Source organism: Mercurialis annua, linkage group LG3 (genome assembly GCF_937616625.2).
Source record: "Mercurialis annua linkage group LG3, ddMerAnnu1.2, whole genome shotgun sequence".
Taxonomy (NCBI): domain Eukaryota; kingdom Viridiplantae; phylum Streptophyta; class Magnoliopsida; order Malpighiales; family Euphorbiaceae; genus Mercurialis; species Mercurialis annua.
In genome coordinates this window covers 8263817-8335588 of record NC_065572.1, presented here as the reverse complement: position 1 = coordinate 8335588, position 71772 = coordinate 8263817, and the positions used below count along the sequence as shown (strand labels likewise).

Here is a 71772-nt window from a genome sequence, read left to right as displayed (position 1 = left end):
TTAAGCCTTTTTTCTTTTTTTTGAACCTATCTTATTTATTTTAAAGTGGGACCTTAATCTATCAATCATTATTTTCCTTCTTTTCTCTTTGTATTTTTTTCAAACCTCCGATCACTATTTAAATTAATTTCTTCATCCAAATTTTAATTTACACCAAAATTTGGTACTTTACCTCCACAATAATGGAGGGCAACTCTCAGAATTCTAATTCTCCCGTTAAGCTTAATAAATTAGAGAATTCAAAGGCTAGGGTTTCTGATTCTCCCCAGGTAATTTTTTTTTTCAAGTCCTTATTGGTTTAATTGAATTCAATTGAATTGAATTATTATATCCCTTGTTTAGCTTTATAAACTGGGTTTTATTTAGATGCTCGTCAAATTAAATACCAGTTTAATTATATAGTTTTAAGCCGATTATATCATATGCAACTCAATTTTAGTTGGAACTAATAGAAAATCAAATTTTGTTATCGAGTCACCTCAGAATTTTGATTTAGTATGTACTAGAATGTAAATGTTTAAATGTTTAGAAAATTGAATTAAGAAAAAGAGTTGATGGATTTTGATGATAGTTGCTTTATTTTGATGATAACAGAATGATGCAGGACTAGATAGTTCTAAAGAGTACTTCAATTCGGCCGGCGCTGTTGGACTTGGGATGCAAAAGATGACTATTTCTGGAGAGGATGTTCCTGGGAGTGATGAGGAGACGAAGGAAGTAGTACAATCTAGCGAGAAAATTACGGGAAAATACTTTTTTTATGACTCGCCGCATTATGAGGAAACTGGGGTGTGGATACCTGTCTCTGTTCCTCCCTTGTCGGGAAGTGATCATGAAGAGTGGAGTCGAGGATTTCACTTAAATGGTGATTATTTTCCGGAGGATGACATGGGTTGGAATCAGTACTTTGAAGGAGAAAAGGAGTTGACCATGTGGGATGTGATAGCGGAAATGCTACTTGTGGCTCGTGGAAAAGTTGGTTCTATTGCTTCAGGCGATATTTATAAGGGTAGTTTATCGTGGGTTTCAAGCAATTTACTTGAGAAAGCTTGGGAAGAGATGGCTCAAACTCTCACGGAAGCTAATTTTGGTAAAGTGGCGGAGATTCTTGAAGCAGACCCGCCAAAATGGTTGGCTGATAGTGCTGCCTCTTGTTGCATGCTGTGTGGTGTTCGCTTTCATCCGATTATGTGCTCCAGGCATCACTGCAGATATTGTGGAGGAGTGTATTGTGGTGAGTGCACTAAAGGAAGGAGCTTGTTGCCAGTAAAATTCCGTAAAGCAGATCCCCAACGAGTCTGTGATGTTTGCTGTGTGAGGCTTGAGTCTGTTCAGCCATACCTGATGGACCAAGTAAGCAATGCTGCCCAGTTGCCAACCCATGACTTGACAGACCTTAGTACTTTGAGATCCTGGGTTAATTTTCCATGGGGACAGTCCATGGAGTATGAAATTTACAAAGCAACAAACACAATTCAGGGTTATTATAAGGTAAGCTTCAGGAATTCTGATTTAATCAAGAAAGCGTTGGAACTTCTTGTGGTTACTTAAAACAGCAAATTAATAATGTTACTTTTGTTTTATGATTTAAAAAATAAAAGCTACCAGTAAGTGATAATAAAGAAAGGCGCAGAAGAGATAAAACCGTTTTTTCATGACTTATTCTTGAATTTTGACTTGATCCATTTTTCCTTCAGGCAGTTTGTTTAAAACCTGAAAAATCAATTCCAGATTTCATTCTCCGACAAGCAAAAGGGCTAGCAATCATCACAATCGCAAAAGTTGGCATGATGGTAACTTACAATATCGGTACTGGGCTTGTAATTGCTCGCAGAGAAGATGGTTCATGGTCTCCTCCCTCCGCCGTATCATCATTTGGCATGGGATGGGGAGCTCAGGTATGAGTTTGACTTATAATAACTTCGAATGTTGTATCCTACCTATAGGTGCTTAAATTGAATGGAAAACGTGTTAATCTAAGTTGCTTTAGCTGATCATTCAGTTTTTACTATTTCCAAATACCTACCGAAACATGAAATAGTTTTGACTATTTCCATGATTCCATCCAGTTTTATTTATTGTGACTGATCACATTACTCGTATGCAACTATTGGGTTCAAGTATTCCTAGTTTTTTTTTTGAACCGAGTATTCCTGGCTAACGATCTACCCAAGTGTTTTGAATTATTTTGAGAACCTTAATATGAGCAATCATATCATATCAATTGCTCAACCGTACTTTGGCTATCTTATGTAGAGCTGAATTGCATTTATTCTGCTTCATTTGTACATCTTAGTGGTTGAATTATATAGTTAACCTTGGTACTGACGGTTTTCCTCATTTTTAAACTTTTTTTATGTTTCAATTATTAATTGCTTTACATGAAAGTTTGGTTTTCTCTTCTAGTATGTATTTTTTAATTACTCTTCATTTATATACATACATATATGTTATATTCATTCTGGGATGTGTGTAACACTATAGAAATAAGTGGTTGATTTGCGTTTAGGCTGGAGGTGAATTGACAGATTTTATCATTGTGCTGAGAACAAATGATGCTGTGAAGACATTTTGTGGTAATGCACATCTTTCAGTTGGAGCTGGTTTGAGCGCTGCAGTCGGTGTTGTTGGACGGGCTCTTGAAGCCGATCTGAGAGCTGGTGATGGTGGTTATGCTGCTTGTTATACTTACAGCTGCAGTAAAGGTACTCATTACGACCCGGCTATTAATTAATTGATTCAAAACTTGTCATATATTTTTGATTTTTTTTGTCAACGTTATTTCGAGTTCTCCGAAATTTCTGTGTTTGATTGGACTCTTTGTTTTCTTATGACACCTTTGTAATACGTAGGAGCTTTTGTTGGATGTTCACTTGAAGGGAGTATAGTCACCACACGCTGGAGGGAGAACTCCAGATTTTACGGAAGCCAATCAATAACTGCATCGGATATACTTCTCGGCTCATTACCAAAGCCACCTGCTGCTGCCACGCTCTATCGTGCGCTTGCAGACCTATCTCAAAAATTTGAGAGGTGATTGTTAATCGGTGATGAGTACCGATGAATCGATATTGGGAGAAGTTTGTTAATTACCATTCTTTATTAATGTGAAAGGGGTGATTGTGTACAGATTCTTCGCTTGGTCTTCTCCTGATGGAAGAAAAGGGGTTTATACATGAAGTAGATGTAATGACACTGTATATAATGATAATACAATGTGTTAATAACCTAAACCTGGGAATACCTAAATGTGAATATAATAGTCGCATACTTTTTCTTTTTCTTTTGTAAATTTGGATTTATTTGAAGACAGAAAATAAAAAGGAAGTGGATATAGAAATGATTCTCTATGAATGCTTGTCCTCTTTTCACCTTTTGCTCTAACTATAGAGTTAAAAGTGTCAATGGTATGCAATCTTTATAATTAACTTAAAAATATTTAACTTTTTTGATTTTTTTTTTATTTATGATTCAATTTAAAAAGAATCTATAAATTTAGTCTAATTTTGATAAATATATTTAAATTATAGCTTTATTTGTTTATTAAGGAAAAAGATGAATTTTTTGTTATATTTTTTTTATTTGTGATCGAACCTTTTACATTCATTCTCTATTAAATTTTACAATCTCGATCGATTAATCTTTTTAATAGTAATTAAACAACACTCTAATATAATATAGAAAAATATAAATAATTTATTTTTATAATAATCTGTCAATTTTTTTAATAAGGTGTCCCTGCAAATATAGTGCATTGTGTAAATTTGATGTTGGTTTAACATCATTGTGGATTAGTATTCACTTAATCCAACAAGATAAGATCTTGTGTGTGTCTTGAGTAGATGATAGTTTGTATGGTTTTATGATTGAAAAGATTGCAAAATCAAAGTCAAAGAAGACAGGTGATTAGATTAATTGCCCAAGCATAACCAAATGTGTTAGTAGGCGACACCTCATTTGCTTGTATTGTAGGAATGGGTTGGTAGTAGTGTGTGCATTCTAATCGAACCGAACCGAATTTTTATTTTAAAAAATAATCAAACGAAAACTAAAATTATAAAAAAATAAAATAATGCAAACTAAAGTAAACTAATTAATTTGGTTGATTTTACCGATTCGATTTGCACTAAAACTCAATTGAAATTGTTAAATTCAAAATTGAATCGAACGAACTGAAAAGAGAGATTTTTTCCATAATGCGAAATCAAACTGAACCAAATTTATAGATTCTGATCAGCCTTGATTTAGTTCAATGTTTGCATATAACAATGTGGCAATCATTTTCCAGCACCATGATGAGTCAAAGCTACTTTACCCCAAGAATCAAGGGGATCAAGAAAACAAAAAAACAAAGGATCATAAAGAAGAAAGAAAAATACAAATTCCTTTCTGTTCAAATTCAGAACTCCAATAATGTCAATAGTACCCATTATCACTACTGTATCTTATGATTAGTTTATGTGTAGTTTGGTAGTTTAGGATTCAATCTGTCATTATATTTTGTGATTCGAGCTGCAATCACCAGAAAGCTTTTTAATTTTTTTTATCATCGAGCGAAAGGAATAGAATCCACGAGATTAGCAGAATGCTGCCCAACGTTTAATGATAGCGTCGAATTTCAAAAATCAACAAATAAGTTTGGTGATTTGTTCAAAAATGAAAAATATAGCTATGAATCAAGCAATACCTTAAAACATGCAACACTAGTAAAAGAATGATTAGACATCTTCAATCCCATTTCCCTTTCAACTATTTATAATTTAATTTTCGGTTCTCTCTTCTGTAGAAAAAAATACAAATAAATAAGATTAAAGAAAAAAAAAGAACAGGACTTCCTACTCACTGTACTTCTAGCTCAACTCCTTGCCAAATGCCAACTCAAAGCATGCACATTACAAAGCCATTGACATTAGGAAAGGAAGATGGCATATCGAGAGATCCCGGAATAGTATTGATTCTCCTTGGTCCCTATCTGCAACAATGGAACGCAATCGTTACAAAACAGCGGGAATATAAGAGATTATAGAATAGGTTACGTGCTCCGTAGCATCAAAGTAGTTGATTTTACCTCGTGCTCGAGTTTCCGAGTGTAAGTTCAAGATCATCGGATACACATTCTTCGTGAATCCTCTCTCCTTCCCAAGGTTTCACTAACCCTGAGGTGTTACTGCCAAATGCAAACTCAGCTGCAAAACTGTCTGCCATTGGAACATCTGCCGTCTGATCAACACCTGCAGGAATTGCAGGCGAGCATGTCCCGCTTTGCCCAGGAGTCCACATTCGTGAACCAGCACCTGATAAAGGCTCCTCTCGAAACACAAACGGGTTCCCTGAGACGAGGCTAAATGTGGGCGACGATGGTCCACTTAGAGGAATTTGAATACCAGCTAGCCATCCAGAATCAGGCAGGACTTGACGGCCTGGACTTGGTGGGGTAGAAGACGGCATTGACGAAGGAAGGAATGGATAGTTCTGGCCTGCCCATGACGGGCCTGCAGCTGGGTCGTCCCAGTCATTTTTGGTGCGTGGAGTTCGGCAAGTAGGGGAGCTCAATGGAGGGGTGACAGGCGCACTTATTGAACCAGTGTGGATATAATGATGATGAGGGTGCTTGGATGAAGCTGACGACGAGCCGGATGAGAGATTTTTAAGCCATGGGATGAGGGAATTGGCGTCAGTATTTCCATTAATATTGGCAGTGTAACGAGATGAAACAGGGCTCGGGAAAGAAGATGAGCCAGGACTTGGATTGTAAGAAGCACATGGACTTTGGTGGTAGGACGAGCAGGGACTGGCTGATGCAGATCCTCCTATAATGTCCATCCTTTCGACAGGTCTACAACCCTATACAAGTGAAAAAACAGTAAATAAACATTTAAAAAAAACACTATGCAACATCTACCATTTATGGTTTTCAGTGTGGGGTACTCTACAAGCCATACCACTAATAAGATATACTTAATGGATTCTTTCATATATGTTTGACTACAAATGCAGTTATATTTGCTATTCCTACAGATCATAGACCATGAAATCTTGCCTAGATAAACCGTTAATAGAGGAACTAAAATTATCGAAGTATATATCTATTAAAACTTGGAAGTTTGAGTACTAGAAAACAGGAAATTACGGATGGTATTCCGGCAACCACTAAATAACAAAATGATAGTTACTTCAATTGCATATTATTTCAGTCTTCAATTATTAACTAGCTAAACAAGATGATAGAATTGGCATCAAAGAGTCACATACTAAGCTGAGATTGAATATAGACCAACACTGACCACACTTCCAAACTACTGTAAGCCTCATGGAAGAGTCAGCTCAGAGCAGAAATGACAGAGGTAAAAAATTTCTACCTCATATGACAAACTTCAGCCAAAACCACAATTGGACACTAAATTAGCTTGTCCTGAATTATCTCATACAAGCTCAAATCAGCTCTAACAATTAACCTTTGACCAACTTTAACCCCAATCTCAATTATTACCGCCGTAACTAAATCAATCTGAGTAAAAAGCCTTCTAAACTCACTAATATGTATAACAGAATCAGCTAAAGTACAAATCATAAGAAATTATGCTTTAAGTGGGCCACCATCAATGTGAACTGATCTAAATTTTTCTGTTCTATGCCATGCAAATCCGAATAAAAGAAAAAAAACAGTTATAACAATATGAACTGATCTCACATCACAAAGCATCCCATGTGACACATTGAGCCACCCTCACGCATCATCATCAACCACATTATATAAATTACTCTTTATTATTTTCAAAAGCAATAACCAAAGGACCAAGGGGCAACATGGTAATTGATACCCGACCAAAAATAAAAACTTTGTTAAAGCAAAGAATTAATGTCAAACAATACCATTATTATCATAATTTATCAAACCACTTTTCACAATTTTATTCACAAAGGGAATCCAAAGATTTAATCTTTAAAACACTTTCTATGTAATTTACTCAATTTGGACATAAAACACCCGAGAATTTCGCTGTTGGTAAATTAGACTGAATTTTCTCTGAAATTACTAAAGTGACATTCAAATTTGCTTAAAGTAATTAAATTTTATATTAAAAAAATCCCTTTTCACGAGAAAATGCAAAAAGAAGTAAAAAAAAGTGAAAAAATTGTGCAGAGTAAAAGAAAAAGAAACATCAGACTTGCATTAAAGCAAAAGTTCAATCTAGTAGACAATTTAATGACGAATTCACCCCTCTAGATTCTACTAAACTGTGAAACTAAAGCCATGGGCATTTTCGTCAACAAAAAAGTGAGTCTGCCATTTCTGAGTTACTGTTCAGCGATCGAAGCCGGCAAAAATCCAGTACTCCCACTGCTACACACCGAATCTTAAGATCATTGTGTTTCGTGCGGTGAAAACGATAAATAATGCGAAATTCAAAAAAGTTTAATACACGTCACTAAAGAAACTAACCAAAATTAATCTCAACCGTTCATCAGTATGCAATCACTACTTTTCAATATTTCCTCACGTAATAAATTATTCTCTCTCAGTAGCTAAAATACGCCGGAATCTCCCCGGCGCATCTTAGAAATTCGCGATCATTTCTGATTTCACAGCTCAATTAGCCGGGAAACTCTAGTTTCTAGATCCACCGCCGCCGGAAAACTAACTTCCGGCGGATAACTTCAACTATTAAATCAAAATTAATTAATTCATTTTTTTACCTTCCGATAAGTCGTACCGTCTTCTTCGACAATCCAACCAGCTTCATTGCAAAGAGCTTTAAGAACTTCATTGTTATCACAGTGCTTCGGCAGCTTATAATTCCCGTACATTCTCAGACCGGAGTAGATCTTCGCCGCTATAGCTCTCCGTCTCCGTTCTCTTCTCTTGTTATTCTCCCTTTCTTTCCACGTCGGCATTCTATTCCCCGAGGTCATCTTCAAATCCCTCAATTTTCAAGTTCACTTTCCCGAGAAACAGACAGCCAGTACCGGAAATAAACCGGAAATCAATTTTGGCGGTCTTTTTTTTATTTTGTTCGGTCAAGATGTTTGTTAAATGAGGGGAGGTGGGAGAGGGTGAACTAAATATAAAGGGTAAAACTGAATTTAGCCTTGAAAAGTAATAAATATTACGAGATTGCCATTATGTGAGGGCCCCAGTTGTGGTTCCGGGATCACGGTGTTAAGCACGTGTTTAGGCTTTTTATAAAGGGGGGAGAGTGGTGTGGTGAGGTGTTGTGGTGGGGCTGGGGAGAACGTCAGTGTAACAGATGGGGTGAGTGAAGATACGGTGTCGTTTGGTGATGTAAGGGTATCATTGGAATCGGATCAATAATTGTGTTGGTCAGAGATTATTGTTATGTTTTGGAGAAGGTTAGAGTTGGAATTAAGTGTTTGACTTGATGTTTGACCATGACCAATGCCTGCCTGTATGAGCTTCTGTACTGTACATTCATTGCATAAGGCTATGGTTTGTTTTGTACTAAAAGAAATCAAGTTAAAATATTAGAATTTGGATCTTAGACTTTGAATCTTAGATATTTCTTTTCCGTTATAATTTATTAAAACTAAGTACTTTGATTTGAGTTTGTGAGTTTTGAAAAGTTTTTTTGGGTTGTATTGGACTTATGTATAGTCGAGCTGAAATGAGTCGAGTATGAACTTAAATTCCAGTTTAATTAATTGAGTTTGAATTCGAATTGAATTTTAAACAGTTCAAGCTCAAGCTCGAGCTTAGTAAATTTATAGAATTTTTAATGAATCTGAGTCGAGCTTCAAACAACAGAAACTCGATGTCAAACTTGGTGAATTGGACAAACATACAACAAATTTCAGTCGAGTTTGATCAAAATAAGTATTAAAATTAATTTTCAATAATTTAATAGAAAAAAAATTAGGATAGGACGAGGTGGGAAATTCCACTCCTCTTTGGTTTTGAGATGTTTGAAACCGTTGAATAGGAATAATTATTTTTAATATGATTAGATAATTTAAAAAAAATTGCGCTAGACGATATATGTTGTTTGGCCAAATATTTTTAAGAATCAAACAATATGTTGTTCGGTCTAAAAAGAATAACTCAACGTCATATAATTCAATTAAAATAATCAAATTAAATAAATTTTGTTGGCTTCGTCATTACTTTAACCTGAATTTGATCACAATTCGTTTAACATCGAATTGGTTTTGAATGTTCTCCGAGTCAATTTGGAATAATTTATAAATTAACAACCTTCTGATTTACACCTTTTATTGGACTTAAACAAACAGATAGATAATAAATTTTGTGAGTTTGAGATTGAATATGACATGATCAAGCTTAAACTAAGCTAGAAACACTTTATATGAACAACTAAAAATTAAGGTTATGACCGAGTCAATATCAAACACTCATTGATTTGACTCACTCACACGTTAAAAGTACAAATTGAGATTACTACAATAGAAGAAACTAACAGTAAAATACAAGAGCTAAAATTTAAAGCTGGCAGTGGCCAAGATCCAATAAGAAGACGGAGTTGAGGAGTAATGATAGTAGAGGACGGTGGTGGGGGCGGGCGTGAGGGATGTTTGGGGGCGGGGCCCCAATACGAACGAACCGAACGGTGGTGGGTTTTGTTGTCTAAAACCGATTGGGGAGGGCCCGTTAAGTGATTGCTGTGTCACTTTTGTCAGTGAGTGAGTGTATATGATTCGTATATATATTTGGTTCACAATTATTGAGCATGTTTTTGTTTCAAATGGTGACTGGTTTATACGATTAGACAGCCCAGCTGGGTCTGGCTCGATCGGATAATTAACCGATTTTTTCTTTTGGGTTGGTGGTGGTGGTGGTGGTAAGAGGGCCCACGGCGGCGTTTGTGCTGCCACCGTCTAAAATTGGTGATTGATGATTGGTCAGCTTTGCTTTCTGCAGTGAAAACTCTCTGTAAAAGGTGGCGCCACTCTTCTATAGCACTTACAGACTTAAGTAGTAGTACTATTATTGATATATTATGCTCTTATATATCATCAACGATTTGTTTCTATTTATGTTAATTATATATGAAATAGAGGAACGAATAATACTCTAGTCTTATTTGCTAATTATGATTTTATTTTCAAAATTTATTTTATTAGGAAAAATAGCAAACGTGGTGTCCGAATTCTTATAAATCAAGTTTTCATGTTTAATTTTAAAAATGTATATCGTAAAATGTTTTTTATCACTTTTTGGTTGTCGATGTGCTCAAAATATTATTTTTTTTATTTTATTGTCATATTTGAAAAAAAAATCAGTTATAATGTGTTAATTGTATTTTTTTTGTACTTGACGTTAAAATAGCAAATAACTTTTGATTGTTTTTTAGGCTGTCTATGTGTTGAAAAAAAACTTTCTTTAATTTTATTATCATATTTAAAAGAAATAAATGAACTATATTATGGGTAAATCAAATATATTTATGTGAAATATAAAATTTATATCAAAACTGATTTTTTTTATAATTATATCAAAACTGATTGAAATGCTCGTTTAAAGTATTAATTTTTAAATTATTATAGAGTTCTTTTCCAAATGCGTAAATAACTCTTGAAACGTTCAATTCATGTTTTTTTTTTTTTTTTTTGAGGAATTCAATTCATTTGTATTTGATATAATGTTTTTTTAGTCAATTCTGAATAGTTTATAAGATAAGGGGGGGTGTTGCGTGGGGTCTCCATGCTACTTCACAGCAACAGTCATTATCACGAAATTTCAACCATTCCACACGTGCGCCGCGGATTCCAACCGATCATCAATAAACACCATTTAAATCCTCCCGTTGGGTCCGCTACGCTACACCTATTTTAGAACAAAGGATCACTTTACCCCCTGAAATTGATTTTTTTTTTATTCCGAAGGGTCGATTTTAATTTTTAGTATATAAATATTTTTTACGATTTTTGATTTTATGAAATTATTGATATCTATATAAATTAAAAAAAATTGTAAAAAAACTAAAATTGAAGGGTTAATTTGTCATTTTAAACTTATTATTAAAGGGGTGAAATTGTTTTTTTTTATATATTATTAGGTATTAATTTAAAATGTTTAAAAAAAATTAGGACCATTTTAAACCTTTTTTTATTTAAAACCACCTTAAAGAAAAAACCATCTTTGAAAACCGGAGAGTGTATCTCACTCTCTTAAGTGAGAGTGGGGGGGGGGGGGGTTGTACCAAATTTGACAAGTTCAGGGTAAAAGTGATCTCATTTTACTAATTTGGACGTTTTTGATACTTTGCGCCAAGTTCAGGGGGTAAAGTGATCCTTTGTTCACCTATTTTATGTTGTTTGAGGGAATTTTATTTGGAATTGGGGATGTGAAATCGTTCTGTTTGATCGGTTTTAATGACCGAACCAACAAATTAAAAACCAAAGTAAAAAATTAAGAGCAAATTATTTAAAGGCCTCTGAAATATACCATAATTAACAGTTTTATACTCCTTGTTTCAAAAGTCTACTTAATGGTCCCTCAGTTTTAATTCTGTTAACTGAGAGATCCTTCTGTTAATTTGAGGGACTAAATCGTTTAATGGATTGAAACTCGGGTACTAAATTGTTTAAAAATGAGGGACTAAATCATTTAATAAAATTAAAAATGAGGGATCAAATCGTTCACAAAACTAAAGGTGTGGTACCAAATCGTTTGAAAATAAATGTCGAACTTAATGGAGAGATCTAATAGTTAACATAATTAAAACTGATGGAGTATTAAGTAGACTTTTAAAATAAAGGGTACCAAACTGTTAGTTATGATATACCTTAAAAGTGTAATTTTTTCAAAATTTAAACTGAACTGAAATCGAAGATAGTTCAAGCAAACAACATCTGTATTTGGTTCGGTTCGGTTAAAAATTGAAACTTCTTAATTAAAATTTTGAGAAGGATCAGTATTTGGTTCGGTTCAGTTAAAAATTGAACCAATCAAATTTAACTAAAAAACCAAACCATTATTAAAATTTTAGTTTGGTTCGGTCTTTTAGTTCCATTCAATTTTTACACACCCCTAAATAATAATAAAAAGTCATAGTACAATATAATATATATAAAAATTGACAATTTTGTATCAATTTCATCATCCTAATTAAGAAAATAGTGCATTTTTTTAATTTCACTTAAATAATCCTAATTAATTTTAATCAATTAAAATTTAATTAAATTTAATTACACATAATCTAAATTTAATATAAGAAGCAAATTAACCCTAACTAATGAGTTATAGCTTAAATGTTATAAGCGTTAAGCAGCAAATTGTTAGGTCGTGGGGTCAATTCATCCCATAAACGCTCTCCCCTTACCAATTATAAAAAAACAACAACAAATTATCCTAATTTGAACCTAGCTGTCGTTGTTCAACCCGACGTTGTCGTCCCCGCTACTCCACAACAACCATCGGCCTCGTCACTTCTTCAAACGACCCACATGTTCATCTAAATCTTTTTGTTTAATAAAACAAAATATAAAAAGGTTCTTTTATTTTTATTTTGAAAATAATAAAAATTTTAAACTTTTAAAATTATAGAGCTGTAATTGAAATTTAAAAATAATGAAATATCAATTTCAAAAATGAATCAAATACCACGAATATTTTAAAAAAAAATTCCATTTCGTAATGAAAAGGTATAACACAGGGAAGTACGATTATGAAAATATCAATTTCCGAGTTAAAATTATCAATTTTACTCAAAAATGACCTTTTTAGTTATTTGTATCAGGATAAAGGGGTGAAGTAATCCTTTATCATTTTATTTGTTTTTTATGAATCCTTTGCTAACCTTTCAATGTCCTCTTTTCTAAACAAAAGTTAATTTTATAAATAAAAAATGAAGTATTTAGATACATGGTAAACGTCTTATTAATTTGTTTAACAAATGACATGTCATAATTTTTATGTTGTATAATTATTGTAGTATTCTGGTGCACCAAAAACTTTCATATAGTGCGTAGAATGATATATGAGTTAATTATCCACTTTAACGCGCAGTGACGAAGCCAGACCCTAATTTGAAGCTGGGCACAATATAACTAAATAAAATAAAATTTTATACTATAAATAAAAGACATAATCAACAAAAAATATCAAGTTTTTACGAGTTTTGTCAGTTATATCCGAACTTTTAAAATCGGCACATTTAACCCGTTCTAACATATTTGGTATCTTTCATAACCATTTTTTGAATCAAACCAATTTTTTGCCAAAATATTTAATTTTTATGTGATTTAGTTGGATGAGTAATGTTGCCATGTCACCATTCGTTGAATTGGCAGTGACGTGGCCGACATATCGTCTAAAAAATCGGTTCGATTTAAAAAAAATAGCTATAAAAAGTATCAAATATGCTAAAACATGCTAATGGGCCAATTTTTAAATATTTGAATATAACTAACAAAACTCGCACACAATTGGTATTTTTTTGTGATTAAGTCTAAATAATATACAAAGAAATTTAAGTTTTAAATTATAAAATAGGACATTTATATAAAGAACAAATGTTTTAATTTTTTTTCAAAAGATAAGTATATTGATAGAAGAAAATATTATATGCATGGTTGTAGGACAACTAAAAAATCTGTACAAATATAACTTATAAATAATGCCTAAGGTAATATTATTGAAAAAGGATTTGAGGTAGGGCCCAGGCACTGCCTGGCCCTACCCTAGATCCGTCTCTGTTAACGCGTGCGTAGACACACACATATATAAATTTTAAAATTAAAATTGGCAAAAGATATTAAAAATCTTTAAAGTTTTTGTAAAAGAGCACTTAAATTCTTTTATTTTATTTGTTTATAATAAAAGCCCTATAATATCGTTAAGAATTAGTCGATAACTTGACTATTTCATGATTTAGAGAAGAAAAACAAAGATTGTCGTTGCAAAGGAGAAAAAATAACCTTGGCCAGTACATTACTATATACAAAGATCAATGGATGTGAAGCAGTTGTTAGGGAACACAACGATCGTAAAATTGATGTGATGTAACATCCTACTTTGAAAATATAAAAAGGCCGAATTACTTGAAAACCACTCACCGTGCAATTTTTATTTATTTATATGATTTAGAAAAAATTTCAATTGTATCTTATTTTCAATTTTTATCTTTCATCTATACCTAATTAATTGAATTAACATGTTTTTCTTTAAAAAAGAGTTTAAATTAGTCATTCATTTATATTTTTCCAAATGGCCTAATGTTTTAAAAAAAAAATCCGACCTTTTATCCCCTTTTCAATCATACCCTGACGTTAAAAATTTGTCAATTTTATCCTATTTTCCATTTTATTTATTTCAATTGTACCCTGAAAAAGTAAATTAACGTCTTTTGCGTTTGGAAATTTGTTTAAAACATTCTTCATGTCTCGCATATATTAATGGTATATTTTTAAAATTTATTTAAATTTAGTTAAATTAGTTAAGAATTTAAATTAGTGTTAATTTAATTATGATTTTTAGTTAGTTTTTAAAAATAAAGGACTTATTTGTACTTTTTTGAATAAAAAGGAATTTATTTTCATATTTATACTTAATTAATTGAATGATTTCATCAATTAAGTAAAAAAATTAATAAAAATTAAAATATTGGGGTACAATTGAAAACGGAAAATTCAAAAGTGGGTAAAATTGACAAATTTTCAACGTCGGGGTGGAATTGAAAAAAAGTTTAAAGGTGAGGGGTTTTTGAGTGATTAGGCATTTCCAAATTGAAATAAATATGATATAATCATTTTATTGTTAATGTCAAAAAAAATCACGAACTTTACACGTTTTTTCATTTTAATCACGCAGTTTAAATTTTCTCATTTTCATACACGAACTACCACTTTTTCTCAAATTCATGCACGGTGCTGAGGTGACACTCATTCATTGGTGTAAAATGATATCCACCTCAGCAAATTACACCAATGGAGCCATGACACCTCAGCACCGTGTATGAATTTGAGAAGAAGTGGTAGTTCGTGCATGAAAATGAGAAAATTTAAACTGCGTGATTAAAATGAGAAAACGTGTAAAGTTGGTGAATTCTTATGACATTAACCCTTATTTAATTATTTTTAATATTTTTAATTCTGGGGTACAGATGAAACATAAAAATAAAATAGGATATAATTAAAAAATTTGCTAGATTATGACATAAATAAAAAAAATTAGAAGATGGGTGGTTTTTTAAGTAATTAGACCATGTAAGAATGGTTTAAGCGGTTTATAATCTTTAAATTTCAGCTATTATATTAACTTGAGATACTCATTTGGGCTAGTAGATTAGGCCTAATAATTAATTTGAATGACTTGAAGTAGATATTAGAGCCAACTTAAGTTCTTTTTGTAATATCATGTAGTCACCCAACGTAAAAATTGGAAGTGTGACGTCAGAATTCAGTTTAGAATCGATGTGCAGCAGTACGTTCTTAAATAGATTGAAGCGTAGAAGCTTATTTGATCGTATGGTGTTTGTTTAATGTATAGGGGGTTCGGCCAGAATATGAAGTCTTAGGGTTAGTATGTGATTTTCTATGTGTATTCATTCCTCTATTTCGACCCTTAGATAGGTTGTGTCGGTGCTCTATTTATAGAGATTAGAGGTAACTTAGGATTAGTTAGAGTCTAAATTAAATTAGAAGTGTGCTACTTAGATGTTAGAGGTGAGTTATAAATGTGAAAGCATGTGAAACGAATAGTTTAGAAATCTAATTTAGATAATTGCAATATTTAATTAATACTATTAAGCTATGTCATGCGAAAGGCGTCTAAAGCGTTATTTTGGTATTTAGAAGTGTCAATAAAGGCTTTTAGGACCTTAAAGGTTTAAGTATGGTAAGTTTAATTACTCAAACATGCAAATTGACAATAAAATTTTAAGATATTTTTTTCTTAGACTTAAATCACAATCTCTTTGAATTTTAATAATAGGCTATTCGTGGCTAATTATATTTCAACCATTTAATTTTGCAACTGCGCATTTATCTGAGCACCTTGAATCCAAACAAGCCGACCACAATCTCCTCATCCAGAAAAATTTCTCTGGAAATCATCATTGAACGCTTCAGTCCGATATCACTTTTAAGTAGTCTAAAAAATAGGTTTCTACACTTTTCCATCATCAGCGAACTGATTTCTAAAATCAAAAACTACAATCATGATATTGAATACATCCATCACCTTAAAAAATCATTTATAAAAAAAGAAAAATAAACTTTTCATAAAAAATGATAATAAACTTTTTACAGAAAAGACAAAATAAAATTATAAGAGAAAACAAATAATGAAATATATAAAAAAACAAAAAAAAAATATTATAGCCCATAAATTTGTTATTGAAAAATCTTCAATCTATCTTCGGTTCTTGATTCAAGAAAATTGAATTATATTTGCACTCTGCCGATAGATGTCAATCCATCAAGAAAAAAGTGAAAAACAATTGACTTTATATTATATTTAATGAAATTAAAAAAAATGGCTACACATTAACAGTAAAACTAAACCATTGACGGCAACTGAAGAAGAATTAAAAAAAATATGCGGCTAAAGTTTTTTTAGAAAAAAAAAAGAGAAGAGGTGGTTAGATTTTTTTTTCTCCGTTATATAATGTTTATTTGTTTATATCATCAGTTTACACTTAATTAAAGTAGAAGATTCTTTAAAAAAAAAATCAACTCGAATATATTAATTCAAATCCGAAGCAGTTACAAGCGTAATGAACTCAGAAAAGATCGAGAACCACTCCCGATTGTCAAATTTGTGGATCGGCGGCCGAGAATCCTATTCATCTCGTTCGTGACTGTAGATTTGCAATTGAAGTATGGGACGCATAAGTTAAAGAAGCGGCTCCGTTGGTAGGTGATTCGTTTGTAGATTAGGTTGTGTCATGGCTTCACCTCTTAACTGATGAAGCTTCTTACTTGGTTACGTTGTTATGCTGGAATCTATGGTTAAATAAGAATGCTAGTCCAAAAGTAAAGGGACAGTTTCTTCAGTTGTTAATAACGCATGAAATCAACTTGCTGCATGGAGGGTTGCGAATTTTGGAATAGCAGATTTACGTGGTGAGCTAACCGAGAAGGAAGATGGTAAGGTCAAGTAGAGAAAACCACCTTCTAATTGGTTGAAACTTAATGATGACGCTTCTTGTTTTAGGAGTAGTAATTGTTGGTGTTAAACTGCAAGTGACGGTATCGCGCAAGTAATATAATCCGAAAGTACGGATATCGATCCCACAGAGACAATAGATTTAATGATTAATTTTGAGAATTCTTTTGACCGGTTAGCTACGAAAATGGTTTGAGAATTTGTGACCAAAATAATTAAAAGTAACCAATTAATAAATAAATTAAGTAATTAAAATCAATATAGTTAAATTGATTTAAAAGATAATTTAAGAGTAAAGGGTTCAAGGGTTGATAATTTCGAATAAAAATATGAAATCATGAACAATGAATATCTTGGTGATTATCTAGAATCGAGCAATTTTAAAACATCGAATCCCGCTCTCTCGAGTCTCAAAGACAGAAATGATTAGAACTCAGTTGTATTGCCAAAATTATAGTTCAAGATAGTCTAAAGCACCTATAGCTCTCTCCAGTTACTATAGATAAAAATAAACAAAGAACCAACTTATAGGCAAAGTACTCACTCTCGTGTTATAATGAATCTAGTCAAATGATTAAATGTTAAGAAAATCCTTAAGAACACGTATTTATTAACTCACTCTCGTGTTATTAATTCATATGTTATTGATTAACTGATCTATTTTAACTAAGCTCTCTCGAGTCAATAATTAAAACATAGGGCAACAAATGAATTGATAAAAAACATTCAAGCATGAAGAATATTAATCAACATCAAATTTTAACACCTATTAATAATCGATAACTAACTCACTCTCATGTTATTAAAAACCAATTAACCAACTAAATTTTGATTATGAAGCAAATTCAAGATTACTTAAATTCCAACCTACTCTCGTGGCGTTGTCCTTTAAATTTTTTATTATTTAGGTCTATTTATTTAACAATTTCTCAATTAGTTAACTAAACATGCATCATGATTCAATTTCTCAATTTAATCCAAGCATTAAGTTCAATAACCGAAACACGATAAATCATCAAAATATACAAAGTCAATCAATTACACCTTGAGTACATGAGAAATAAAAGATAGAAATAATCTATATTAAAGAGTATTTTTGGTGTTTAAGCCTAAGTCTACAATAAGTGGTATTTGTTTTCTCTACACAAATGGGGTCTATTTATAGAGTCACCTGCAGTGGAGTTCAAGCCAAAGATGTCATCCTTCCATGTAAAACTTGAGTGCAGATCAAGTTGAGAATATCTTCTTTTTTTTGAAAGTGGAGTAATGATCAAGTCCTTTCATAATCATCTTGAGTGGACCAATCTTTAACTTGTCTTGTTTCTAAAAGAGCATAGCTTCTTCCCTTAATGAGCTTAAAACTTATTGTCAAAGCTAATTTCTTTGTGTGCAAGTCAAGAAGGATCACTTCTCTTGAGTGTGAATGCAATTTTCGTTTAGTATGGAAAGTCTGATGTGATAACTTCAGAATTTCGTTGTCTTTTTCCAATGCGAACACAATTTCACCCAAATCCAGGTCTCAGCCGACCTGAAGTCGTGGGCCGGCCAGAGGTCGGTTGACCTTCCGTCTTTTGATTCTTGATCGGTTTGATTCAACTCGAACTGGTTGGGCTTGGGTTTGGCTTTGGTTTTCCGAATTCTTCTGGCTTTGACCATTTGACCCTGTTTCAATCATAAATACTTCAAATATGATGAGATTTAATATTTATTCATAAAAACTACAAAACACGAAAACCTAACTATATAAACTCTTATTTTATGCACAAGTGCTAAAAACTAACGAATAAATGCTATAAAAACTACGTAAAATAATAGCTTATCAGTAATTCGACCAGAGTTGGTATGATGGTCAGAGATAGTTTGGCTAGAGTTATGCAGGTGTGACCGGAGCGGGGTATGGGTCCGCTCGCCCAGCCTTATGGCCGACTTCTTGATCTAGAAATGGTTTGAAAAATGGAGTCTTCACATAGTTCAACTAGGAAATCCCTTTTCTACCAACTGGATAGCCCTATTCGCCTCTGGTAAGGTTATTGTGCATCAAATTAAAAAGTCGGGTTTGTGAACCTACCCGAGACTCATGTGCTTGACTTATCAGTTACCGACTTTATTTACAAGGCATATTTATTTTTTTATTCTCATCTCAACATTAGATAGCAGTCCATATAATATAATGCTGGAAATAAACAAGTCTAAAAGCGTGAAACAGATATACTAGCATATGACTCGATCGGAACTAGTCATGCAAAGCAAGTAGCAGGTACTTCTAAGCATGCATATAAAACTGGTGGTTTCTAGCAAATAGAATAAGTCTGTCTGGTCTAGATTGAATACATGCACAAAACTTAAAAACCGGATGTCTAAATTTGATTGATTTTATTAAGCCATCATGAATGCCCTATACAACCATTATTATTTTTTCGTGGTAATCCTAAGATGTCTAAATGACTGGCTGGGATTGATTCGATTTAGCTAATTTAACGTGGTTAGTCCTTTAGCCTGTTAATACTGGATTTCGATCATGCTTTTGGAAAAGCCGTAAACAATGTCAACATGCTCATAGGTAGACAACATGCATATAAGGTTAGAAATACTTTTAAACCTCATTGACTTTTGAGTGTATTGCGCTCGCGCGGGTTTGAGTGTCGATGTGGTCAGAATTGGTTCTCTGTCAGAACACAGAAGTTGTCCGTCTCGTCGATACAGTTTTATCGGTTCAAATTACGGTTGATTCCCAGCTATGTTGAACCAAAAATATGCTCTGGAAGTTGTTTGGTTTGCAGGTCCCGAGCTCATGGGCCCGGTTTATACTTTATATTACATATCTGGGCCCATAGGCCCAATTTACGGTGGTTTTGCCCATTACTGTGCATAAAATTAAACTACATTAAATTCTCTATGTCTGGGTCCAAACCGGGTCTGATTCTGAGCCCGAACGAGCCGGATAACGCGTTTGGAAGTATGGATCGAGTTTGGAAAGACTGGGAGTCCGGTTTTGGGGATCTGAGTGCGACAAACACGACGCATGTGTGACTTTCAGCGCCAGCAGAATGGGGTGGCGCCGCCGCCATTTTATTCTGCCTGCGCCGCCACTTTATTTTTGCGGCAGTGACGTTGGGGACAATAGGTACACCATGTTTTTTTTTCAGCTCGTTTCAGCTCCATTTTTCGTGCAAAAATAGGCAAAAACGCATAAAAACAAACAAGGAAAACGAATATAATGGTCTGAAAGTGTTTAAAAGCGAATGAAATACGAAAATCATTAATTCACAGCAGCCTTGAAGGTTTCTTTTTCATGGCAAAAAAACTTAAAAACAACCTAAACATGCATTCTAGGTGCTCTAAACTATTGGGTTTCTAGATTTAAGCATATAAAACATCTTAATTCGGGATTAACAAGCTTATTCATCAAATTCATGGCAATTTTGATAAAACATTGAATTTAGCTCAATATGATAATTTCATGGCAAAATAGCAAAATAAACTAAGCATACAACCAAAGCATTCAAATTCAACTGGCATGAATATGATATTAAAGCGATAAAAGAGGGTCCTCGGAAGTACCATTTTTAGTCCTTGACTCGTTTTCTAGTGAAGTGGATGCGGAATACAGCTTCGAGTCTGTGCATGATTGTGTTCTTGGAGATTTAACCCGTATTTAATGTTTTGAAACTGAGATTTGAACAAAAAAGTTGTGTGCATGGGTGTGAATTTCGGCCAAACCTAGGGTTTTTTAGGGGAATTCGATTTCTATCTCTAGGATTTATGTGTTTCTTGTCCGACCTCTGACTAAACTGTCTTAAGATTGTATATATAGAGATGAATTAGGTTTAGGATTTAGGTTAAGTCTATTTACAATTTTGCTTATTTAGAGTTTAGGTTGAGTTTAAAGAAGCGTTAAGTGATAAGCTTTTAGGATTATGATTAGCTTTTAATTATTTACCTTAGAATTTAACCTTTAATTTTTGAATTTTGATTTGCTAGTTAGTTAAAAAGATGCTAAAAATCAATTAGGCGCATAAAAGTGTCAAAAGGCTACTAAGGCCCTATGGGTTTGGGTATGATCATTTGTAGTCCGTAAAATTTGTAATAAACATTTTAAAAATATTGCAATTACCCCAATTTCTAGGCTTACACTACGATCTATTTGGATTTTTATAGGCTATTTGCGGCTAATTTTATTCCAATCTTCCAAGTTTACAGCTATGCATAAAATTTTCCTGCTTGGATTCCAGCAAGCAAATTGATAGCTCGTCACCTGTACAAATTTCTCTGGAAATCATCATTGGACGCTTCAGTCTGTTATTACTTTTTACCTGTTCGGAAAATAAGTCTCTACAGCAGGCGAGAAGTCTTCCTCTTCTTGTGTTGCTGAAATTATGGACATTACAGAAGCGTTGAGCTGGATCAAAAGATAGCATAATGTTGTGTTAGAATCGGATGCCCATTAGGTGGTTTTAGATTTGAGGAATCCAACTCGTAACAATACAGATTTATTGATTGGTGACTGTATTAATTTAGTGAAACAATTTAGTAATTTATCCATTTTATTTATAAGATAAATTGTGAATCAGGCGGTGTACGTGTTAGCGCAAAAAATTAGTTTTTTTGTTGACTTTTTAATATACTTGTAATTTAGTTAGTTAATTACTATAAATAGTATTAAGTATATATTTAATAACACTAAAGTTTTTTGGGAATAAAAATAAATTTAAAAAATTCAATTATTATTAATTTTTATACTGGGTAAAGTGATAGTTAATAATATTACAAAAATCTGTAAAAATAATTAATATATACATACAAATTAATCATTCAAATTAAAATATCAATTTAATTTATAGTTGGAGACATTCAAAATAATTTTATTTTATTTTATTTTATTTTTATAGGACAATGAAATGGAGGTTATTTGACATTATTTTTCTTAACAATTATAATTTTTTTTTCCCTATTTTTAGAAGAACAAAAAAAGATATGAAATAAAACTAAAAGAACAAATGGGAATTGTTGGGAAAGTATTAGGACCCGTAATTATGGAAGAGAGGGACAGTCTAAAATCTAATCATATCCGTTAAACTGGTGGGGTCACGTGATGCCCGATATGCCCGCCACCCACTTGGCACTGCACCTTTGCGTGCTTTCTTTTTCGTAACGGTGCTTTTAAAATAATTTCCTTTTGCTTGAGTATATATGGTTTAACCAATGGGAGTTGGTGCAAGTGGTAAGCGGATTGCTATCGCTTAAGTAAGGTATCGGGTTCGAGTCCTTGTGAATGCAGAAAATTCCCACTGGAAGACTCACCCACCATACCAGGTGCGCGACACGGGTCGGATCCGAATTAGTCAGGGCGAAGTTTTGGAAACCGGATGGGCTTACCAAAAAAGAAGTATATATGGTTTTTGGGCTTTTTATATAAAATACAGGATTTGGGCTAAACTTTACTTTTATACAGCCCAATGCATATCTTTACTTTTCACACCATCAATTTTATGAAACCTAACTTTTTTTTTTGAATTTCTTTCTTTTTTACCGTTTTCTTATTTTCCTTCTCAATTGACGGTTTCTTCATTTTTCTCCGCCATTTTCGCTTCTCTTCTCCACGATTTTGTTGTGCGTTATCTCCATTACTGCACGACTCCTCTTGTTTCTCTCATTTTTATTTCTATTTCATCATTATCTCAATCGTTCTTGCTTATATAACAGTAAATTCTTTTGAGTTGTGAAAAAAAATTCACGATTTCTACTCCTTCACTTCCGCCGTTTCGCCTCCGCTGTTGCGCCTCCGCCGTTTCGCCTCCATCGTTCCGCCTTTGTCTCGCCGCGCCATCTTTCTTTTATCTTTTTAATTTTAGATCTGAAATTTTTTGTTCTTTTTTTTATTTTCAGATCTGTAATTTGTTTATCTTTTACTGTTGATTCACCATTAAACATGTATAAAGAGTATTTTTAAAGAATCTAATACTTATTTCATGTTATATATAATAATTTTGTGATTTTATATAATAAAATTCTGTTATTTCTGCATTTATTTGTATTTTGTTGTATTTCTGCGTTTTTTTTATTCTGCAGAACGATTTATTATTGATGATTGATTGCTGAATTATTGTAATGTTACAGTGTTATTGATTTTATGTTGACTTTATGTTGATATTATGTTGATATCTACTGATTCTTTTTATTTTAACATTGACAAATAAGATAATATTGTCTGTGAAATAAACTTTAGTTGGATGAAATGAAACTGTATCATAGCTGTCTTTGTTGAAATTTAGTTAGGTATGAGAGGTGGAACACAAAACAATTATACAAGTGATTTTGAAGAAACTGTGCAACTGCAAAGAGAATTGAGGAAAAAAATATATTTTGAAATAGATTTCTTTAATTTGTGAACTGTTGTGTTGGTGTATATTTAATATATTTTTATTTTTATATGTAAGAATAATTTTATTTTTTCATTTGAATTATTGTTTTTGTTTTTTCATATTGTTTTGATTACTTACTCTGCTAACATCTTTATCTGATTCATTTATTTTAAACATTTTGTACCTTTATTGTTCTTTAGTAGAATTACTACTATCATATTAACAAGTTATCAACATAATGTCAACATGATATCAACAATTAATGCTAATTTAGTCAAGATGTTTGTAAAATGAGAGCATCGATTGATTTAAGTCAAAAACAATCACCATATTATCAAAAACATGTCAACAGCTCATCAATACAGCAATTTAAGACTAATTTTACTTTTCTTTTAATGATTGAAAAATCAACATGTTATCAACAGTATATCAACAGCATGTCAACATAAAATTGAAAATCAAAAAAAGTTAAAATACTTATCAACATAATGTCAACAATAAATCAACAACGAATCAACAATTAATGTTAATTTAGTCAAGATGTTTGTAAAATGAGAACATTGATTGATTTAAGTCAAAAACAATCAACATATTATCAAAAACATATCAATAGTTCATTAATACATCAATTTAAGACTAACTTTATTTTTCTTTCAATGATTGAAAAATCAACATGTTATCAACAGTATATCAACAACATGTCAACATAAAATTGAAAATCAAAAAAAGTTGAAATACATATCAACATAATTTCAACAATAAATCAACAACGAATCAACATAAGTAATAAAATAAAACATATTTTTTTGAAAAATTGTGACAATCGATAAAATATCAACAAGAAATCAACAACTTGTCAACATGATAATGCTACCATATTCTTATCTAATCTCATTTAAATTTTGTTTTTTTTTCAGTTTATTTCACGCACAAAATTATCTAATTTGCTAATGTATTTTTTAGAATAAATTTTTTCAATGTTAAAATTAAGGAAATACCAACTGATTATCAACACAAAATCAACATAAAATCAACATAACTGTAATATTATAATATTTCATCAATCAATCATCATCAACAAATCGAGCTGCAGAATAAAAAAACACAGAAATACAACCAAACACAAAAAAATGCAGAAATAACAAAAAATTATTCCATATAACCATTAATTGATATTACATAACATGAAATTAGCATTATATTCTTGAAATATAATCTCTATACATGTTTAATGGTGAGAAACAGTAAAAAAAGTATAGATCTGAAAATAAAAAAGAAGAAGAATGAATAAATTGTAGATCTGAAATCAAATAAATGACGGCGACGAGTAGAGGAGATGATGGCGTTGGCGAAGATGACAACAAAGATGATGATGAGAACGATGACGGAGGAGCGAAGGACGGCGAAGCGGAAGACGACAGAACAGAAAAATAAAGAACGGTAGAGAAAAGAGAGGAAAATGAGGTGAGAGGAAGAGAGAGAAATATGAGCTGAGAAGAAGAGAGAATGAATGATGAGGAGAGAGAAAATAAATGAAATTGTGATATTAGGGCTGAATATATAAGATCCGTATAAAAGTTATAATTAGCTCCGTGTGTGGTAGTTTAGTAAGTGGAAAGTATATCATGTATAAAAGTAAATAATTAGCAAATATAGGTTGTTTGTGTAAAAAGCCCATGGTTTTTTATTGTCAAGAACAAAGTATATAATTTCTTATTATGTATTTATACCTAATAATTTTAAACACGATAAAGAATTATATACTTATATTTCAGGCTTGCATTTATTTTTAATTTAGCATAAAAAATGATTTATAAGTTTAAATTCTATTAATAGTTAGAGTGAGTTTCAAATAAAAAGATATTAATATTCACAATCAAAAATAATGAGGGACTAAATTATATATTAAATTTCTTCATCTTTTACGATAAATTTGTAAGATACTTTAATTTTTTATATTATTAAAATTAGAAAATCACATTATGTGATATCAAAAATAGAAAAATGCAGGTTTAAGTTTTTTTTAAAACATATTATAATTTTGATTTGATGGTTATTATATGAGAAATTTTATCGATTATGTTCACTCTTTTTTAAATGAATTGGAAAATAAGCGACATAGCGTAGGAGCATGGCCGTGGATGTGCAGGCGTGAGCTCAAGATCTTCATCCCATGAAATGAGCTTCACTGCTAGGTCACACTATCTATTTTTCTTTTTAAAAAATAATAGCTATCCCAACAATTAATTAATAATACTCTATCTTCGGAAAAATATGTTCATTTATAAGAGTTAATTGCAAAATATATTATAAATTTTTTGCTTATTTTACAATCTAATATAAATTTTTAATTTAAACAATTTAAAATATAAATTTTTAATTTTAATAATTCGGAACACCACTTAATTTTTATAATACAAAATGATAAATAATTTTTAATAAAAATATTAATTTAAATATTAGAATATATATTGTTATGATATTTATTTTAACATGTTTATCATAAAAAAGTATTTGATATTATAAATTAAATATATTATTTTATATTATCAAAATTAAGATTTTATGTCAAACACTACAAATCAAGATAATTTTTTTAGTTTGTTTTGCAATTAGCCTTTTATTTAGAGAAATTTACACAAAATATTTTTCTTTTAAATTTATTTGCATTCAATACCTAACTTTTAAAATTAAATTTATTTTTCAATCTATTGTACTCTCAACTAAATTTAACTTATTAAAATTTTTATTCCCTTCATATAAAACACATATACTCCCTTATTTTTCTCTTTCTACCTTTTCTCTTTCTTTTCTTTTTTTCTTTTTCGTTTTCTTCTCTCTTTTTTTTATGTTTTTTTCATTCCAATAGAATTTCTTAATAAATTCTATCTAAATCTTCTATTATTTATATAATATATACGATATATAACACAAACAATTAAAGATCTGAAACAAATAAGAAATTAACGATGAAAAAATCAATTCATCTCAAAAAATTTGAAGCAACAAAATATAGCATCGCCACCATCATATCCTCTTATTCTGGATCTTCTTCTTTTTTCTATTTCTATTTTTATATATATTAATTGTCAATTTTTATTGATGATTTTGTTCATACGTTTGAAACTATTGTAAACCGTTTGAAACTGTTCTTTAAAACTGTTTGAAACCATTTTTTGAAACCGTTTGAAACTGTTTTAAAATAAATGTTATAAATTTTGTTTGAAATATATTTAAAACTATTTTTGAAATTGTTTAAAACTTTTATAAGCTAATTGAAAAATTGTTTAAAACTTTTATAATTTTTTTTAAATCATTATATAAACTTAACTGAAAAAAACGTTACAAAATTGTGTTTCAATTTTTGTTTGAATATGTCTGGAACCGTTTAAAACTGTTTCTTAAAATTATTGGAAATCTTTGTAAACTAACAAAATCTTTATAAACTTTTTGAAATATTTTCTTAAAACTGTTGGGAACTTTTGTAAACTGTTTGAAATCATTATATAAACTTAAAAAAATGGTTGTAAAAACTATATTTTATATAAAAAATTAAAATTGTTTGAGACCATTTGAAATTTTTTTATAAACTATTTTTGAAAAACAGTTGTCAAAGTATGTTTTATAAATCGTTTAAAATTTTATGGAGTAAAAATACAAAGCACATAGTAAAAATATAAACTCTTGACACGCTGAAGTATAATTTTTAAATTTTGATTTTGGAGTTAATTTTTGTAATTTTTTTTTGAAACTTCAAATATTTTATCTATTTAGATATTTTTCTAATTTTTCCTTTTATTTAGTGAATGACAAAACATGAGACTGTGGTTACACATATACTGGGCTAATATTTCCTCAAAGAAAGCGAGCCAATCGAAATCTAAGGAGCATCAACTGCATTTTGCAAGGCCCAGTTTTCTAGTTAACACCAACTGACTTATACGTTGAGTCAAATTGAATATTAAAAACGAATTTTATTCGTCTATTTTTGAATTGAGTTTTAAATTTATATAGTATTAAGTATTTTTGAACTTATTAAAAGCTCCCAAGTTTAATTGAGTTTCATTTCTATTAAATAACTTTAAATCAATATTTATAATAACTTAATAAAAATTTAGATACTTATTTTTTTATACAAAGATTTGATTATTCATAATATATTACTTCTAGCAAAATGTATAAATTAAATATTTAGAAATTAAATATAAATAATAATATATCAAATTAGCAAATATATGAACGAGATTGACTTAGATTGAGACTGAATCTGACTCGTTTCGTAAACAAAACAAGCCTTTAAAATTTAAGTTCGAGTTGGTTTTATCGAGTCGAATTTTGAATACCTCATAAACGAGATTGATTCGATTGCACCCTTAATTTAAAAAGAAAGTAACACAAGTATATTAATAGTGAATATTATATCTTTTATCAATTGTGACCAAAGTTTTTAATCTTATAATTATGTCTGTCTCAAAAGTTTTATTAAAATTGTGTCCAAAAATTTAGATCGCATCTTAAAAATTTAAATTTTTCCATTCTTTTTAGATTGCAACCATATTCTGAAAATACAACTTATAAAGAAAGTAATAATGAAAATTTAACCAAAATTGATAAATGTTTGAGTTCTAAAATAAATTTAAAGACTTAGACATATTTGTAAGAATATCTTTTAAATTTGAATATATTTATAAAATTAAAAAAATTAACCAAGACTAATAAAAAATATAAAAAATTGGAAAACCTAATTGGACAATTTTATTATTAAATTATTCATGGCAATTCTCTATTTGCATGGATATTAAAGAATTAATTAATTAGATTCTGAAAAATAAGTCTTATTGTTTCAAAAGGTAAGACCACGTGTACGGCAAGAGATAAGCAATATAATTATGCCTTGAAAACATCTCCATCCATTTCACAATTAATTAGTCTTTAAACATCCGCATAAGCTCTGACGCATACATCTCTCCCTCGCTAAGAAACAACGATTAGCTGATTAATTCAACTATTTTCAGGTTATTGTGACTAATTTTTTCTTTTATTCATTTCTAAAATTCACATCTCAATCATTTGCCAACGGTTTTACTAACTAAGTAAGATCCAATAAATTATTACCATTTCATTTTCATTACAGTTAATATTTCATTAAATTATTTTTTTCAATTTATTTTTAATAAAAGTTGATTATATTAAGATAAAACTAAAATACATTAGAGTAAATCCCATGTCACAAAATTAACAAGAAAAAATTTCCAACATGCCATCTATATAAATAAAACAAAAAGTAAGAAAATTATTCGATAAAATTTTGACGGTATCAAATAAACCGAAAAAATTTCGTGCATCATTTACACTTATAATTTTTTTTTTATTTTTTTATACCTCAATTAAATTTCAATTTCTTTTATCTTTTTTAAGAAACTGTAATATAGCTAAAGAATTTAAGGATCTATATAGACATATTCAAAATTATTCTATAAAACTTCAGGTTCAAAATAACTTTATCCAAAAAAATATATAGAACATAAAAACTATACAAATATATCAATGAAGAAATTGTGACGTGGTTTAAAATTAAAAATTATAGTTTTTTTCTGCTAAAATTAAAAATTAAGTTAGAATTTTAGAAAAAGAAAATTTATGAAGAAAAAAATTTAAAGCGATAGAACTCTATGAATCACTATAAATAAAATTTTATTAGTTTAGTTCAATTCTTGATATTATTAGAATGAAGAGAGGAGCGGAATAAGCGGCCGCTTTTCCGCCACATGAGAGACTTTTTGGGAGACTCTAGACAATCACGCACCTTCATCGTAAGAAGGTTGTCATCATTTACGTATGGCATATCTTATTATTTTTATATATATTACTATATTATGCGTTTTTTCAATTTTTTTAAATTAAACGATATATTATTTGATCTATTTTTTATTAATTCAATGCATTTGAATACAAATTTAATAGCTAATAACAACTCTTCAATAAATTAATTTTGATATTTTATTCGACTCCTATCTTTCTCGATTTCCAAACCAAATTGTACAGTATAACGATTTTTTTATATTTTTAAACTATTTACTATTTCATCATGAGAGATCATATATTTTCTTGTTTTTCACCAAATTATTTTCAACGAGAAAATACATTTTCTTATATCTAAATCATATCACTTGAAGATTTAATTTGTAATAATAATTTGTTTTGAACATGGCTCATTAATCACGCCTCTAGCCACCTAAGCGCACACGTCACATTCGTAGACAACAACATGCTACTGCACAGTAATACACAGTAACTAAACCAAATACACGACAAGAACAAGATACTCCTTATCAGAATATAAAAATTGTCGTTATTATTATCAAATCGTTAATCACACACTTAATTTCTTATTTTATAGTAATTAATTAACCTATTAGTATATTCAAAAAAGATTAAACACTGAACAAAAATTTAACCTGACTTTCGAATTTGTCTCTCAAAATTAACTTTTTTATTTAATTAAATTTTCTAATTTATATTTTTAAAATCAAATAAGTCATGTTTAGCTTTTTTTAATTATTTAAATCCGAAACTCTTTTAATTAAGGTCACTTAACCCTTAATCTGTATATCTCAAATTCGTGATTTACTTGATCAGAGATAAAAGTTTGAAGATCTAATTAATAATTTTTTTAAAAAATCTAATTAACTAAAAAAGTTAAAAGCGACTTATTTGACTTCGAGATACAAACTAAAGGCTTAATTACTTTTTTCTATAAAAAACTAACCTTTTTATTTTTATTAGGCTTAATGGCGTTAAAAATCATAAAATTTAGCGTGTTTTGCAAATTTAACATAAACTTTCAATTTTGGCAAATTAATACATAAACTTTTGATTTTTTGCAATTTTAGCACCGATCAATTTTCCTTCAAAAACATAGAGAAAGTTGCTGATGTGGACGCCGGAATAGTGGTTATTCCGGTGTACACATCAGCATTTTTTTCAACAAAAATTGATCGGTGTTAAAATTGCCAAAAATTAAAAGTTTGTAAATTAATTTGCCAAAATTGAAAATTTATGTGAAATTTGCAAAACACACTAAAATTTGTGATTTTTTACGCAATTAAGTCTTTTTATTATTATATCATTTTTTTTATCTTTAGGGATGAAAAGCGCTTATAAAAAAAATTCACCTTTAGCAAAATGCTACTTACCGCTTATACCATTTAAGTTATAGCTCGTTGGTTATTAAATCGTTATTCATACAATTAATTGCTTATTTCATAACTAATTAACCTCTATTACTTAAATTCGAATTTTATCCAAAAAGGTTAAATATTTCCTTTTTCATCAGCACGCAAACAAAAAAATCTACGAATTCAAAATCGATAATATCCAAATCGTTAAAACGACAAAGAAAATAGGTCGTTTTCCGTCCTCAAAATCAACCCTGCTTTCTCTGCAACTTCTCTATTCAAGGTAAAAAACCCTCTTGATTTTTTTTTTTTTGGGTTTTTACTTATAGTGTTAAGGGTTTAGTTTCTGATTAAAAAGTTTTAATCTTTTATTTCTTCATCTCCAAGTTTTGTAAAATTTCTTTAATTGGGTCATCAATTATTTTAAAATATAATTAAGAGCTGTTTAACGACTTGTCAAATGAAGGGTTCATGTTATTACATCCAACTAATAACAGAACTCACAACTGTTTATATTTGTTGTTTTTTCTATAAATACAATCACCTAACTGTTTAGCTTCAATTTATAAATTCTATTTTTTAGTTTCCTTTTTTTCTTCAATTATTTCACTTGGGTGTTTGTTGATTGGATTTTTATGTATAATTCAGCTGAAAAGATTCAAACTTTGTTCAAATTTGAATTTAGGTTTTTTGAGTTTTTTAGGGTTTCAGTTTGATTGAACTGTGTAATGATCAGAGGGTTTTTATTGGGTTTTTGATTTTGAGAATTTTAGCCAAATTGCGATTAGTTGTATAGGGTGGAGTTGAGAATTTTCATTTGGTGAGTGTTTTTTGGGGTTTTGAGAGAGTTTGAATTGATGTTGTTGGGGTGTTGATTAGAGATTGGAGTTTAGTATGGATGAATCTCAGGGGAGTTCGAATTCGTTGCCGCCGTTCCTTTCGAAGACTTATGAGATGGTGGATGATCCTTCTACAGATCCAGTTGTTTCATGGAGTCCTAGTAATAAAAGCTTTATTGTGTGGAATCCGCCGGAGTTTTCGAGGGATATGCTCCCGAGATTCTTTAAACATAATAACTTTTCAAGCTTCATCAGACAGCTCAATACTTATGTAAGCTAGTTCTTTCTTTATTGTGTTTCTTTAGTTGCTTTAAATGCTTTATGTGTAGTGTAAATAAGTAGATATATAGCACGGAGGATATGAAAAAACAGGACACTTGAACACGGACATGGCGTAAAAATAATATTCTTTTATGGTTTTCTATGTTAAAAAATGAAGTTTTGCGTGTGAAACACTAAGTTTTCGGCATGTTTCTGAAACGGAAAATGTTGATAACATGAAGTGTCTGTGCAAGTTAGATAAGTATCTATGATTCATTGTTTTTGGTTTAGTTAGGCTGAATTGGAAAATTTTGAACTTGATAGGGTTTTAGAAAGGTCGATCCAGAACAATGGGAATTTGCAAATGAAGAGTTTATAAGAGGTCAACCCCATCTCATGAAGAACATTCATAGACGTAAGCCTGTTCATAGCCATTCTCTGCAAAATTTGCAAGGACAAGGGTCGAGTCCTTTGACCGAATCGGAAAGACAGAATTTGAAGGATGATATAGAGAGGCTTAAACATGAGAAAGAATCACTTGTTGTGGAGTTAAGGAGGCATGAACAGGAGCGGCAAGGGTTCGAGATGCAAATGCAGGTTCTGAAAGAGAAATTGCAACAAATGGAGCGGCGACAACAAACTATGGTATCTTTTGTGGCTCGAGTCTTGCAGAAACCGGGACTTGCTTTAAATCTCACGTCACAATTAGAACCCGGACATGATAGAAAGAGAAGGCTCTCGAGAAGTGGTTATTTTTACGATGAGGCCAGCATTGAGGATAGTCAGGCTTTGACTTGCCAAAACATTACTCGAGAAAATGCAGATAGTAATTCTGCTGCAATGTCGAATATAGAACAGTTCGAGCAGTTGGAGTCATCTTTAACCTTATGGGAAAGCATTACGAATGATGTTCAAACTAACATCCAACGGAGTTCGAGTATGGAGTTGGATGAATCTACCAGCTGTGCAGATAGCCCAGCCATTTCATGTGTACAACTTAATATTGATATTCGGCCTAAATCACCTACAATTGACATGAATTCCGAGCCTGTTGCTGCTTCAGCTCCCGAGAATGATCCTCCGGCGGAACAAGCAACCGCGACTGCTCCTACAGTGGCAACTGGAGTCAACGATGTATTCTGGGAACAATTTTTGACAGAGAATCCTGGGTCAGCTGAAACGCAGGAAGTTCAATCAGAAAGAAAGGATACCAGTGACAAAAAAAACGAGATCAAACCGAGTGATCAAGGAAAGTTTTGGTGGAATATGAGAAATGTAAATAATCTTGCTGAGCAAATGGGGCATCTTACTTCTGCAGAGAGAACATGAAATTGCTTGTATTTTCCAGATTCAGAGGCTTCAGAGTCTCTCATGTAATAAATTTAGGTACGATTTACTCGATACGATACCAATAGATTCATGCTTTAATTTGTCTCAAACTTATGTTGCATTTGGTATATTAGGTGCTGCTATACTTAAACTGTGCTTTGCATGTTTTCTCTAGCTAGGACGCTTTTTGACGTGTATCGATCTCAAGATTACCGATTAGCTTTAAGCATGAAAATGATTTTGATACTTAATTGTAGAGTTCTGAGTAATTATTTTTCAAGATTATGTATTTTGCATCTAGTTTCAAAAATTGTGCTAAGTTTCATATATTGTGAGCTTGATGGTTGGCATAACTTTTTCTTCAAATGTGGCGGGATAAAGCTTGAGAAGTTGAGTACATGTGGCATATCATCATTTTCAATATTGTAGTATAGCAGAATAATGTAACTTTATGTTTGAAACATTTTCTGCATAAGTCAATTTGAATCTAGAATCACGACATTTATTTTAAATAATTGTTAAGAGTGATGAGTCTTGAATTTGGTCCAAATTTCTGGAAGGCATAATAGTCTAATTATTGATTGAAATTCTGGCCATCTATGCCGTAAGGATACAATCATACAAATATGGACAAATTAGACTCTTGAATATGGACACGGAAGAGTGATATTTTAAGGTTTTTATATATCATTCTTCGATTAATGAAGTTTAATCTTTGACAAAAAAAAAGCGAAGTTTCATAAACGTCAAATTTCCGACACATTTTCAAAATGGGAAACGTTAGATTGCATAAAATGACCGTGCTACTTAGCTGACCATTATTAACTAGAAGCAATTGACATTAAAATTTGCAGAAGAATTAACAAGTAAAATTTGCAAAAGCAATTTGTATACTACATACTTACTATATCACTTGATCTATTGAAATTACATGTACAAATTTCCCTACCATTTATAAATAAGGTTAATTAGACCTACTTAAAAATTAAAACTGTAAATTATGTAACTCTGTATCAAAACATGCTTGATTCAGATCAAACCAAACTTGACGAAAAACCCTGATAATAAGGTCATGATACTCATCAGAATTCAAAGTCAAGTAACATGCCAATAGTTCTTCAAGCTCTTCCGGCCGGATAATCTTCTGCTCCTCGATCATTTCGATCATCGAATCTCTGAAGTCCTTTTCAGGATCATACGAACATTTCACCACCGCGAAGCTCTCTAAACCCTGAAAATCCTCAATCGTTTTCTCTTTCGCCTTCTTTTTCATTTTCAGTTTGGATTTTTTCATATCTTCAATAGCTTTTACTTTGCAAATTTCAGCTGTTCTTGGAGAATTTGCTCTTACTTTGCTAGTTTTCTTCACTCTTTTCTTCTCCATATCTCTGCTTATATACACAGATTTTCTCTGCTCTTCATTTCTTGACTTCACCTCCTCAATCTTCTTTTCTTTCAATTTTCGCCACTCGTACGTCAAATTCTCTTCAAATTCTTCGATTTCTCTTCGTTCCGCCAACTCGAAATCCGCCCTTTCTACGACTCTAGCCATGCTTCGAGGTTTTCTTCGAATCTTTTTTTCTTTCTCTTCTTGATCTTCTTTTCTCAATTTCTTCTCTCTTTCAACTTTAACCCTCGGAGTTTTAATTTCATGCAATTCAGGCAAACTCTCAAATTCTTCGGACAACCCTCGAATTTTCCTTACATGAGAAATCATATCACTAAACTTCTGAACATCTTCTTTTCCGTTAACTCCACCACCTTTTGATCTACACCTTTGACAGCTCGAATCCGGATACTCACAACCATCATCTCCAAAAGATAACCTCCAAAAACCACCACCACCACCACCACCATCATCTCCGCCGTAGAATTCACCCCCACCGCCGCCATGACTAGCGTAGCAAGAAGGATTTGTACTCACAGAATTCCACTTCCCAGCATTTTTCTCAACTTTTGCATTACTATTTACGCTCATTTGCTTGAACTTTGTGAGCCAAGAAACGGGCAGAACTTGAGAAATCAAGAAGGGTCGAGAAGTAACGGAAGAAGATTGTTTTTTCTTGCCCCATTTCATATTTTCTGATGAAATTTGAATGGAAATGAGAATTTTTGTTGAATTTGGAGAGTGATCATGAAGAAGATAATGGAGGGTTTTTTAGCAGTTAGGGGACAGTTAGGGTGATAAATAGGAACGTGGGTTTCTTACGTGTTTAACTGTTGGAATTTTGTTTCAAAAGAAACACCCGCTCTAATTCTTGTGACCACTTTTTCTAACTTTAACCATCTTTTCCTTTTGGAAAAGTTACCTCATTGGTGCCTAAACTTTTTGAATTCTACAGTTTAAGTGTATGAGCATTTGCTAAAATAATGAAATGAACTCCACATTTACTTAAATTGCATCGTCATAGTATCAAAAAATATGATAGTGTGTGTAAATGATACACTTGCCTATATTGAATTAAAATGAAAATTTTCACTAGTTAATTTAAAATGTGTTTTTATTATTTTACAGAGAGAAATTTTGGCGCTTGTGAGAAAATTTAATCTATAACCTTAACAAAATACTATCCAGCGTAAATACTATTTGAGCTATAACTCATTGATTTGAGATGTGTTTTTATTATTGTTAGTAGTGTGTGGTTTGAAAATAGTTAAAAACACTAATCTTATATATTTTTGAAAAGCTAAAATACTTAAATGTTTTTAAAAATAAAAACTCGTGTACTAAACCGGCATGTTTATAAAAGTTTTGATACTACTACTATAATTTTTTTTCTTTTTTACTACTTTAAGAGTATGTACTAGAAATATAATTTATGGCTACAAGGGGACCTCTTTTAATATCTTAAAATCCTAGGTAACATTAGTAGAAAAAATGGAAGTAAGTTCGATTTGATAGAAACTCCTAAAAAATCACTAATTTCTTATCTTTATCTACTGCACAACTTGCATCAGTAGCCAACCCTTTTGGTCATGCCATCAAACAGCTACTTGCCTTTGCAATAGAGACACATTTTTGGACAATTAACTACAGACTAGAATCGTCCCGATCCTTGAAGTTATGAACCGGACTCATATAATATAAATTTAGTTTCTTTTAATAATGAGATAATATCATAAAAATTCAACAACTTTACATGTTTTTTCATTTTAATTTTCGCCGTTTAAAAATCGTCATTTTTTCATACACCAACTATTAATTTTTTCAAATTCATACACCGATCAAATATCTGGCGAAAGTTGCTGACGTGTCACTATTCGATTCGTTATGACATGTCATTATCCGGTTGCCAACTCGGCAATTTTTACCGAATTTTTGAAAGGTGTATGGATTTGAGAACAATTGTTAGTTCGTGTATAAAAATGACAATTTTAAACGGCGTGATTAAAATAAAAAAACGTAGGTGAATTTTATAACATTGACCATTTAATTCTTCTTTTGAGCGATTAAATAATGTCGCTACTCTCTTTTTGTTTTCTGCGAAGGCGTTGGTTTCTTTTGTTTGTTAAAATTAAATTGCTTCCTTTTTTCTTTTTTGGCTTTTACTTTATTCTTTATTCTTTTTGGTTTCTAGATTTTACGACTTCCATTTTTTCTTCTTTACTTAAAGTCAAAAATTATTACAGGACAGTAGCTAATTGCATTGTAACAAGGAAGCCAACGTTAGTATCCAAGAAATTGGACTGAACTAAATCACTAGTTAGCATTGGACTAGGGCTAAGCTTTGCCACCAATTTTTCAGAGTTCTATAGGTATTGGAAGAGAGGCATGTAACTAGAGTTTATCATTAGGCAGGACTAAACCGAGCCGAGCCGAACTTTAAAATATTTATATTCAGCTCGTTATATAAAAAAGTGTTCATATTTGTACTCAATTTGTGTTCAACTCATAATTGTTTATTTAACTGCTAAACGAGCTGAACACGAACTAGGAATAAGTGTAATCAGCCCCGTTATTTTAACCAGAGCTAAAGTACTCATTTTAAAGGCCAGAGACCTAATTTTAATAGCTAAGTAAGAACTTTTATGATTTGTCTATAGCTTATCTTTTATTTAGTCAAAACTACATTTTTTCTTAATATATGTAGTTTTAATGGATTAAACAAATATTTATATTTAATTTAGATACAAGGAAATTCACGAATTATTTATTAAGTTTTTATACGAGCTAATTCATAAAATTTTATTGAGTTGTTATACGAGTCAATTTATGAACTCTTAATTAAGCTCCCACACGAGTCAGTTCACAAGTTCTCAAGATTATATCCGAATCCGTTCAAGCACATATACGATCTATTTGTGAACGTTAACGAGTCAATTATTATTATTATGTACATATTCGGCTCATTTAAATGAATGAACAAAAATCAAAGATCAAACTCAGTTCATTTAAATCACTTGGTTCATTTACAGTCCTATACATGTCCATGTATGGACATGTTCTGAACACCTTATTTTCATCAAGTTCAGTCTGAATTTAAATTCATATTAAGTCAACCCAAACTTGTATAAATTTAACATAACCTAAATTTGGATAATAAATATTAATATCAAATCTGAGAGAAATTCTTAGGCAGACTCGGTCTACCACGTCATCTGTAAACCAAACCTATCACATAATGACACATCATTAAAATGATGGCAATCTTGTAATATTACTATTCAAAGGTGTAAATAAGTAAAAAACGAATTTACAAGATTGCCATCATTTTAATGACGTGTCATAATGTGACAGGTTAGTCTACGGATGATGTGGTAGACCGAGTCTATATAATAATTTCTCCAAATCTGATTGATACTTAAATAAAGACCGATATTTAATAGGGTCGAATTTAATTGGATTAAATCTGAACCCCAAATCTGGCATATAAAAGGTATACATGTGACCAGAATCAAGAAACTTGACTATTACTTCAATTATAATGGACGAATGCATCACTTAGTTTAGAAGAAACCCAACAACAATTGCAATTTATTAGACTTTGCTTGTTAAGACCAAAATTAGTTATTAATACTAAAATTAGGTTTATTAACTATTTTCCTCAACATGTATGCACTTTAATACTAGATTATGTTCTTTATAATATAATGTTTAAAGGCTTAATATATATTTCATGCACTATTATAAATGTGAATACAGTTAATAAGTAGCCGTTAATTAGGCCAACTCTATATTGAATTTGCATGTGCAGCCAAGCTATGGAATATATAAAAAAAGAAAAAGGGTGGTCATTGTCTATTTAAATGTATTATTGTGTGACATCAATTTCAACTATAGAGGGACCATATATAAGTCTCATTTTTGGGTGTTTCTTGCTCATTCTATTTACTAATGCTTCTCTAGAACAATGTGAAAATGATAATCATTTATTCTTCTTGCAAGGCTATATGTATATTAATGATATATATGGCCAAAGTTTTGGTTGGTACTCATAAATAAGACATAAGGTTATGTACTCTCTCCGTTCTTCCGTTCCAATAAAATTGTCCACTTTGATTTTTTTTTTTCAAATTTCTTATTCACTTTCAAAAAGTAACTAACCTTTCATCCTCATTTTTTTTATATTATCCCTATTTAAAATCCATTAATGAGTAAATTGGAAATAAATTGCAAGTGGATCTTATATTAAATAAGGGTATAACAAGAAAAATAAGAAATTTTTTATAAAATTTATAAATAATAATTACTTTTCTTAAACTGTGTGATAAAAGTAAAATGGACAACTCTATTGAAACGGAGGCAATAATATTTTTTACATCTTTGTTTTGTGATTGTTGGGTCCTCAATTGGGTATAAAGAAAAACTATGATAATTTTTTTTTATAAAAATAGGTTATAGATATAGAATTTTAGAATTTTGTAAGTATTTTTAAAAGTAAAAATAAAATAGCGAAACGTAAGAAGGGACAAGTTTTGATGCAACATATAGTTCTTCCTTATTCTAGTTGTCTAGCAAATGTTTATACTATCAACAAAAGTTGTTGTATTTCTTGAAATCAATTCAATCCAGGAAGCTTTATTCTTAGGATTAGTGTGCTTGTTCTAAGTGATTTAGAGCCAAAAAAAAGCTAGATAAAGTTAAAAGATGTTTTCTCAGTTCATATATTTAATTAGGATCAAATAGATCTTTTTATAATTTTATATATGCATTACTAATAAATCTAGGGTAATTTTTATTGACGGTCCTAAAGTTTAAAACGTATCTCAACCGCCCACTACCTAAAGTTTACATTCCAACCGTTTCTAAAGTTTAAAACGTATCCCAACCGTTCATGCACTTTAAATTTATATCTCAACTGTCCTTGCCGTCAATTTTTTAACACCGTCAAATTTGCTAATATTTAATAGTCATTAGTCAACAAGTAATTAATTATTCATTAATTTTAATGACACAAACTACCAAGGCACATTGCCACTTTAGCAAAATTTAACGATGCTAGAAAAGATTGTCGTCAAGGGGTTTGAGATATAAATTTGAAGTACAAGAATGGTTGGAATATTTTTTTAAACTTTAAGGACGTCCGAGAAAAAGAGAGTAAAGTTCGGGGACCGTTGGTAAAAATTACCTAATAAATCTACTTTATGACTAGTTCCTTTCTTTTCTGGTAAGAAAGTTGGTTTAAGAAAAGCATAAGTAGGCTTGTATGAAACAGAATGTGCACCCAACCCATGATTCATTCAGTTTAAACAATCATAATTTAAGATAATCAGACTTATCATTACATCAAACACCTAAAAATGAAAAGAAAAAGCAAGGCTAAAGTGCAAAGCAATGTTTATTTTGTAGTAAAAGGCAATAAAATGCACATTTAATATCCATTTTATGCATATGTATTGAATAGTTTCACCAAGCAATGGCTATACAAATGAATTTAAATTGCTGTCTCATTGTTCTGTTACTAGGTTTTATTTTAGGTGCATGGTATGCAAGAGCTTCAAATGAGTATATATCAGCCATTGGTGATCCGGGAATGAGAAGAGATAATCTAAGACTGGCTATAGAGTCATGGAACCAATGCAATGAGGTTGGTGATGAACTTCCTAATATGGGCAGCCCTAGAGCTGCCGATTGCTTCGACATTTACAAGGCTTCTCCGCAATCTAAAGGTAAATTATAATCTGCCTTATTTTCTCTGCATTTCTTGTTTAAAACTATATGTTGCTCCGGAACTTCTTAAGTTCGTTTCTGTTTCTGAAAACGCTTGTAAAACTACGAAACTCTACGTTTGTAGCCTATTCTTGTAAAATAAGTCATTTCGCCATTTTCTGTTTCTATGTTTTCCTCTTTCAACGTTTCTGTTTTCGTGCTACATATGAATTAATGTGTTTTCTTCTTTCACGTTTCTGAAAACGCTTATAAAACTAAGAAACTCTATGTTTGTAACCTATTCTTGTAAAAATATGTCATTTCCCCGTTTCCTGTTTCTGCGTTTCTATTTCCGTGCTACATACGAAAAATGCCAGTTAATTATATGTTGATTTCTTTGTAGATAAGAATTGCTCCATCTGCAATTTGGTGCCATACATGTTAGTCCACAGAGTGACAGAAGCAGATAACAAGTTAGGTATTGGAGACCCTTTCCTTGGACTACAAGCAAACTCTCTTAACAATGTAAACCTTTACGCAGCAGAAAAAGAACTTTACTTAGGCTCAAAATGCCAAGTTGAAGACACTCCAAATCCATGGCAATTTTGGATGATCATGCTAAAAAATGGCAACATGGACACTTATGCAGCCAAATGTCCTAAAAATGGTCAGAAAATAGGACCATTTGGCCCTGATACTAACTTCCCCTGCTTTGGAAAAGGGTGCATGAACCAACCCTATATTTATCATGACTATACCACATTACAAGGGCCTAATAGGACCACTCTCAAAGGTAGATTTTATGGGTCTTGGGATTTAGATGGTGATTTGAGAAATGGATTAATGGGTAATAAATCTTATTATTCTGTGAATTGGGAGAAGGAAATTGGAGGAGGGAGTTGGGTATTTCACCATGTGTTGAGAACTTCAGCAAAGTATCCATGGTTGATGCTTTACTTTAGATCAGATGCTACATTTGGCCTTTCTGGTGGCTATCATTACCCAACAAGAGGAATGTCCAAAATTGTGAGTCATTCTTTTCTCTCCAAACTTGGTTTAGGTATTTTTACATCTAGGTAAATTAGTCTTGACCTTGTGGTGAGTCTAGGGGTGATCATTCGGTTAAACCGAATTAACCGTTTAGCCCGACATGTTTCGGTTAATTTTAGTTAAAAAGGTTTTGATTAATTCTATTAGTTTGGTTAATTTGGTTTCGTCAATTAATTTTGTGGTTTGGTAATTGTTAATAGTTTTAAAAAATCCAGTTAACCGAATTAATCAAATTAACATGTCGGTTCAATTTTGCACTTTAGATTTTTGTTAACTTCTTTAAATTGGGTTTTGGTTGAAGTTGATAATTTGGTCGCTTCGGTTAAAGAGATAAATAATTGATTAAATTAGTTTTGGTTAAATTGGTTGGTTTTAAACCGAACAACCGTTTGGTAACCCCTATTTGTGCCCATCTTTCACGAAAATGAAAAGACCAAAAAAGACACGCTTGAAACAGAAAACGGCGATTTTTTTTAAAATAAGTCATAAATTTAAATTTTTTGATTGCATAATCATTTTAAAAAACAAAATGCATAAACTTAGTATTTGATAAATTTAGAGAAAAGAGTCAACTCGGCCCTTGAATTTGTGTCTCGGCATCAAATAAGTTATTTTTAACTTTTTAGTCAATTTGATTCTAAAACTTGTGTCTCGGTGTTTAATAAGTCGCTTTTAATTTTTTTAGTTTACTAAAAAATAAAAACTTGTATCTCAGAGTCAAATAATTCACACATTTGAGGTATACAATTAGGGGTGAGTTGATCTATAAGTTAAGAGAACTTTAAACCTAATTGACTAAAAAATAAATAAAAAGTAATTTATTTAATCTCGAGACACAAATTTTAAGATCTTTTGACTTAAAAAATTAAAAATAATTTATTTGACCTCAAAATACAAGTTCAAAGTTCGAATTGACCTTTAACATGATGTAGTACCGAATGCAGATACCAGAATCACCAAATTTTAAAGTGAGGTTCACTTTGAATGTAATAAAAGGTGGGGGACCAAGCAGCCAATTCTACCTAATAGACATAGGAAGTTGTTGGAAGAACAATGGCCAACCTTGTGATGGCAATGTAACTTCAGATGTTACTCGTTACAGCGAAATGATCATTAATCCTAATACAACTTCTTGGTGCCATCCTGACAACCTTAATGTCTGTCCACCTTTCCATACATTTCGGAACGGAACACGTGTCCATCGCAACGACACTACTCGCTTCCCTTACGCAGCCTATCACTTGCATTGTTCTCCGGGGAACGCGGAACATCTCGAAATCCCGTACAGTTTGTGTGATCCATATAGCAATCCTCAGCCTCAGGAGATTTTACAGATTTTGCCTCATCCTGTCTGGGGTGAATATGGGTATCCAACTAAACAAGGTGAGGGTTGGATTGGCGATCCGAAAACCTGGGAGCTTGATGTTGGTAGGTTGTCAGAATCACTTTACTTTTATCAGGTTTGTTGTCCGAATATATTTTCTAATTTTTTCTTGGCGACAAAATTTATTGTTGAAAACGTGACAAAATTTAATTATTTGTCAGGATCCTGGAACTCCTCCGGCTAAACGGCGATGGATGTCTGTTGATTTAGGAACAGAAATTTTTAAATCCCCTGATCAAGTTGCTGAATGGACAGTTAGTAATTTTGACATTCTTGTACCTAAATAATAATATAGTAACAATAGAATTAAATATAATTTTTTAGAGTGGTTCAACCCAAAGGATTTGTTATTCTTTTGTTATAATGCAAATATATATGCTCGTTTTTCTAATATAATAATCAAATTATTCAAAATGCATTTGTGGGAGAATGGTGAAGATATCATGCATTTCTAAAATAGTAAATAAAAGATGAACTTATACCAGGACGCTCTCATATTGGATCGTTATTGTCAGTTTTTTAGACATTCCATCACTTAACTTTATTAGTTAAGTTGGTCAAAAATACGACTATCAAAAATAAAGTCCAAAAACAAATCCATAACTACAAGAAATTATATATTTGGCAACAAATTCTTTTGCAACTAATTTTTTTTTTGCTGCTAAAAAACCTTTTACAGCATTAATTTTAAAAATTGCTGCCATTAGTTAAGTTATAGCAGTATTTTACAGCTAATTGTGTACCAATTACTTAAGGTAACGTTTTATTAGCAGCAACATGCCACAATTTTTTGTTGTTGCTATATGTTAACAGTAACAATTTTAACACTATTAGGAGCAAAAATGTTTGCTGCTAATTATAGTATATCTTGTAAATATTATAAAATCCAAAAAAAATTTAATGTTTTTTTAGTTATTTATTAAAACCAGATATTTAAATGACAATTTTTATTTTTCTTTTAATAAATGGTTTCAAAATAAACTTAATTGAATTCGATATGTTTCAATTTGGTAGAAAAATTAAATTCAATATATTTTATTTGGTTTAAAATTTATTTATATTTATTTAAAATCAAATAAAATCAAAAATTTATTAATATTTTTAAATTAGTTTGAATTAAAAATAAATTTATGGATCAAATTATAAGTATGTTTTTAACAATCAAACACTTTAACTGTTGGAATGAGATTTAATGAATTTTGATTAAAACATGTGACTTCTTATATGATAAATTCTAACTATTTAAATGTGCTTCGATCTAAAATTGTTTAATATGCATGTAAATATTAGCTCTATTCATTTTTATCATCTTATTTTGATTTAATATTTCTAAATAGCATAAAATATACATGAAAGCAAGCCAATCATATTTGTGGTATTTTCAACTTCATGAAAAAACAATGATGTATGATTATTTAATAGAAATAAAAAAATTAAATTGACATATATACTCAAAAAATTAATTGAGTAAATTAGATGAAAATATTTCTTAAAGGATAACATAATTCTTGAATGGGCCGTTTTTTTAGATATTTGAAAAAACTAAATTTCTTTTTTGTATAACTACTATACTTTGCATGGATATAAAATGTGAGGAGGAAGGGAGAATCACGAAAAGAAAAAGGGAAAAAGAGGAAATGGAATGAAAAGTTTAAATGTGAATTTGTTTCTTTTTGAGTAGGAGTAGGATTAGGGTATTCAGAATTTCCGAGGCAATTATATGTGCAATATCAAATATCGTCTGAACCTAAATCACGATAACGATTAAGCTCCTTTTTGAAATTTGGAGCAAAAGAAATTACATACGATCTATGTTTTTTTTATCTTTTAGTTTGTATATAGTATATAGTAATGCTATCTTTTGTTTGCTTTATATGCATTAAAATGAGATTATATTTATAGAAGGGTGTTTCGCTTGGACAAATGAAAGGGGAAGGAAGTTATTTATACTTATATATAAAAGCACGGATGGGGGGGACAGACAAATTTACTGAATAATCCTTTTCAGTTTACTAGTAAATAAAGGTTTTATAGTCATTAACTAATTAATTATTTAATTAATCACTATTATAATTAAAGTCCTAACTAGAATAGTTAGCTAAATTATCTCCAATTTGGTTTTTCGTATGTAAAAAGTAACTAAATTGTCTGCAAATTAGTAGGAATACCTATCTTTTAATTTGATTGAACTACAAAATTAAAATACTGTATTTGATCAATATAATATTATTTAAATTTATATCTTATTATTTTTAAAGATATTATTAATAAAATTAAATTAATTATTTAATTATGGTTATTATAAAACCAAAAGAAGAATAAATTCAGTATGAAAAAAATTTAATAACCGAATATATTATATTTACTTTTATAAAAATTCTTAACTAATTTAATATTAATAATAAATAAAAAATTGATATAATTGTAATAAATTTACTAATATGTTCATTGACGAGTTACATTACGAGCCACGTGCATAGCACGTAATGCGAAACTAGTAATTTTAAAAGGACAAATAAGCATATAGAATATATTATATTTTAATTATCTATTTTTAGTCATTTTATTAATAAATTAAATTAAATTATCTCTATATTGATTAGTTCATATTATATAAATTAAATTTAAAACTTAGGATGGTTTTTTAATTAATAAATATAAATTGTTTTAACAATCACAAAAAAATATTAATAATTTCTATAGTTAAAAAAAGTAATGCTAAAATTAAGATTGTAAATGTTATTAAAAATAAAATAAAGAGTTTTTAGGTGGAAGCAATTAGTATGTCAATTAGTAAATGACAGAAACTGAATTTCATAATAAGTATTGTAAATCAAGTTGCACAGGATCCACTCATCCCAGTGAATCCAAAGACGAATGCCCAAAGATAACAGCACCCAAGTCCTAGAGATCTCGTCGTGAGTGAAGACTGCTCAGGTGGATTCCCCCCAATCCCCAACAAGGCTGAATCACATAGGATTCAGTATGATCCCGAATCAAGTTCAGAACGTCGAAGGATATGATTATACGGAAGCAGAATAAACATTCTAGAAGACCTATTCTCAAAGAATCACTTTCCTACCTGAAAACATATTCTTATTTGGGAAGATAAATCTCTTTAAAAAGACACTCCTAAATATGACTTTTATTAAATAAGAAATAGTTTTCCTATTCAAATAAACACACAAAAGAATTTGATAAGTGGCTGTTGTAAATGTATTGAAACTCTAGTTCAAGAGGCGTAACTAATTGGTTAGAATTTCTTACCATTATAGCAACAATAGATGTAACATCTTGTACACTTTTCCTGAGGAAAGCATAAATTAAGATATAAACATTGGCAGAAAAAATAAATTATATCGCATTTATTTAGCGAATGAAGTTAGTTGCTATGCGATCTCACTAATTCTCATATGATACTCCAAAAGTGCCGACTTACAGTTATAAACATGGCTTTTCAAGATTTATAGCCAAACTTGCTTAGGCTCAAGTAAAACAATTTGCTTATATCCTCACAAAAAATTTGCTGAGGGTCATAAACCTTTTATAAATTGTAGATAAAGATTGATAAAAATGCAAATTATTTCATAAAATTGATTAAAACTGCACCGATTAAAATTTAAATCCATTTAATAGATCACCTGATGTGCATACGAGTTAGAGTACAATAACTAATGAATATATGTATAGCGGGATAACAATAATTTTGAAGATTAAAATTAAGACTTACCTGAGTTGTCGAGTTTTATGCTTTATAATTTATTGTGTAAGAATCAATTTCATCAAAGGAGCCTGAATTTGTGTCACGGTTTTGAAGACCAACATAACGCCATTTTGATGAGAAGCTTCAACGGTGCATGAGAAGGTTTTACATTTCCAGTGCCGATGAGTTTTGCCTAATAGAATTAATGAAAGTGAAGTCCACATGTCAAAATTATGAAACACTACTTTTCAAAATTATGTTAAAAGTTAATTAGGAGATCAAAATTATAGTACAATGTACAGGTTAAAATTGTGTTAAAAGCCAGTGTACATGTCAAAATTGTGTTAAAAGTTGATTAGGAGCTCGGACTTATAGTATAATATAAATATAAATTCTAATATATTTATGATTATTTTCAGTAATACCGATATTAATGTAAATTGATTTTTGACATTTTGTTTTCAATACACTGTCTGTATATTTTTGTTGTAAGTTTTTGAAAAATTACTTTTAATGTAATGCAATTTAATCACCCTTTTGGTATTCAATTTTATCTAATACGATCTTCAAATAGATTTTATTCCAATACATTTTGTTTATATTTTTAATATATACATGGTAAAAGGTATAACAAAAACTCTCGTAGTTTTCATAAAAGTGCAGATCAATCATTTTACTTTTTTGGATAATTAAGCCCTTTTTGTTTTCAAATAAAACAAATAATCCCTTTCATTCAACATAATTAGAAACACTCGTTAATGGTTGTCATGTCTCTCATAAATATAGGAAAAAAGTTCAAAAATAATATTAATGTTTAAAATATTTATCGAAAATTTGAGGGGATATAAGTGTCCCAAAAGTAAATTAAAAGGATTTATTTGTTTGATTTTAAAACAAAGAGAGTTTAATTGTTCAATTTTAAAAACACGAGGGCTTAATTGTGTCAAAAAAGTAAAAGTGTTGATCAGTACTTTTGAAAAAAAGTCGAAAGTTTTATTGTACCTTCTGCCTATATACATCATCAGTATATTTTGAATCTATTCCTTTTGTTTTTGATAATACATTATATAAGATGAATAATTTTTGGTACATAATTCTTTATATTTCTAATAAATATACACACTTAATTAGTCGAAGATTTTTTTTTTAACCAAGATAGGAATTAGATAGAATTGAAAAATTACAAGATGATGAAAGTCATATAACAAATTTTAACTATATGATCTTGCAAGATTAAATCCCAAAATAATTAAGAAACAACTAAGGATACAAGTCAAAAATAATCAAAAGGAAGATAACTCTAAGACGTAAATCTCGCTTTAACTTAACACAACGATGAACAAAGTTCCGTTGGAGCGAGGTCTCGAATTTTATCACCCATCCGATTTTGTCGGCGATCTGCGTGATCCGTTGAGTCCTAACTTCCAAGCATCACCTTCAATAGATCCCAGAAGTCTAGATCTTGATACCGCTTGCTTCGGAAACTTCCTTCACATCTTCAAAACTAGACAATAAGGATAGATCTAAAAAAACACTAGAAAACACCCATACCCACCAAAAAAAGGTCAAACTTGACTCTAAAAAATTGAAGGAAACTTCTTGATAAAAAGTAGAAGGTGGTTTTCCAATCCCCAAAAAAACCACTTTCTTTAAAAATTGTTTATTCAATCCTTCAAAAATGAGAGACCTCTAAAGATAGATTAATTTTACAAACAAATTAACTAAGTCTTTAATCGGAGTAGATCTAAAAAGACAATAAGGATAGATCTAAAAACACCAGAAAACTCAATCCTTCAAGTATGAGAGACCTTTTGATGATAGATTTATTTTAGAAACAAACTAACTAAGTTTTTAATTGGAGTAGATCTAAGAAAGTTTTGGCCAAAACCACCTCCTCAAAACAATGATTTTGGAGTGTGGTTTGAAGAGAGAAGGGAGAGGGTGGTATTTTTAGAGAGAGGTGTGGTTTTCTTAGTCGAAGATAGTTCCTCTACTTAATTAACTTCAGTGGTAACAATAATTTCAACTTGACAAAAAAAGGCTTAAATGCATAAAAAAAATCACCAACTTTCGCGTGTTTTTGGTATTTAACACGAACTTTTAATTTTGGCATAAAAATACACGAACTATCTGATTTTTGCAATAATAACACGAACATAATTTTGGGCATAAAACGACACCGTTTCCCCCCTAAAACGGCACCGTTTTTACCTTAAAACGACATCGTTTTTTGAAAAAATGCAAACTTGGTCTTATATGCAAAAATTTGATAGTTTATGTATTTTTACGCCAAAATTAAAAGTTCGTGTTAAATATCAAAAACACGAGAAAGTTGGTGATTTTTTGTGCATTTAAGCCTTTTTTTTGTCAAGTTGAAATTATTGTTACCACTGAAGTGAATTAAGTAGAGGAACTATCTTCGACTAAGAAAACCAATATTGTGGTTAATTGGTTAAAAAAGTATAAATTGGATTAGATGACCCCGTGTCATAAGTTAAGAAGGCGCGTTAACCCTTTGTTAAAAAAATTGACCATGTAAATCGTTTTCAAGAATTACCACGGCTATTAGATCGATCATTTCATTCTTTGTCTGCTCAGAACGGCCGATCTAATCAATTCGACTAAATTTCAAAGGTTAAATCAGTTTAAATTTTTTAAAAACTAAAAATGCGGTTCAATTTATTTAAATTGAGCCGTAAAAGCTGATAATTATTGAACTGATTAGACCATAAAATCATTCGGGTTGCGATATTTGCAGAGCAAATTTTTATATGGCTAGAGCAAGTTTTAAGATTTGGACATTGTTACCTTTTTATATTTAGTAAACTATTTTTTTCTTTTGGTTAATTTACTATTTTTATTCATAAAAAGTAGCAACATTCAAATTTAAGGGTTTCGTAGACAATATAAAAAAATTCCATATGAATTTCCCTAAAAAATTGTTTTCCCTAAGAAATTCCCTAAAAAAAATTTAAATTCCAAGGTGTTAATAATAAACTTGAAAACCATAAGTATATGTTTTCCGTATGCTTACATAAACAATTTTTCTGGTTTTAAAGCTCAAAAATAGCAATGTCCAAAGCTTAAAAATTGTTCTGAGCGTATCAAAATTTGCTTTGAAAATATCGCCACCCAATCATCCGGTTCCTTAATTATAATTACTTCTAATTAGCATAAATATACATGAAAACATCATATATCTTCACCAAAAAGAGAGGAGTATTGTACAAATGTGAATGTTGGGTTCAATGTGAATCAAAACAGGTACACCAAATAATCAAGTTCAGCTAACGAGCATCTGTAATTGATAACAAGCTCGGCTCGAGATGGAATAGATCAAACTCGATCTTGACTCAAATTTTTCGAATTGATCTTGAGTAACTCATGAGTACCCCCACCTTTTTTACACCTCTACAAATCCAGTTTGTATTTATGATAAACAAGAGAGGAAAAACAAAGAAAAATACCCTCTGATATAGAAAACATCATACAAAGCATTTGTCGAACAAAATTCCACTGGTTACTAATTATATCCGATATATTAATTATATTCATTGAGACACTTATGAATTAAACAAAAATATGATCCATTTTTCGATAACACCATAAAACATGAATAAAGAGGTGCATATTAATTGTAGTAGTTATTTGGAGAAACAAGGGTCTCTGCATATGAGGCTACATCTGATTTGAGTTTTACAAAATCTCTACACTTATTGCTGCTCCTGTTGTATATTGCTATATCATACATCCCCACAACCACTTGATTGTTGTCGTCGGCAAATCCAACGGGCATAAAGTAAAATTTATGATACTGATCAGAATAATCGATGTTCAATTTATACCATGACTTCGCCGTCCCATATTCTTTCATCACCCATAGCTTTACATGCCACTCTTCTGATGTTGCTAAACAAAGATCACCGTCCAAAACAGAAATACGTTGAAATCCTCTACTAATATACTGCAATTCTTAGGGTAGAGGCACCTCTTTGAGCACCTCGTCCATCATATCGAAACACAAAACAACTCCTTCATTTCTAATTCCACGTCGCATCGCAATCCAATGTGGGATCCCATTGGCCAAAGTGGTACATTCACCTACTTGTATAATGTAGGGAAACTCATCATAATCATAATCTATCTTCTTCCAACTATCTGTTTTTATATTATAAACATCTATTGTAATTCTATCGTGGCAATCATGAATTAGAGTAATTTTATAACTGTCGTTTAGCTCATCGTAACCCAGCCCAATAATTTTATGTAAGTATGCATCAATCCTTTTTTATTCCATGGTAGATGGATTCCACAGTATGAGGTCGTCTCTTATACTTACCAGTAACAAACCGTTGAAGGATCCATATACTTCAACGTACGAATAAACATCTCCTTTAAACTCCTCTACTACAAGATTGTCGTCCTCATCCGCTGTAACAAGATTACAAAAGGAGAGAGACGGATGTGTGGATGTGCGATTAGCTTCAACTCGAATGTAGCCGCATTTGTATGCATAATAATTAGCTTTATTACGTTGGAGATGTTGAAGAGTAAACTCTTTGCTCGAAAGAAACGAAAGCCATGAACTATGCACGGCTTTGAATCTTACGATAGATTTGACGGGCAGTCTTAGCAGGATGTCCACCAATATTTCTTCTATGAAATTAGGGCAATTCACCAATATTTCTTCGCCATGAAACTAGTCTGTAGTTCGAAGGAATTAGTTAAAAAATGATGAGCTAAACAAATAAGGGGCCTTTTGGTTCAAGGTTGGGAATGAGAATCGGAATGAGAAGGAATGGGAATGGGAATGATTGTTTTCATTTTTTGTTTGGTTCAAAATTAGTGTAGGAATGGGAATCAATAAAGTTTAATAAAAATATTATTTATTATTTATTAAAAATATTTTTTTTAAAATATTTTTTTATATATAAAAATCAAATTATTTCAAAAAAATTTAAAAAAAACTAAAACATTATTTTTTTAAAAAAAATAAAAATTATTTAAAAAAATTAGATTTTTTTTTATTATTTTAAGTATATTTTTTAAAATAAATATTTGAAAATAGTTTTTTTAATAATTATATATTTATTATTTATTATTAAAATATTTTGTAAAATTTTAATTCTCATTTCCAAAAGTCCATTCTCATAGGGTAAGGGGGGAATGGGTGATTCCCATTGAGGGGGTAATCACATTCCCATTCCCTAGTACAATTTGACAAAACAAACATAAACAATGGGAATCATTCCCATACCTATTCCCATTCCCTTCTTTTTATGGCGAACCAAACGGCCCCTAAGAGACCAAAATGAAAATTGAAAAAGCTGAAGTTGAAGTGCATAAATAATTTAGAATCAAATAACAGAGCAGATGTATTGTACCAAAAGAATACATTATCAACAAATAAACAGCATTGATTGCTTGAATTCATCCAAAAACAAACAGAAATAAGATAATCACAGAGTTGGAATCGAAAAACAGATCAACGGAGATAGAACCTAACCTGAAGATGATTCGACGGAGAGAGAGCGATATCTCCGTTCGACGGACTAATGGAGAACAATATGTTGAGGCTGGCAATGGTATCGAGGGATTATCAAATTTTCCCTTTCGAAGAAAGGGTTTTAGGGTTTTACTTCAGGATTGTCAAAATTTCAGAGTATTTTGCGTATTTAGAAGTTTTAGGTAAAAAATTTAGGAGCCTAAAAATTCTCTTTTAGATCTAAAATGAAGATTATATTTCTAAAAATATTTTTAAATTGACAATTAAATATATTTGTTTCAATTCGCAATGGACTTGAATGTCCAAATTAATATTTAAGAAAATATATGGTAAAGTAGTTAATGTCGTAAATACAAAAAATCATTTTGCAATAGTTATTTAGTTTGAATTTCTTACACATTTCAATAAACATCAATAGATTTAGCGGATTTTAAATAAAAATAATAAAAATATTATTTAAGAATTATTATTTATTATAAAGAGAGGAGTCTTAAAATGAAAATAAACTAAAAAAATGAACAACTCTAAATTTAATTTTTTATAGAATTGATTATAATAAATTTTAAAGTCACTCATGGATCCAGTACAAAAATAAATGTTTTAAATATTTTTTATAGAAAATTTTGTATAAAAGAAAACAAAATAACTTATATAAAAAATTTATGTTTATAAAAAGATCGATTAAAATCACATATTCCAACAATATCATATGAAAAGATGTTTGCTAATGTAAAATAATAATAAATTTTGTAACGTTTAAAGTTTACATAAGAAAATTGAATCGTATTACATATTTTGTTATCACCAATTTTGTTTTTTGTTTTTTTTTTTTGATAATCGAAGATGGATTGCATTTGTTGGAGAAATCGATTCCACGATTTAATAAATTGATTTTCAATATTTATAACATTTATGTCATTACTAAATTTTTTAAAGAGAAAATAACAAGAAAGAAAGAAAAAAGGCTTCACTTTTCACACAATACAACTTTATTAAGTTTGTTTACTTTGTTACCAAATACGAGTGTTTTATTTCATCCACCACCACCTTTTTCTATTAACATCACGTGTCCTATAAATAAGCCTAATTTAATATATTTTTTAAAAAAAACATTCCCCCTTTTCAGCAGGCCTGAGCGCGTCAGGCCTACTGAGCATGAAACAGGTTCTCCATGCACCTGTCATCACAATTGTTTGGGAAACAGGTGCATGGTGCACCTGTTAATATATAAAAGGGGACCTTTTTTTCCAAAGGTCCTCATACATTGTTTATTAAATACATATTATATATTTATACAAATATTTATTTAAATGTTAAATATTTATATTAAATATTTTAAAAAAAATTAAATCATTAATTTATTTTTATATTTATAAATATAACATATTAAAATAGTTTACTTTATAAAAAATTTTAAAAATATTAATTTTAAGTTCGAGATATTTGAATAGGCTATTATCAAATTAATTTTATAATTTTTTTATTTTTGTTACATATTTTAAATATATATATATCCTGATACATATTTGTTGCTTGGTGCATATTCACAATAGTTAGAGTTGGTAAATTTTAGTTAATAATTAATATTTTTGTTGAAAATAATCCTTATTTTACTAGTGAATATGAGCATGGTGATGATACTTTTTTTTATTCTTATTATTTTACAACTATTGCAAAAATAACCCTTAATTTGCTAGTGAATATTTTGGATACTTATTGGATACATCTCTGATACATATTTGATACATCTCTGATATATAATTTAGATCATTTAAACATTTTTTTATTTTTTTATCGATTTAATTAAATCAACCGAATAATTAGATCCGTTTGTTATTATATTTTAAAAAAAATGGATACATCTTCGATACATATTTTATTTAATTCTAATCGACTATATTTCATCGTAATTCGAATATATTTTTAATACATCTCTGATACACAATTTATACATGATACATACATATTTGATACATTAATTGAATTAACTGACTAATTCAATTGGTTCGTTTTTAAATTTAAAAAAGCTTATAATTAGTATTATTATATTTATTGTTTTATAAATATTTGATCGGTTTATTTTCATGATTTGACTGAAAGTCCCAAGGTGTAAGAAATGAGAAAGACGAGTATAAGTGCAAAATATTTACATCTCCGATATATATTTAATACATCTTGAATACATACGTGATACATTTTCGATACACAATTTATATGTGGTATTTATAAAAACAATATTAAACATGATACATGAATTATACACGATAGATATATTTTTAAATATATTTAAATAGATAAATGATAGATACATTTTTACTAAATTTATACACGATATATATTTAAATAAATACATGATATAGATACAGTTTTATTACACTTATTTTTTATATATATTTGATACATTTTGCGACGTATCAAATTTTTTATTACATGTATTATCTATTTATTTTAATATATATTTGATACATATTTGATATATAATTTATACATGAGAAATATATTATTTATGCATTAGACCCGTGTTCGGTATGTATGAACAATATATTCGATAAATAATTAATAAAATTATTATTAGTACATATTTGATAAATCTACGATACATAATTTATACATGAAAAATATTTTATTCATGCATCGGACCCGTATCCGATATGTATCAATATTATATTTATTTGATACATCATTGATACATAATTATTTATTGCAGTTAATTAAACTAGTTTTTTAATTTTTGTAAATTATATTTTGAATAGTTTTGTGGACTGTTTTTATATTTGTAAATATACAGAAATAATAAAATACTATAAATAATCAGTATATATTTTTAAAAAATAAATAGATTACTATCAATTTTTTAAAAAAAATGCATCAATGATGTCTCAGAGATGTATCGGAGATGTATCATATGATATTACAAAACTGTGTCTGTAATTTGTTGATGCTTGCTTGCTATAGGTGCTGACGCGCTCTGACGTGCTGATGCGTTATGATGCGCGCTGACGTGGTCTAACACAAAAATCACATGTGCTAGCTGTTGTTATTCCTTTTTATTAAGATGGTGTTGTGCTTGCCATGTGTCACCTCTTTAATGGAATGGTGTTTGTTGTAAACTTTTTTACTTTTGTGGTAGGAATGATAAATAAGGGAGTTAGGTGACAATGTGTGAAATGTTGAGCTATTTTTATGGTATTTTTGTAATTTTCTCTTTTTTAAATGAACATTAAAATCGAACGTCTAGATCGCAATTATGACAACTGCAGTTTATGGAAGTTTGTTGAGAGAAAATAAAAAGGTAAAGTTAAGAGGTAATTATTTTCAACTCCCTGAAATTTGACATATTACATTAGTTGAAACTTGACGTTTAAAAATTATATTTAAAGACTTTTTAATTTTATAATATTATACTAAAACACCCTTTCATTATATTTTTTGTTTGTCAACCGTTAGTTAAAAAAAATAATGTACTATATGCAGTGGCGGAGCCACATGCATGATAAGAAGGGCATTTGCCCTTCTTATTTTAAAAAAAATATAATTTTCTATATAAAGTTCATTTTTATTTGTATTAGTTATCTAAAAAATATTATATATTGACTCCTTTAATTTTAATAAATTTCAATTTTTACAAATTACTCATAAAAATAGTATATTTTGTCCCTCTTAGATTTAATTTCTGACTACGCCACTGATTATATGACTCTTGAAATTTGATAAATTATACTAATTGGCCCTTTTGTTTTACAATATTACACACTTAACCACCATATATATTTTTTAACATATTTAATTCCTCAAATTTGATAAGACACAAAACATATAAAAAATAAAAAAATATTATTTTTTACGTTTTTATCTTTTTATTATAATCAATATGTCATGTCGTAATTTCTTTTTAATGTAAAATAAATATAAACAGTAAATATGCGTTACTTTATTTTTCGTAATACTTTGTACTTTCACAAGATAAGAAAAATAGTTTAATATTTTTTTATTTTTTTATTTTTGTATTATTCGTAATATTACTATTTTCAATTTATCTTATTTTATAAAAAATATAAATATATTAGTATCATTAGTTCAATACTTATTATTATTACTATTTATTTTATATTAAATGTAAATTATAATACGATACATTAATCATAATCAAAAATAAAAAAAATTATTTATAGTTTTGGCTCATCAAATTTGAAATTTGAAATATATTTATGGTGGTAAAGCCTATAATATTGCAAAATAAAAGGACCGATTAATATAACATATCAAACTTCAAAAGGCATATAGTATATATTATTTTTCTTAACTAACAGTTGACTAACGGAAAATATAACGGAAGGCTGTTTTAGTATAATATTATAAAACTGAGGGATATAGAAGTATAATTTTTAAACGCCAAAGTCTAACTGGTGTAATATGTCAAATTTCAAGGGTTGAAAATAATTTATTTATTTTTTAATAATTAGGAAGAGGGGAGTGTTTATAGGGGGAATCAGTTCCACGACCTAGCTAGTGGTGGAGTCCATAAATATAAACAGTTAGCGCTAAATTTAACATTAATTTAATAGCTAATCACTCATGTAACTCGCAAATCATGTTCTACAAATGTTATAGCTACAAGTGAAATTAGAGAGATTTTTAGGTAGACTCAGTCTATCACGTCATCCGTGTACTAACCTATTATATTATGATACGTCATTAAAATAATGGTACTATCGTAATTTTGTTTATTACTTATTTACACTTTGAATAGTAATATTACGATAGTGCCATTATTTTAATGACGTGTCATAATGTGATAGGTTTAGTCCACGGATGACGTGATGGACTGAGTCTACCTAAGAATTTCTCGTAAAATTAACGTCAATTTTAAACAGCAAAAATATAGTGGATAAATATTATATTTTTTCGTATTGCATCATCCTTTTTGAAAACTCTATGATTCTGTTCAAATTAGTAAACATGCCGTCACTACGAACATCTACAATATGAATTTTAATTGATTTTAAAAGTAATAAGCTTAACACTTGAAAATTCACATTGATAAAATTCAGCCATTTAAAAAAAGATTACCCTTATTGGACATATACAAGATAATGCAAATCAATTTTTTTTTACTCAAGCAAGTAATGCAAATCATGACTGAGTTTTTTTTCCTGGACATATACAAGATATTTTTCAAATAGGAACAAATTTAGAATTTCAAAAGCTACGTAGGCACTAATCCGTCAAAAACCCAAATCATGTAGTTGAGATTATTAAATCTAATTATAGACGAATTTTACTTTTATGAACATAATTTTCTGAAATGTTATACACTTATATTACATTATGCATTATTAAGTAAAACTTAAATATTTAATTAAATAAATATATACTTTTTTAAAAATTAGTAATCAGTAATATAGATTACTAGTTTACTACGGAGCAAATCAAATATTATAATTTTGAATTTTAAATTTTATAATATTACAGAGATACAGTAACACCTTAAATTAAAAGAGTATTTATATAAATCAAATATATAAACAGATAATTTTTCTCCTAGAAAAAGGTGGGGTCCATGGACCCCATCCTCTAAACAATGCATCCGCCACTGGACGTAGCAGATTGTTACGTTTATATCATTTAAGTTATATCATATCTGAAGGGTCGAAAATAATTACTTTTAAAATTAATACATATCTTGGTTTTGAAGCTGGAAGATAAAATAGACAAATGGCAAATTAACAATCAACAAATAACATTTCAACAATAAATCAATCAAATAAAAATACAAACATTCATAGAATCGATCTTTAGCTTATAAAATTTTGTGGTCTGTCTTTTTATTTAAAAAGATGAAGTTAACTGGATATCAGGTCATACGAGTGAAATATAATTTTAGCTGAAATTATCACATAAGTACAATTAAATTTATTTTTAAAAAAATAGATAATTTTTTAGTGAATTAGCTAAAAATTGAAAATAACTCAACATTTTTAAAATATTTGGATAAATTTAAAAACTCAAAAAGATTTGAACTTTTGGCACCATTAGTCCTTAAAATAATCTATAAATTCATTAACACTTTAAAATGATAATATTAATTATATTTAGCACTTAAAATTCAGTAACTATTTTTAAATTTTATCAGAAAAAAGGTTTAATTTGTCAGAATTTGTAAAAAATCAGCTAAATATAAACATTAAAAAACATAAAGTAAGAATTAATTGATTGGGGCAAAAAGAACTCAGCACTAGTCATGAAATGAAATCTAATAATTAATTTGATTGAAATTTCAACTCAAATGATCATAAACAGAAAAAAAAAAAAATAACAGCCAATTGACTGGAGCAAAATTTTCAATAACTCCTTATCTTTTTTTTCTTTCATCTGGGTCCTGATAAAGACCAAGGAAGCAAAGCAGTAGCACTATCTGCAGATCTGAAATCTTCTTTATCCTTCCTTTGAATGGCCATGGAAGTTGGTGGATAATTAATACTATAATCTAACTCAGCTTCCACTTTCATATCACTCTCTAAAACCCTAACAACACTTGACATTGAAGGCCTTGCTGTATAATCATTTTGCAAACACCAAACTGCAACTTTCATCATCTCCACCACTTCTAATTTCTGCAGCTCACATTTTTTATCAACCAGATCGCCCAATTGACCGTCTTTCGCCTTTCGCATGAACGTTAACAGCAAAAACATGTAATCTTCGGGAACGGATCGATCAATATTTTTTCGTCCGCAAACGATTTCCATTACGACAATGCCAAAACTGTACACATCAGCCTTCTTTGTTATGATAGAGCTCAATAGTTCTGGAGCCATATAGCCGAAAGTTCCTCGGATTGCTGTCATAATTTGACTTTGATCGCGTTCGATCAAAGTTGACATTCCGAAATCGGATATCTTTGCTTGTAGATTTGCATCTAATAAAATGTTTTGCGGTTTAATATCTAAGTGAACTATTTTTCTTGTGCACTCTTCATGAAGATAAGCTAGCCCTTTCGCTATGCCGATCATAATTGATTTTCTAGTTTGCCAATCTAGAGCATTTTCGTCTCGAAAAATCCATTTTTCTAAAGATCCGTTGCACATGAACTCATACACCAACATCCTGTGTCGACTTTCTGCACAGAATCCGATTAGTGTCACTAAATTAAGATGGTGGATGCTTCCGACAGTATTAACCTCGGCTAAAAACTCCTTCTTCCCTTGACCTAACGATTCTAACCGTTTTACGGCTATTTTTCTTCCGTTTTCGAGTGTTCCTTCGAAAACTGTACCGAACGAACCATTTCCGAGCCTATTTTCAAAATTTCGGGTCGCGAGTTTGAGTTGAAGGAAAGTAAATCTCAAGGGTAACCCTGATATTTGACCTAAGTCGTCTTCGAGGCCTTCATCTTCAAGTCCCGTCTCTTCATCATTCGCAAGTCTGTTCTTTCGTGTACGAATAATCACTACGTAGGCGGCAATAACAACCGCGCTTGCTCCGATGACTGCAACGGCAGCCCATACTCCTGGTCCGAAAATATACAAAACCACCGATATAGCGGCCATAATCACAAGAACTATGATAAAAAGGAACGTTATCCTTGCAACTTGTGAAGCAAACAAAGCCATACTTTTACTGACTATGAAGTTTTTAATTTCTTGAGAAACATATGTATTAGTCATCTTGGCTGAAATTTCAAATTCAAAAGGACTAGACACAAAGAAATCAAGGTGCCAAATTTGATTAGTCTCATCATCTAACTACTAACTTCATGTATAAATAATTAGGGAAAACTATAAAAAGACCCTCAAACTTTTACACCACTAACAAAGTAAACCTTACAGAAAATTTTCTTACATTGACTTTTCAGTGCATTTAGATAGCTATAGCATATAGAGGTGAAAAATATTTAAGAACCGTAAATGTTAGTATAAGTTTTTCCAAATATATATAGTCAATTGATAAAATTTGTATGATTTATTATTGTTGATAATTAAAAATTGAAAAATACAATAAATGAATAAAGTTAAATATTTTTGAAATTTTATTATACTTCCTCATCCCGTAATTTAAGAAAATTTTTAGTTCTTTTTTTATGGATTAAAAAATATCATAATGCCATATACTTTTTTTAAAAATATTTCAAACATAATTCTTAAATTTATTCTAATTGGTATATTCTAATAGGCTAAAATTAAAGCATCTATTGAAAATATCGATATTAATCCGTAATTATTAATTTTCATAAAAATAGCTATATAAGGCAAACCAAAATAAAAAAATTCTTATAATTATAGGACAGAGAGTATTACTTTATTCGTGTGGTATAAGCTATTTTGAATTTATTAAATTTTAATTATAAAAATAGTAAAAACAACATTACACTGATATAAATATAGGGTTTAATTTACCTTTTTTTTTCCTTTGCTCATTTTACAAGGGTTAATTTGGAAACTTGTAAAGAAGTTTTAATACTTTTATAACAAAATTTCATTAGGATTTAATTTGCAAATGCTATAAATGGTGGGTTGTATTTTTTATAGTTTGTTTCAATAGATATTAGAAATGAACATGTTCTATAATTAATTTGGATGAGCTGTATGATCTTTGACTGTATATTTATGTATCATAGAATAAGAAATTATATATTTGAATATGATCTCCGTGTAGGTGTAGTTGACATTGGACTATACAAAATTACATCTTGAGGAAATGATTAATAAATTAATCAGTCTATTTGTTTTTTGGGAGAATGAATTGTTAGGATATTTATATTAAAGAAAAAATCGGAACTTTTTTTCATTCTCTCAAATCGGTTCAAGATAGGAGAAATTTTTAAATAAACTCAGTACATCACGTTATTCGTGTACTAGTCTATTACATTATCGACATGTCCTTAAAATAGTGGTAATATCGTAATTTTATTTATTATTTTTTTATATTTTTGCCATTATTTTAATAACGTGTCATAATGCGATAAATTTAATGTATAAATGACGCGATGAACTGAATTTACCTTAAAATTTCTCCCAAACGAGATCACACCTATGCTAAAGATTTGTTAATTGCTTTTATGGTAGCAAGTACTCCGGTTCATAATATTTGTTGCATTTGGCTTTGACACAAAAACTAAGAAAACAATTAATATGTCTTAATTTGCAAACACTTTTACTAAGTTAACCCTATATTGAAACTTGTTTACATTTATGACTACCATTTTCATTTGTTTATTGTATTCTTTTAATAAATCAATGGAGGGCAAACATGGAAAAATAGCAATTAATGCTCTCTTGATATTATAACATGACAAATATTATGGACCAAAAAAAATTCTCAAATGCGACAAATATTATGGACCGGATGGAGTAATAACTATGAATATATTTTAAAGAGTGCAGGGGAAAATTATTCTTCTATAAAAGCGAACTTTTTTCTTATTTGGTTTGCAGTGTTGAGATTTTCTTTGACTGGCAAGTAGGGTTTGAAAAAACCAACCAAAACCAAAGATCAAACTGAATTGATAATTTATTGGGTTCAATTTGCTATTATGTCAAAAATTTGGTTGTTCCGTTCGGTTCAAATTAGACCATAAAAATTTCAAGTTATATTTTACTGTGAACCAAACAAAAAATAACTAAACTCACCTGAAAAACCGACCGATCCGACAGGTTCAATTAGGTTTGGTTTGAAAAATTACTTCTTCAAAATTTTGGATTTGTTCGATTTTAAAAATAAAGACTTTAGAACAAAATTCATTATGTAAGATTATAAACCATCCATTTATCGTGCGACCATGGTTGTCAAATCCGGCCCGGTGATAAAACCGGTGAGACTAGAGGGTCAAGGGTTAAAGGTTCAACCGGAATTTAACCGGAGTTCAACCGGAATTAAACCCGTATTATAAAAAAAAAAATTATAACTATTAATAATTATATAATAAGAAACATAGACATAAATAGTAAGTTAGTTTGGTGGTATTGAATGTTTCCACTAAAAATACTAAACAACCAAGGCTCAAATCCCAGCAATGACATTTAAATTCCCTATTTATTTTTAATAAGGGCTTGGGTTTTTAAGTGATTGACCAAACCGGACCGATTTTTCCGGTTACTTGACCGGTTAATTGGTCCAATTCAGCGGTTATCCGACCGGTTCGATTAAAAAACCGCGGATTTGTGATTATAAGGGTTTTTAGTGCAACCCGAACCGTTGATATGGCCGGTTCGATGGTTTTCCGGTCAAACCGGCCGGTCCGGTTCGGGTTTGACAACCATGCGTGACACATGATAATAATAAATGTGATAACCAATCATTAAATATACCATATTAATTGATGAGCAAATATTAATTGAAATCTAACTAACCTATTTATTTTAGTTATTTCATTTAGAGATTTTCAATTAATGTGGTAATTCAGTCGGTTCAGTTTATAAAAAAATGTGTTCAACTATGATTAAGAATTTTAAAATTTTGGTCAGTCAAATTAAACAAATATTGTTATTTTTTTTTTATAATTTGATTAGTTTAGCGATTTATTTGGTTGGTTCAATTTTGACTCTTTAAATTTTGATAATTAAATTTCAGTTAAAAGGCTGAACTAATTTAGTTAATTCGGTTTGCTTTTAAATGAACAAAAAATTAGTTTGGACTCGATTATGACTCAACATAGATAACATTTTATTTCCAAAGCACAACAACAATTAATGTAGACATGATATTTTTAGTTTGAAACTATACAATTACTGCTAAACTGTAATTTGCAATAAAGTGAAATCAATTAAATGAAAATTTAACTAATTCCAAATCCAATTTATAAATCAGACCTAACTAAACAATCACATAAAATAAAAGTAATATTCAAATACAATACTTCGAGTCCGTAGTAGCCATTGATGGAATATGATCACTCGAGGCCTAGGGTTAACAAAAATAAATTATGCATATTAATTGCAGTGGGGAGATACAAATGTCTCTACTCTTGTTTGGCTCAGTAGTACAACATTCTTATACTCATTGCTGAGTCTATTGTCTATTGCCATACCATTTTTATTCAACTCCATTACAACAATTTCGCCGTTGTCGTAGCTAAATCCTACGGGCATAAAATAAAATCCGACGGGAAAACGAATAGGATTCTTGATTTTCAATTCATACCATGATTTCGCCGTCCCATAGACTTTCATCGCCCATATTTTTAAGTATTCACCTTCCGATGCTGCTACACAAAGATCACCATCCAACCCGAAAATACTTTGAAATGGTCCATCATATTTAGGTAGCGCCATATCTTTGAACTCCTCTATCATATCGAAAAACATAACGACTTTTTTATAACCTCCATGTGCCCAGCTCGTCGCGATCCAATGTGGCGTCCCGTTCGCTAAAGTGGTTCAGTTGAATTTATTCAGTTCACTCTGATACTATTTCAAAAATTTGATTATTTAGTTCGGTTGAGCTTAGATAATAAAATATTCAAGTTAGATTTTAGTGTAAATTAAACTGAAAATAATTGAATTGAACTGAAAAACTACAGAATTCGGAATCATATATTTTTTTTTTCTAAAGAAATTTGTGTTGTGAGTGACTATTATAGTTAGGAGATACAAGTGTTTCTATATATGCTGCTACTCCTATTTGGAGATGCACAACATCCCTATACCCAATCCTATTATTTCTAATTCTACCGTATATTGCTATAGCTTTTTTGTTGAACTCTATCACAACTTGATTATCGTCGTTGGCAAATCCAACGGGCATAAAGAAGAATCTATAGGGCCTGATCCCATCCGGATGAAGAGGATAATTGATGTCCAATTTACACCATGATTTCACCATGTCGTATTCTTTCATCACCCATACTTTTACGAAAGACCCGTCGGATGTTGCTAAACAAAGATCACCGTCCAAAACAGATATACGTTGATCGAACTCTCCGTAATATTGAGGTAGAACCAACTCTTTGAACTCCTCCTTTATCGTATCGAAAAACAGGACGACTTTTTCATATCTATCAGCCCTCCTCCCGATCCAATGTGGCGTCCCATTCGCTAAAGTAGTACAACTACTTTCGCTGACAATGTAGGGGAAATTGTAAACTTTTTTCTCCCAACTTCCTGTTTTCATACTATAAACTTCAACTTCGCTCTTTGACGAATGAGAAATCACTCCGAAAATAATTTTGTAATTGTCGTTTAAATCATCATAGCCAATGCCAAATATGGGATTATTATGATTTACCAAGTTATAGAAAGTTACGAAATTAAATGTGCGAACACTTTTGTATTCGGCGGTAGATGGATTCCACACTACAAGTTCGTCAATTTTCTGTACCAGTAACAAGCCATTGCAGGATCCATATACTCTAGCAATGTGCTTCACCTGTTTAATCTTCATTACAGCGATGTCGTCCTTTGTCACCGTAACAAGATTACGAAAGGAGAGAGATGAAGATCTTGGAGTTATATTTTCAACTCCAACCACGCCGTATTTGTATGTAGCATTAGCTTTATTACGTCGGAGATGTTCAAGAGTAAACTCTGTGCTCGAAAGAAAAGAAAGCCATGAACTATGCACGGCTTTGAATCTTACGATGGACTTAATGGGCAGTCTTAACAGGATCTCCACCAATATTTCTTCTACGAAATTCGGACAATCCACCATGTAGTTCCAAGAAATTAAAGCAGCCGCTAATCAAAAGAAAAAGTGAAAAACTAATGTGAAAATTAGGGTGGTGAGTATTATATATATGGGCAGGAAATATAATTGAATTGTAGAATTATAATACTATTAGTCTATTACTCGAGTTTAAAATAAGCGAAAACTAGAGTTTAAAATAGGCGAAGAAATAAGAGTCATTATCCTAATAAGATTAGATTTTCTTTTTCTACACAAAGAGAAGGTATAATTAATATCCAACATATATTAGAATAAATTAAATTCCTAAATTTAGTATTAATGATTGATTATACTCATAATTAAATAACATTTGATGAAACAAAAATATGACCAATTATTGATATAATCAGACAAGCATGAATATTAATTGTAGTAGTTATTTGGAGACACAAGGGTCTCTACATATGAAACTACATTTGATTTGAGTTTTACAAAATTAGTATACTGATTGCTGCTCTTGTTGTATATTACAATAGCTTGTTCATATGATCTCCATTTAATTCGATTTATCCCCACAACAACTTGATTCTTGTCGTTGGAAAATCCGACTGGCAGAAAGTGAAGTAGATGTCGTTGATGAAAACCATAATCAATGTCCAATTTATACCATGACTTCGCAGTCCCGTAATCTTTCATCACCCAGCCGCCTTTCGATGCTACTACGCAAAGATCACCATCCAACATAGAGATACTTTGAACCCCTTCGCTAATACATTGCAATTCTTCGGGTAGAACCACCTCTTTGAACACCTCGTCTATCATATCAAAACGCAAAACAACTTTTTTAGTACAATTTCCACATGGCCGCACAATCCGTCGCGCCACAATCCAATGTGGGATCCCATTGGCCAAAGTAATAAATTGATTACTTTGTGATAAAATATAAGGAAACTCATCATAATAATAATATATTTTCTTCCAACTATTTGTTTTCATACTATAAACTTCAATTGTAATTGTCTCTAAGTGAGCATGAATTAAAATAATTTTATAACTGTCGTTTAACTCGTCGTAACCTAGCCCAATCTCGATAATGATATAACGACAAAGGGAGCGTATATCAATCCTTTTATATTCCATGGTAGATGGATTCCACAGTATGAGGTGGCCGTTTATGCTTACCAGTAACAAACCGTTGAATGATCCATGTACTCTAACACCGGAATCCGTCTCTCTGAAAGCTTCTTTAATCTCCTCTATTACAACGTTACCGTCCTCAGTCGCTGTAACAAGATTACGGAAGGAGAGAGATGGATGCCCGAATGTCTGATTAGCTTCAACGCGAATGAAGCCGCATTTGTATGTAGAATAATTAGCTTTATTACGTCGGAGATGTTGAAGAGTAAACTCTTTGCTTGAAAGGAAAGAAAGCCATGAACTATGCACGGCTTTGAATCTTATGATAGACTTGACGGGCAGTCTTAGCAGGATGTCCACCAATATTTCTTCTACAAAATTAGGGCAATTCACCATGTTTGATCTATAAACTCGTCTGTTGTAGTATGGAGGAATTAATATAAGCAGCCGCTTATATGAAGAGAAGGTGAAAAACGTATGTGAAAATTAGGTTTATTAGTATTATATAAGTAGGAAATATATATAATTGGAATGCCGCATTAATTTAAAAACAACATGGTACGTTTCTTGATGCCTAATTAACTTTTTTAGTCCAATAAAATTGTATAATTCCCTAATTAGTCACTAATTAATATTTATCTTGAAGAATAAATAGACCCTTTTAGTTTTTCTTATCTCAAATACGCCACCTATGAGCTTAAAGAATGTGAAGCAAACAACAAAACTGATGGCAACAATTTTTATTAGGGTGCTTCCATTTGCTTGTGGATCCACTTGCCAGGGTTGGGTGTGCATTTTGTTCGACTCCAATAAACAGTCATGTTTGATTGTTGATTGTTCGATTTAGTTCGATTTTCGCACAACGTAGTTATGGGTAATAGCCCATATCCAATGGCGGAACCAAAAATTATGTTAAGATGGGACGAAATTTATTTTTGAACTGGCTATTTTTTAAACCGAACGACATGTTTAAAAAAAAAATCAATATATTGTTTGGCCTAATTTTTTAATCATCTTTAAATAATTATTCGATATTCCTCCTTTTTAGATATCTCGAAACTGGATTGGAGCAACCCGCCCCACCTTCCCCCACGTCGCATCGCCTCACATCACCATTACAAGAACTCTGAATGAAAGGAAGATTCTGCTCTATCTTACTCCATTCACATATAAAGCAAAGGAGACAAGGTGTGTGGATTAGCATGTCCCTCAAATTCTTGATTTCTAAGTGAACATTTCCATTATGATATGACACTTACCTTGCTTAGTGCTAGGAATCTATCATGGGTGGTGGTGTGTGTCACCTTATCATACTCAAGTTCTTGTTCCATAAAAGATTTCTTTTTAATAAATGAAAAAAGTTGGTCAATTAATCTTTGTTTTCTTTACTACAAGAATCCCTATAAAGTAAAGTTTCCCATTTTTATTCAAATGCCTTATTCTTAAGAACAGAACTGCTGATCTAACACTTTTTTTAAGGATGGTGATGAGTTCATGTGTTATACCCTAATAAACAATGGATTTTACATTACATGTGTACAAACAGCACAGCACAATCACACACACAGACACAGGACATTCTTTTCAAGACATGAGATGTTTGTATTTCTGTAAAATTGTAGTATCATATAAATTTTAATGAAAGAATTTGTAAATGTTACCAACCTCAAAAATAAGGGAGATTATAATAGCATGGGACAACAAGGATTATGTTCGTTACCGCTATAATACGGGTACTGAAATCGACACTGGCACAGAGACATCACCTACGACTCTGCCAGAAGCAGAGTTACCTGCGAAAGCATATCCAGCGCCCAATCCGCCAAAATGTATAGCGTAATTCTCGCACCTTTGGAACACTCTAGCAAGCGATGCAGCCTTTCTTCTTGCTCGCTTCGTACCCGTGAATAGCAGAGACTGTATTAAACCGGCTAATGCTGGTGCACGGAGAACTCTCTCCGTCGCAGCTGCCCCACCACTCCTGCACAACTCGAGTAAGGCAGCAACAGCGTTTTCTTTCCCTCTCGGACTCCCACATCGCATCATTCCTATTAGCCCTGCCACAGCCATTTCCTCCCCACCGACAGCTGCAGCCCCGGTTGGCTGCCTCACTATCAATGCCAATGCACCCGCTGCTTCCTCTGAAACTCCTTCATTTCCCAAAGCCCCTACTAGTGCTGTAATAGCCCCGGCCTCGATCAAACTTGCACAATTTTCTGTGTGAGTCGACAGATTAAACAGGGCTGTCACTGCGTCCTTCTTCCCACGCATTGTTCCGGCTCTCAACAGCCCGGACAAGGCTTCGACTGCCCCTCCCTCATCTGCTATTCTTTTCTTGTAATCATGAACAGCTGACAAGCTGAACAGAGTTGCAGCTGCATTTTCCCTAGCCTCCGTCGTAAGCCCGAATCTCAATACGTCAACGATAGATCCCAAGCACCCCTTTTCATCCATTATCTGGCTTTTGTTTTTATCGTAAATTGAAAGATTTAGCATAGCTGTCACTGAATTCTCTTGCGCAACAGGGTTAGACGATGAAAGCAGATTCCGGAGGTGGGGAATAGCCCCAGCTTCTGCAATGAAAGCACGGTTTTCTTTTCCGGTTTTTGCTAACAAACGAATCTCACGCGCAGCAGCAGTCTTTGCGTCTTGCGATCCATCTGCCAGTTGTTGAATAAGCAGTGTCGCCGTAGCTCTATTGGCTTCAACAGCAGCTTTAGTAGGCAATGCTGAATAAAATCCCTCCAAAGATGAATCCGTACTCTCTGGAGGCTCATACGGAATTCCATGAGCAGTACACCATTGCACAATCAAATTCTTAAGAGCCCGATTAGGAACAAGCCGAGTGTTAACAAGCATTTGACCTGTCTTCGGGCAACTACAATGCCCTTCTTCCAGCCACCTAGCTATCGAACTCCGATCATACGTCTGTCCAGTAGAAATTATCACCGGATCACGCATCAAATCCAACGATATAGGGCAACAAAAATCTTTCGGTACAGTGATAAAGGTGTCCGCAATCTCTTGAGTAATCAACCCTTTCCTAGGCTTTTTCTGATTCCTGAAATTCAATTCATCCTCATTTTCCTCAAACCCAAACAACAAAAACCTACAATATCTCGTAATCGCAACAATTCCGTAAAGAACCGAAGCAGTCGGTTCGATATCCCCCTCATGATTAACAATTTGCTCCTCCAAGAACTCAATCTCAGCTCTACAATTCTTACCATCCCTAACACCCAAACAATCAACAAAAAAAAGTCTCAATTCTACCAAATTAGGAATCACCCCATTCTCAAATCCATCAAGAATCGAAAACAACTTAACCCGAAAAGCCTCATCACTCTTATCAATATACAACTTAGCTTTTCGAGCTTGCTTTCGCATAAGCTCGAACTGTTCTCGAACATCCTCACTCAAACTAAAATCATTCAACGGAAAAACATCCAAAAGAGTCGAAATCTCCTGATTAAGATCATGAAAATGCCCTGAAATCGACTGATTTTGAAGCAATAACCATAGCTTACTAGATTGTTTACAATAATCAAGCAATATTTTTGAACGGTATAAAAGCAAATAAAGCTCTTTAAAACAAACATTCCCAGTTGAAGACAACTTATTATTACAACAACCTAAACCACAATCCCTCAAATACTCCAATAAAATAACGAAAAATTTAATCTTTCTAATCAAAGACCGAGAATTTTCTCGCTGGAAAAACATAGATTTTCCCGAGAAACAAACAATAAGCTCGTTTGACACGGTTGCAAGCGTCTGTACAAGGGCTACGTCGGTTAAATCAACCGGCGCCAAGAAAGCCTCCAACGACGGCGACCTCCGCCGTCTTAGCGACGAAAATATAGCGGCGGATGCCATGGTTTTTAGATCCGATTTATAAGGAATTTGACCCAGAAAAGAATTTCTGGCTTCTGGGTATTGTTTGTTTGAATGATTAAGAGGAAAAAGAATCGATCTTGGCAAGAAAATGATTGGAAATGTAAGATATAAATTTGCCAAATCCGCGTTTTTTTTAGAGAAAAGATGAAGAAGAATTGGAAAAAGGGACTGAATTTCTTATGACTTTGGTTTTTTCTTTTTCTTTTCTTTTTGGGGATTGGGGATTTTCTCTCTCTAGTTTCTCTCTCTAGAATTGAAAATTCAATGATGAAAATGACATGTATGGTTTAATTTTTCTTTGATAATTATCCAGATTTTTGTCCATTTCTTGAACTCTACAGTGTTATGGACACAGAAAATTTATTGCAACTTAAAATGTAATCCAGCCAGCATTTATTGTGTTTTTTATTAGCAAGTTTTAGTAATTTTTTTTCTAGAATTGTTTTTGATAAATTTAGATGGATTAAGCAATTATGTAATGGAAGATAAGCACAACTAGATTACAGATTATGCGTATTAACTGTATTCAGTTATCAGTTTATGGGTATTTTTGATTTTTTTATAACTATATACAAAAGAAAAATATTTTTAAAAAGGATAAATTTTATTCTTCAATTTGTGATTCAGGATAAAAATGACTCATTTTTATATATTTTAATTAATTACAAATAATATTATTGTGTGGATCAATTAAGAATGATATGAACAAGTTCAGAAACCGGAATGATTCAATTTTATTTTTAATTGACATTTAAAAGAATATTATTTTTAATTGATTCAATATTTGAGATTATTATTCTGAATTGATCAAAATAATAAAAAATAAATTATTTCACTTTAAATTAAAAATTTAAGGACTAGATTTACCCTTTACTCAAAATACTTTTGGGTCTTACATTAGATTTGGATTTATAATGAGGTCATGTTTCAGAGACAGAGAGCAGATCTTTCTTACTGACTCGGCGACTTCTTGGCTCTCTCTTTTTAGTTCATATCAGTGCTTTTTAAAAAATAAAAGGTTTCATAGCAGTGTTTAAAAATCAAAACGGTCACAGATATTAATTTCCAATCGGTTTTACCAATTAAGTAATTTATACTTTATACTCCATTAAAAACACGGAAAATATTATAAAATTTACGATAAAATCAGCGAATACTAAGAAACTCAAGATAAAATTGTCTTATATTAAAACATCCAAAAATAAAATTGTCCAATAAATTATTAAATACCGAATATTTTTTAAGAAATGTACATGTATTGGTTTATCCGACCGATCCAACTTGGTTTTTCAATCACTAGTTTGTATCTTCAACTCTTTGCTATGGTTGTTATTTAAAAAAAAAATTGAATCGATGATCGAACCAAAATGGCATTTTATTCATAATGCAATTAATTCAATAAATCTTTTATATTAAATTTAAATATATTTATATAATAATTAATTTAGTTATATTTAATGAATATTGCACTATTGATTAATAAAAGTATTCAAAAAAATTAATTTAATTAGACTAGCTTTTTTTAATGATATTTTTTCACTCAAAGAACTTGAATTATATTTTTTGGTTTCTTTTAAAATTGAATCAACTAATTTTAGGATTTTTATTGAATTGATTAAACCGGTTGGTCTAGTTCGGTTTTTTAAATACTAGATGGTGTGGTTATTTTATTTTAAGAAAATGTGTAAATCTAATTTTATTTTATTTTATTTATTTTATTTTTTCACTTTTGTGTAGTATTTACTTAATTACTTTCTCCTTTTTCTTTATTCCTATCTCAAAAAAAAAAAGTTGAGTTTGGTTCTAGGGGTTGACCAATTAAAGTGTGTGGGGATTCAGGACCCACGTGACATTTTGGGCGCGTGGAGGTGAATATTATAGATTGAGTCATCAGCCAGAATTTAGTAGTACTAAAATAAAGGATTTATTGTTTAATTATCCTAGCTGTCACTGCCATTATTTTCCACTTTGACTAAAATATATGTACAAAAATCATTAGTTGACTTGACGATTAGAAAAAGAGTTAAGCTTGTGCTAATACGACAGGCAGTGAGCTATGACTTGCTCAAGTCCAATCATAGACCTCTACAGCTAAAATGTGGGTCCTATAAGGATGGTTGGTGAGCAGCTCAAGCAGCCGTTGGTGGTTTTGTCAAATTTTACTCATTCTAAAACAAAAAATTACTCTTTAAGTAGGTTTATTTTCACCTATCATACCTAACATTTGAGCCTTCTATCACTATAGTTCCTAAACTTTATTTTCAACTTGCAAACTCCTTGAGTTTCGATCTCACGGCCCGTAAGTTGCTTCCGTCCAAATTTCAACTAGCTCCGTTAATTTTGATAACGT

At 30.7% G+C, this 71772-nt stretch overlaps 9 protein-coding genes across 12 annotated transcripts; 3 read left to right on the top strand and 6 right to left on the bottom strand.

Moving 5' to 3' along the window:
• The first annotated feature begins 73 nt into the window (after positions 1-73).
• On the top strand, positions 74-3350 carry LOC126674161 (uncharacterized). 2 transcript variants are annotated; one of them, XM_050368549.2, is made up of 5 exons: positions 74-269; positions 595-1491; positions 1698-1898; positions 2510-2705; positions 2853-3350. In XM_050368549.2, exons 1-5 carry the CDS (start codon positions 183-185, stop codon positions 3035-3037), a joined length of 1566 nt encoding a protein of 521 aa, XP_050224506.1. In that variant the 5' UTR covers positions 74-182; the 3' UTR covers positions 3038-3350. The 2 variants fall into 2 exon arrangements, with proteins under 2 accessions (XP_050224506.1, XP_050224507.1); XM_050368550.2 differs by having other exon boundaries at positions 175-269; positions 605-1491.
• Positions 3351-4718: 1368 nt separating this feature from the next.
• LOC126674698 (BES1/BZR1 homolog protein 4-like) lies at positions 4719-8045 on the bottom strand. 2 transcript variants are annotated; one of them, XM_050369184.2, is made up of 3 exons: positions 7699-8044; positions 5069-5844; positions 4719-4972 (listed from the first exon to the last, which is right to left on the bottom strand). In XM_050369184.2, the coding sequence occupies exons 1-3, from the start codon at positions 7912-7914 to the stop codon at positions 4969-4971; spliced, it is 996 nt and encodes a 331-aa protein (XP_050225141.1). In that variant the 5' UTR covers positions 7915-8044; the 3' UTR covers positions 4719-4968. The 2 variants fall into 2 exon arrangements, with proteins under 2 accessions (XP_050225141.1, XP_050225142.1); XM_050369185.2 differs by lacking the exon at positions 4719-4972 and having other exon boundaries at positions 5065-5844; positions 7699-8045.
• Positions 8046-30855: 22810 nt separating this feature from the next.
• Positions 30856-33206, top strand: LOC126674705 (heat stress transcription factor A-4a). The gene is made up of 2 exons (XM_050369192.2): positions 30856-31736; positions 32051-33206. The coding sequence occupies exons 1-2, from the start codon at positions 31521-31523 to the stop codon at positions 33053-33055; spliced, it is 1221 nt and encodes a 406-aa protein (XP_050225149.1). The 5' UTR covers positions 30856-31520; the 3' UTR covers positions 33056-33206.
• A 696-nt stretch (positions 33207-33902) lies between these two features.
• On the bottom strand, positions 33903-35296 carry LOC126671518 (transcription repressor OFP5). The gene has a single exon (XM_050365288.1). The coding sequence runs from the start codon at positions 35130-35132 to the stop codon at positions 34041-34043; it is 1092 nt and encodes a 363-aa protein (XP_050221245.1). The 5' UTR covers positions 35133-35296; the 3' UTR covers positions 33903-34040.
• Positions 35297-39719: 4423 nt separating this feature from the next.
• Positions 39720-42913, top strand: LOC126671441 (uncharacterized). 2 transcript variants are annotated; one of them, XM_056104903.1, is made up of 4 exons: positions 39720-40165; positions 40549-41171; positions 42128-42655; positions 42741-42913. In XM_056104903.1, exons 1-4 carry the CDS (start codon positions 39913-39915, stop codon positions 42864-42866), a joined length of 1530 nt encoding a protein of 509 aa, XP_055960878.1. In that variant the 5' UTR covers positions 39720-39912; the 3' UTR covers positions 42867-42913. The 2 variants fall into 2 exon arrangements, with proteins under 2 accessions (XP_055960878.1, XP_055960879.1); XM_056104904.1 differs by having other exon boundaries at positions 39721-40165; positions 42140-42655.
• A 15084-nt stretch (positions 42914-57997) lies between these two features.
• LOC126674144 (G-type lectin S-receptor-like serine/threonine-protein kinase SD2-5) lies at positions 57998-59505 on the bottom strand. Its single transcript, XM_050368537.1, has one exon. The coding sequence runs from the start codon at positions 59453-59455 to the stop codon at positions 58157-58159; it is 1299 nt and encodes a 432-aa protein (XP_050224494.1). The 5' UTR covers positions 59456-59505; the 3' UTR covers positions 57998-58156.
• A 3827-nt stretch (positions 59506-63332) lies between these two features.
• Positions 63333-64500, bottom strand: LOC126672208 (F-box/kelch-repeat protein At3g23880-like). Its single transcript, XM_050366154.2, has one exon. It carries the CDS (start codon positions 64431-64433, stop codon positions 63333-63335), a length of 1101 nt encoding a protein of 366 aa, XP_050222111.1. The 5' UTR covers positions 64434-64500.
• A 311-nt stretch (positions 64501-64811) lies between these two features.
• Positions 64812-65921, bottom strand: LOC126673836 (F-box/kelch-repeat protein At3g06240-like). Its single transcript, XM_056104999.1, has one exon. It carries the CDS (start codon positions 65919-65921, stop codon positions 64812-64814), a length of 1110 nt encoding a protein of 369 aa, XP_055960974.1.
• Positions 65922-67103: 1182 nt separating this feature from the next.
• Positions 67104-69698, bottom strand: LOC126673835 (U-box domain-containing protein 17). Its single transcript, XM_050368137.2, has one exon. The coding sequence runs from the start codon at positions 69399-69401 to the stop codon at positions 67248-67250; it is 2154 nt and encodes a 717-aa protein (XP_050224094.1). The 5' UTR covers positions 69402-69698; the 3' UTR covers positions 67104-67247.
• Between the last annotated feature and the right edge of the window lie 2074 nt (positions 69699-71772).

Excerpts from the sequence above, each read along its gene's own strand:
- LOC126674161 (XM_050368549.2), top strand. The coding sequence starts at position 183 with ATGGAGGGCAACTCTCAGAATTCTAATTCTCCCGTTAAGCTTAATAAA. Across the intron at positions 270-594 it reads GGGTTTCTGATTCTCCCCAG|AATGATGCAGGACTAGATAG; the intron begins GTAATTTTTTTT and ends TGATGATAACAG. Across the intron at positions 2,706-2,852 it reads TACTTACAGCTGCAGTAAAG|GAGCTTTTGTTGGATGTTCA; the intron begins GTACTCATTACG and ends TGTAATACGTAG.
- LOC126674698 (XM_050369185.2), bottom strand. The coding sequence starts at position 7,914 with ATGACCTCGGGGAATAGAATGCCGACGTGGAAAGAAAGGGAGAATAAC. Across the intron at positions 5,845-7,698 it reads ACGGTACGACTTATCGGAAG|GGTTGTAGACCTGTCGAAAG; the intron begins GTAAAAAAATGA and ends TCACTTGTATAG.
- LOC126674705 (XM_050369192.2), top strand. The coding sequence starts at position 31,521 with ATGGATGAATCTCAGGGGAGTTCGAATTCGTTGCCGCCGTTCCTTTCG. Across the intron at positions 31,737-32,050 it reads TCAGACAGCTCAATACTTAT|GGTTTTAGAAAGGTCGATCC; the intron begins GTAAGCTAGTTC and ends TGAACTTGATAG.
- LOC126671518 (XM_050365288.1), bottom strand. The coding sequence starts at position 35,132 with ATGAAATGGGGCAAGAAAAAACAATCTTCTTCCGTTACTTCTCGACCC.
- LOC126671441 (XM_056104903.1), top strand. The coding sequence starts at position 39,913 with ATGGCTATACAAATGAATTTAAATTGCTGTCTCATTGTTCTGTTACTA. Across the intron at positions 40,166-40,548 it reads GGCTTCTCCGCAATCTAAAG|ATAAGAATTGCTCCATCTGC; the intron begins GTAAATTATAAT and ends ATTTCTTTGTAG. Across the intron at positions 41,172-42,127 it reads CAAGAGGAATGTCCAAAATT|TACCGAATGCAGATACCAGA; the intron begins GTGAGTCATTCT and ends AACATGATGTAG.
- LOC126674144 (XM_050368537.1), bottom strand. The coding sequence starts at position 59,455 with ATGACTAATACATATGTTTCTCAAGAAATTAAAAACTTCATAGTCAGT.
- LOC126672208 (XM_050366154.2), bottom strand. The coding sequence starts at position 64,433 with ATGGTGGATTGTCCGAATTTCGTAGAAGAAATATTGGTGGAGATCCTG.
- LOC126673836 (XM_056104999.1), bottom strand. The coding sequence starts at position 65,921 with ATGGTGAATTGCCCTAATTTTGTAGAAGAAATATTGGTGGACATCCTG.
- LOC126673835 (XM_050368137.2), bottom strand. The coding sequence starts at position 69,401 with ATGGCATCCGCCGCTATATTTTCGTCGCTAAGACGGCGGAGGTCGCCG.